Genomic DNA, 60,948 nt, shown 5'->3' with positions numbered 1-60,948 from the left:
TATTTAGCTCAGGATTAGTCTGTGAAAGATGGAAAAGAATATATCTTGAACAAAATCCTACTTCATGTGACATTCAAGCATTAAAGGAAAAAATCCTGCCACATTCTCCCAGAGATTTCAGTTTCTGCAGCTATTTCTCTTCCGACTTGTCAGCACTGTCATACGAATGAGTCAATAATGCAGTCAGTTACAATTAATGGGAACAGCATGACAATCTTTCAAATGCTTAAACTCTTCTTGCATTTTTCAGGTGATGAGGAACTTGAATGGTCAGCAGGATAATGAAATAAAAACTTGTTACTGCTTCATGTCCCTAATACACTTAAATATACAGATGTTTTCTGTTCCTAAGGGCAGCTGCTTAATATCAGTGAAATGCTGCAATGTCGAACTACCTTTCAAGAGAAAGGAAACATACTTGAGGAGCACTTTATTGCCTGCAGACAGACACTGAAATGGCTATATGAATGGCTATATGAATGAGAACAGTGACAAGCCACGTTTTTTACCTTCTCACCATCATTCCTTATATTTATATGTAATGATTTACACAGAGCCTTTCTTCTGCTGAATACAAACTGTTCATGGATTCTGACACCTTGATTATGGCAGCACCTGCTAGCTCATCTTCCATATACATAAGAGTTTGTCCGTACTGCTAATATAAACTCTGTTTATTCAGTAGCTGACAAGTGGGCTGTAAAAAATTTGCAGCTGGCAGTTATTTGTCAAAGAAGTACTCAATCTGGGAGGGATTCTTCTTTTTATTAGTAGTATTTTATTAAATTTGGTTTAATTCTCTCTGATTGGTTTCAAGTTCTAGGAGTGAGAAATGAACATTTACAGACAATTAGGTCCCAAGCCAGCAGAAAAATTGCCTTGATGGCTGCTGGCCCATAGAAGCTCCACAGCTGCAGAGACTATTCCTTATGCTACAAACAGGAGAGGAAGGACCTGCCTCCCTTCTCCAACAGCTGCTGACTTCAATGTTAAGTATCCCCTTGTTGCTGCCTTCCTAGGAGCAGAGTGGCACAGCTCCAGCATCAGGAGCAAGCTAGGGAATGACACAGCAGCCTCCTTTTCCCCTGGTTATTATAGGAATGTTTTCCTATGGCTAAACATCAAGGGAAGAAATTTTAGAAAGCAGCAACACTGCAAATAAACCTTCTACCACACTATAGACTGATGAAATGAGGAGGAAAGGAAGAATTATCCTTAATTCCAAACCATGAGAAAATAATAAGAGACACAGATTCCTTTAAAAAGGAGAGCACAGATGGAACAAGCTGAAATCTACCACCCGTTACTCAGCCCGAGGGCTGTTCCAGCTCCTGTAAGCTGAGGAATGCAATTCCAGTAACCGAGAGTGCCAAGTAGGTGTAGAAGGCATCACTGGATCTCCTCTTGCTGTTCTCCTTGCTTTGGAACAGCAATGCCATTTCTCACTGAAAGATTTCTGGCTTCTCTGGTGAAGTTTCCTTCAGAGCTTCATTAAATTGGGTTCTCAGGATCTGGTGAAATAACTCCCTGCTTTTTGATGAGATGAGCTGAGAGAGGGAAGGAAAAAATTCATACAGTCGAGAAGATATAAAGTTTTGTAATGAGAGAACTATATATATATATATATATATATATATGTATATATACACACAGGAATGGTTTTCAGAAACTTCCCATAAGGGAATAGTGATTTTATTCTAAGGATGTACTTAAATCACTAGATATAAAGAGAAATAGAACACAGTGTGAGAAATGAGCAAAAGCTTGCAGCCTTAAGATGCTTCTCAATTTATCATCCCAAATTCTGCATCTTTGGTAGGCACTTCTAACCATTAAAATATGGTCCAGCACAAGGGCCAAACATGTTACAGAAGCCTAGTGATAACATGATAAATCATTATCATTGGTCTCTTTGCTACACTAATGTAAATTACACCAATCTATGAAGAAATTTCAGATCATTACAAAAACCCAAGATGATTAAACCTCATTGCTAATTCTTTCCCTTAGGTAATTTACATTTTTGGCACACTGTAGCCAAAACTAACAGAAAATAACCCTTATTAGACAAATATTAACAGTTGAATGTAAAAATCAGCCCTATGCACACTGTTTCATTGATCACATTCAGAGCAGCACAGACACTGCAAAAGGATTAGTGAGATGCTCGAGGGCCTGGATTTCATACCTCAAGCCAAACTGTTATCCAAATATTCACAATTTTCAGCAGGATCAGATGGTTTCTTGCTTTCATATTCACGGAGCTCCTCAAAGCTCTTATTCGTGTGTGCAGTTGTAACACTGAGCCCTCCATGCCTTTCAAGGACCTCAGTATACACCACACCCACGGTGCTGCTATTTTGATCCCCTTTTTCATTTGGAATGTCACAATCACTCTCTGAGGTTTCATCATTGTCTTTCAGAGCCTCGATTTCAGGTGTTTGTTCATTCTCCGAGTTTGAGGGATCTGTAGGGTCGGATGGGTCAGGGCTGGAAAGTGGGAACTCTCCCTCAGATGAACCATTAAGCTCTGCTCCAACCACCGTGTTCTGCTCTCCTGTTTTCCCTTCCAGTTCTGCAACTGCCTGCTCTGTCAGTTTAATTATCTGACTTCCGAGCTTGTTTATTTCTTCTTCCTGGGAACGTAGCTGGGGTAATGAAGGGTAAAAATGTTTATTCTGGTTCCTGTTATTTAAGTTTGTTCCCTCTGGAGCCAGGGACTCACTTGCAACAGGACAAGCTGCATCACCTTCTCCCTTCTGTTCTGCTAAAAGAGAAATGAACAGTGAGATGCTCTAGTCAGTCACAGGCATTTATTATATATCTGACCTGAAGACCATCATCATCAGTGCCAGACCACAAAGATGTCTACCTCAGTAAGGAACTGTCAAGAGTGATTCCCTATCCCACCCTAGGCTCATTTCTCAGATCATAAGCAATCAGTGTAAGTTTCTTGCCCTGTTTTAAAGCCTGTCTTTCACCAACACTGACAACTCTGAAAAAGTCATAGTTGATACCATACTGTAGAACAGCAGGGTCAGGCAAATTTTTTCAAAGGAATATGAACTCTAAGCAAGGCATTCAGCTACAGAAATTTTTGGCACAGCTTAACATTAATCCCCACATCACTACAACTTTCAGTGGTTAACACAAGCTCCATTTATTCTGAGCTTTTCACAGGCTTTCATCCAATAAGGAAGTTTCTTTACTGGTCCTGCAACATGTCTCCTGACATAAAAGATTATTCTAATTTGGGTAACAGCAGAAAACAAAGCAGCAGTGGACAAATTCCAAATACACCATTATACCAAAAGGCAAACACTGAACCAAGTGTCAGAAGAGAGAAAACAGCAAAGTGTAAACAAACAGCTTTGTGAAAGAGAGCGGATTTGTCCCCATCTCAGTTAAGGACAAAAAGCCTCATTGACAACAAGCTTGCAAAGTCTAGTAAGAAAAATTAGGGAATGCCAGAAGTATGGCTGCACTGACAGCTTAAAATGACTCTTGGTCATGCAGATGCATTACCTCTTCATATATGAGCATTTACTCTCTTTCTCTGGCAGGAATCCTGCCTCACGCAATGCACTGCTCTGCTCATGTTATGTATCTGATCATACATACTCAAAGTGCTCCAGAAAGCCAAAACTTGCATACGTCAAATCTGCATTCAAAATTAGTAGGGACTCTACCTTATTGTGTCCCTCAGTTTACTCCCTCTATAGCGGTATAACACCATCCCTTCACATTCCTGCAATTTTCTAAAGATAAATGGTTTCAAAGCACTGTATCACCAGAGAAAAGTTCTTAGATAAACAGTACTTCTGTCTTCAGGGAATGCTTGAAATAGCACACAGGCAATACAGCAGGAACAATACATTCAACAATGAAGAGGAAAAAAACCCAAATAGCTGTTCATTAGCAGCTGAGATGCTCAAGTACAATCTATCCCACGACACTATCCACCCTGTGCACTGGGTAAAGTGAGATTTGGTGGCACAAGACAGTCTTGAATTCATGGATTGCACTAAGTCATTATGCCTTTTCACACAGGAACTGCACAGTATATCCTACAGACTTCCACCATCCAGCATAACTGCAGCAATGATAACATGCGCAATTGAAAACAGGCCTTGATGAGACCAGGGTAAGCACAGATAGATTATACAAAAAAAAGCCTGAAAACGCCCTCTGATTATTATCAGATCTAGCTAGAGCAACATTTGATGTGTTACAGAAAGTTCTGATAAGAATGTATGTTCCTAAAAAAGCTAAAAAACGTTCCCTGGGCCAAATATCAATGGTACTGTTTAAAGGACCATAGTTGACCGACATGACATCAGGCCTAGTATTTAAAGACCACTATTCTCCTTATCAACTGTTTTCACTCGACTGATCATTCAACTAATAGGAGAATAAAAGTGAGTTTGTTTTATTTCAGGAATACTTTTAAGCCAAGAGCATACTTGCTGCTAAACTAAGGCAGGTGAATACATTCTTACACTCTTCCCAGCTGCCAAGCTCCTCCAGATTTTGGAGGTACACTGCACAGATGAGAAATTGGAATATGCACCAAGCTCCTCAAATTCAGCAGCACAGTCATTCCCCATGCAGAGCGGCACAAAAGGTGACTCAGTATCACTGCCATATAGCTGCTGACTGCAGAGGAGCTGTGCCCTACTACCCACCTACTCTAGTCTTCCCATTGCTTGAGAGTCCTGATCTCAGCCTTCCTTTCCTCTGCCCCGGGCTTTGCTCCCTTTAGGTTTACATTATCTTGAAGGAATGGTGCATGCAGAGGTTTACCAGTGATGGTGGCATAAAGCTAGCTCAAGAGAATCACTGGGTTGGCTTTTAGCTATGAGATTTGAAAGTGAATGGTTGAGAATGGGTTGGAAACTTCAGCCTGTTTTCTGAGGGTGGAAAACTTCTCAGATTTCTAATTCCTTTCAATTACAGATATACTAAATGCTTGCACATAAAAACCCCACCCAACAAACAAATAACCCAACCAACAAAAACAAAATACCCACAAAACAACAACAAAACCCAAATTAACAAAAGACCCAAAATGCACAAACCAAACAAAGAAAAAAAGCCCAAACCCAAGCCCCACATGGTCATCAGAATCTAACACAAACAAGTTATTTGGCTGACATTAAAAAAACCAGCTGAAGTAGAAAACACAGCATGGAAAGCTTCAGCCCAGAGCTGAAGTTTGGCAGTATTACAAGGCAACAGAAACAGGGTCTGATGAGATTTGACAGGCAGCTTTAATCAAAACTGTAATACCAGCCTCACCTCGGACAAATACGTAAAGGAAAGAGCATAATGCCACCAAGTAAATACTTTCAGTAACTGCAGATTTAATTAGAAATCAACGATTAAGAAAGCAAAAAATGAATATTTATGAGTTGTTACTACTCACCAGAGAACTATGCACTATAGTTTCACATCTTATTTTTAGCAAAAATACCAGCTGATCACGATTATTATAACAAATGATCAGTCCGGCTGTCAAGTTTGATCAGATGATGACATGGATAATAAAGTCAAAATTAAGCCACAATCTATTTAGTTTCAGGATTAACAAATAAACAGTTTATGATACTTCATGGTTAACTGAGTGAGAACCTGGCATACCAAAATGTTATGCCCATTAAAGAGCTTATCCAAATGCCGATAGGCAAGCATAATAATCCATCTCCATCCATTATGAAAAACTAAGGAAAAAAAATCAAGGTTATCAGCAAAACAATATCTGCTCCTACTGTCAAAGTTAAGCTTGTCTTTGGAGAGATGTCAAAGCTTTCTATTGGGGAGGGATTTTTAGCAAAACACATGCAAGAGTATAAAAAAAGCAGTCAATTTCTCTGGGAAAAACAAGTCAGGAATTTCAATTTACTTGGGTGCAGTCATGAAGCCATTCATCTAGATATCAGCTATAATGCAGTAAAGTGCTAAACCAGTTCCATAGACTGCTTCCCTCCTGTGCATTTTAACTGAGGTAAAAAGAGTAGGAGGCAGTTAACTGTAACATAGATTGCATGAATAACTTCTCACAGTATAAAGTTATATGGCAGGAAAACTCCTTGAGGTGTAAGACCTGATCCCTCACCCTGTGCAATCTATTCAGTGGTTAGTTTTCAGTTGTTTCTTTGCTATTTGCACTGGGACCATGCAGCCATTTTACTTGTGGATGATTTACTCAATCTCTGTGACTACCGAATCTTTGCCTTCTGCTAACCCAACATGAAATGTATTCCTTTTTATTTGGAAAGAAATAAGTGCTCAGCTCTCATCATGTTCCCCACGTTCCAGGTGCTCACCTTGTACTTCAGTTTTCAGTGGCTTATCAGTAAACGCTAACAACGGTGACCTGGACCGCTGTGTAACAGGCAAGCTTGGGTCACTGAACGTTATAGTATCCTTTCCACCTGAAACAATCCAAGTGTTAGAACCATTAATTCACCAAATAAATCCATTGTGCACTAGTGATATTCAAACATATCCTACAGTATTTTTGCAATGCTATGGAAAAGTACAGAACAGGAAAAGCATCTCAAATGATCCTTCTACAGTATGGAAAAAATGCATGTTCCAGCTCCAGTACAGAGTAAGTCAAATGCAGGGAGGGTGCATGTTTTTACCTTCCGTACTGAGTAAAGGACAGATTTTGAAAGACAACCAGGTGCTGCATGCAGCAAATTGTATTGGCAATTAGCATTCAATCCAGAATATTAATAATAAGATCATACCAGAAGTTTTACAAAGAGTAATGGATCATTTGCATGCTATTAACCAGCAAGCATTCAGCACTGACTCTTTACTCTCTCTTACTGTGCCTCAGTGATCAACCTGCTTGTATCACGTATGTAGTTGTATGCTACAGACTCACTCACATATTATCTTACAATGCTCCCTTAAAAAAAATAAGAATATGAAAAGCTTAGCATAACTAAGTACTGAGAGAGTAAGGGATTTTAATCTGAAAATTCCAAAAGCATTTCTGAGCATTTTCATTTGAAACCAAATGGAAAAGGGCAATTTTCCAGCTCTTTTGCAGACAAAATAGTGCAAGAAACTTTTCAGCTGAGGACTCTGCTGTAGAGGCCTAAACCTTACATATTTTAGCAATACAAAAAGCAACACCTGCAGATCCTTCAGGAAGTCCTCTGCTATTCACAATGCTCAGGTTTTTAGTGACTGACACTACCTTAAACCTAGAGGGGAAATGGCAGGAAATGTGCAAGATCAGCTAAGCATGGTGTTTGTGTGGCCTCCAGAACAACTGCCAGCCGGTAAGTAATGGCTGGGGAGGCAGCAAGCTACTGCTCTATTTATCTCCATAAGAATAGACATTTATGTAACAACCACTTCTCCCCTCTAAATCTGCTTGTACGTTTCACCTTAAGGCAACATCCTAAATCTAATCACCCATCCAAGACAAAGACTTTCAAAAGAGCATCAGGTCAGGAGATACCCAGAATAAATCCAGCTCTGAGAAAGTTCTGGTACCTACTAAGAAACAATGAAAGTCAAGCTGTTCCCATGGAGTCTAAACTGGTCCACCCCAATCCCTAACTACTTTTGAAAGCACTGGCTGTAAATACCTTGATCCTGAAGTAATTACTGACGTTTTTTATATCCTTAACATTTTGGGGTACATACTATAACAATATGAATGCAATTAATGCTTTTGAAAAGTGGATCTTGTCAAGCTTTGACCTCCCTGCCAAGTATGCATCAGAATTCTGCCTTCACCATAGCATGTAATAAACAATAATGTTAACTAACAGCAAAGTGGAGAACCCCCCTGTGTAAGGCAAAATTAATTAAAACAGGGGGAGGAAAAAAAAAGGCAAACCAAATCCGATGGCTATCTCAAAATGCAAAAGCCTGGACGAATGCGCTTTGCTGCAACAGGGGAGGAATTTTGTGTTGGAAGAACTAAATCATTCAGGGAATTAGTGGTATGAAAACATCCAACAGATATTTATAAAGAATCAGAAGTGGCCACATATCCATAAAGACACAAATTAATGCAACAGAGGAAGTAAAATTAAAAAAGATTAATTATTAATAAAAAAAATGGGGGGGGGGCTTTAACAGGGAAGTAGAAAGGTAGCAAGCAAAGGCTTTTTCTTTTGGTTTTGAATTAAAAAAGGACAGCCTGAGCTGAAGTCCAAAAAGACTGCAAGACAAGCTTCAAAAAAGAAACTTCTTGACTTTCAGCCAGCATTTACAGAGTACACTGATTTACTTCCACATCTTAGTCTGAAAACCAACTTGGTTACAGAAAATAATGCTAAGCTCAGTATCCACACATCTAAGCAACAGATGTGGCCCAAAGAGTCTGATGCATATTTAGTTATTAACAGTGACTCACACCCATTCATATAGGAGGGTATTGCTGCACTATATTCCATTAATCATGGTCTGAAGTTGGATTACACACAGGGCATTTCCTTCAGCTGCTGTGTAAACTCCGTTTCATAACTTATACAGCCTTATGTTCCTCTATTTGATGAACTTTTCAAGGACTTTAGTGAAAAGCATACAGATCTCAAATATATATATAAGCAAACAAATCAGTTTTCAGTAGTAGTAAATTCTTCAGTTTCTTTTCCAGGGTTGGGTAACCTCTCACAGCCTCTGCTGCACCCTGTAACTGGGTGGACTGCTGACTATACTCAGCAGCTGCTGAGCCCATTATTTTTCCCTTGCTTTTGCTTCACACTGATTACTGCAGAGCAAGAGGCAGCGCCGAAACTTTCTTATCATCCCAGACAGAAAAAGGCTGAGTCATGGCTGGCTCTTTTCTTAGACTTTTTTTTTTCAGTGGAAATCTTGAATTTTCAGGAAAGGATAAATTCCAAAATAGACAGAATTACCTATTGTGAGAGGAATAAGATGGTGCTTACTATGAGCTATTACTGAATGCACAATATATTATGTGTGCATATTTGAACCACAATGCACCCAAGACAAAGCAATTAATTAAATCTTCTGCAAACATCACATTCTCTGCTTCCTTCTCAAGGCAAAGGGGCTCCTAACAAGAAAATCAGAGCCAAATCTAAGCCCCAGTTTGCTTTCTTTTCAGCAATGAACATCACAAGAGATTTGCTTAATTAAAGCCCATTTTCCAGACAGGGGAAGCTATAGTTTGTGGTAGTTAGAACTTCTGCAGAAAATGAACTATGCTACCAGCTCCACCTTTCAAAAATTAAATACGCAGTCTTGATTTAGCTTCCCCATAGCTCATTCATGCACTGTTCAAAAAGCAGATGACATATTTGTCACCTAACAAAAAATTAGAAGCGGTCAAGCTCTTTCTTCAATAGGATAAATTTTATTAACATCATTTATTAACATCATTTGGAAGATATTAATATCATGGTGACAGCGGATGTTATAAATGTTATATGGACAATGATGCCTAAGTAGGAACATTAACTTCAGATTAAAACCCTGCAATTTATAATATGTGTTTCTTTTTGTGCTAGACTGAACATCAGCTTTCAGCTCTGTATTTTTTTCCAACGAAAAAAAGTTCATTTCTCAAGCAAATAATACTTTTTGTCTCTGGATTTAAGACTGACTAGGCTCAGATACTCCCCATGTTCTGCCCCTCACCAGAGCGAACATTCAGCTGCAGAGTCCACTGTGGTAGTTCCCACACTATTTGTTATACGCTGCTGTTCTGTGTAGCGGAAGCTTTTCATGCTCTGAAAAGAAAATTGGTGACCTACCAGGTGTTGCAAGGCTGTTTCTGACCACCTTGGGACTAGAGTGCACTTGGAAACAAAAGTGCACTCTTTATTTAAAAGGCAAGCATCAACTCAACAAACCTTGGGGCTCAACAGAACTTGCAATCCAGTGTAAAATTCCTTTACCACTATTTAACATCGTCCTTTCTTACTGTTTTTCTCAATTTAAAGAAATTGTCTTGTAGAGCAGTCTCTATTTCTCTTGTGGTCATCTAACTCGACTGAACATCCTAACCTGCTGGATATAAAAATGTTCAGATAACATTTCTGTTTATTTCCATGCAGTGACAATATTTAACGTACTGCTAAAATCAGTTACTAAAAATATATGTTAAGCAGAACCTACTCCCAAATCCCACTGAGATATTGTAGCTCAGGCCTTCAGGCAGCAAAAGAAAGGAAGGAAAGAGACAGTTGTTATTGTACAAATATTCATTTGATGTCTTACCTACATAGAACAACAATGGCGCAAGAAGTTCCCACTGTCCCTTTGTTTTAATATATTTTGCACAGATTAGAAACTCTGCATTTAGTAGTGTATGAATTTCATTGAAATTTTTTAAAAACAAACAAAACCCAATCAACAAAACAAAAAACCCAACGAAACAAACCTACAGTACCTTAAACTGGTGAGTTTATGATACACATCTGTATTAATGGACAAAACCACATTAGCAGAGTCTTAGACAAATAGTTCACCTGCATCTTTTGGAGAATGTGGGGAGGGACAAATGCACTAAGTACACTATGTATGGTTAAGTGACTAACTGAAGAGTAATCCATGGAAACAAATTTGGGACCTTCAGTTCTGGAAAGCATCAAGAAGAGAGCCAGTTCCAGAAAGGGGACTGCAAGCTAAAGGGGAAATACACCACATTAGGCCAAACAGCTGAACACTGCAGGTTTGTCACAAGGTGCCTTCAGCTTTGTCAAATGTTTTCTTCTAGATGTAAGGGTTAGGTGGAAAAAAACAGAGCCAAAAAGACACAAGCCTAAACAACACTACCTTCCACCCCCAGCAGCACTGACAGGAAGCCGTAAACAACAAAGCCTAATGATTCAAACACCAGCAATGGAGAAGCATAATTTACAGTGGTTAAAAAAGACACAATTACGTGTAATGGGAAGAAAAGAAGCAAAAAGTAAATGTAAATTAAATATTGCACATTTTCCTAACAGCGAGGTCTATTAGGAAACAGATTAATCTCCCATTACTTGAGTAATTCAAAACCAAATACAATACTTAAGATGCTACAGGGAATAAGCCTGTTCTGGAGAGATGGACTAGAAAATTTAAGATCATTTACATTTCAGTTTCTTAGAGTTTATGATTTTACAGGAAAAAAATAATTAAAAATACAGTGACAGAATCCGTGGAAGTTGCTAGAAGTAAAAAATTAATAAATACAACTTGTTGAAAAACATAATGGCCAATATCCTGTATATCATTTTAGACAATGCTTCAAAAAAATAGTTCCCTTTCGTTTTTGCCTGTAGACTGTGGAGACAATTCAATTATTTCCAGTATGTAAATTTATTTGTTTCCAGTATAGATATTTGACTTTGAGTTTAAAAGAGTCCTGTGATTTGTGGTTTCAACTTCACACTTATCGGGAGTTTCTAATTTTGAAAATGTGCTGAACAGCACATTCACAAAATAACTGTCATTAAAAAAAAGTACAGCCAAGGTTTTCTTAAATGCAAATATGTCATTGAAACTAAATAATGCAGGCGGTTCTCTTGAATTTGTACTAACCTGGAAGACTCCATAAGCCAGCAATTTCCAAAGTTCTTAGTTTCTTTTCTAGTTCTGCCACTCGGTTACCTAGAATTCTTGGAAAAAGAAAACAAAAAAGCCAGGGATAGTCAGCTGAGATAAGCTTCCTTCTTATACTAAGGTAACCAAAGTCTAATTGCTTACAGACTACAGCTGAATTTTTAACTTGTTACTTCACTAGTGCACTAAACCTGTACAGGTCATCTCTTCTCACTAATGGCAATGGGCAACCTCTCCCAGAGTTAAAAGAAAATGAAATACAGTTATCAAATCTATCCCATGGCTTTAAAAAATAAAAAACATCTGGGATGTACTGGACATTCAATCTTTGGTAAAGATGGAGAATAGCAACTCACAATGTATCTACTTCCTCACCTGTAAATATGTCTTCCCAGTTATTTTTACTTTCTCTTACAGCAAAAAGCAGAAAGATAAAAGCTATGCAGACAAAATACAGAAAACTCAAGACAACATTTAAATTGATTTTGAAATTCTAAACCACAATTTTGGCATAGTCCTTTATTCACAGAGGTTTCTCTATCACTAAGATTGATTAAAATGGCAAAGAATATCTTTTCCACTACATCTTTTCTTTTTGTGCTGAACTCCATTTTGTACTTCACTAAAAAGCTTCAAGCTCTTCAGTGCCTTTATCACCCTCTCCTAGTTTTCACTGCATTTCTTGGGTCATCTCTTCTTTTGTATCTGATTCCTACAAAATGCTATTTGCAGCTAGCTCTCCTGCAGGATTTAACTTTTAGTCTTAATTCTCTCCCCAGATCAAATAAGAGATTTCTATCTTGCAAAGAAAGCTCTTTTTTCCAATGATCTTTTTGAAAGTGTTTCTCTCACAGGCACAGCAAGTCTCCTGGAGTCACAAGTCTTTAAATAAATCCAAAACAATACTCAATAGAGTGAGAAACCTGGACGAGGAAGCAATTCTAAACATGACAGCAGAGATAATAAACGGTGAGTTTTACTCATCAAATTACAGCAACAGGATAAGTCAGTTAAATTTGAACTGAATGCTGAGAAGCAGCATACCACAACACAGCTAGGCAACAGCATCTTCCCATGCTCACCTGAGCTGCGCAATACTGCACTGCGTGCTCTCCAATGAGGGTTTTATGCTGCAGACATTTGAGCATACTGGGAATGTCATTACTGACAAGATAGCAAAATCTGGGAAGGACATGAAGAATAGCAAACCCAGCAAATACCAAAGGGGCTAGAAAAACTGATTAACAAGGACTATTTTTTAAATCTCTACATGAGGGCTCTGCAATGACACTATAAAAGCCTGTAAGCATTTTAAAGATTACAAAAATATCAGCATGAGAGAAAGAATGTAAAAGAGAAACAGAAAGCTTTTAATAGCTATCAAAGAAAGCACTGACAGGTACAAGGGTGTATATCAACAAACAGTCCATCATATTTACAAGCAAAGGAGAGAAGACACTTGGGAGCAGTTATGTTTATTTCCCCATTGAAACTCAGTAATCAAATAGGTTACCAAGGTTATGATGGATCTGTTACTGTCTTCTCCAATGGCAATTAAAATTGTTCAAGTCTAGGTTTCACTTTCAGAATGCTTTCATCATAAGAGACTCAGCCTTAACAACTCTATTTTCATATCCCAGGGCATGCCAGACATCCAGCAACTGTGCTCTGCAGTACAAAGGTGATGGAGAAAGACACAGAGCAACTTTCAAGAAGCTGTACTGGGAGCCCACTCCATCTTTGTGTCTAAGGTCCCACCAAGGTTCAGCTGAAGAACATGGAGTTCCCCTGACTTAGAAGGGCAGGAAACAGAGATTCCATGTCATATTAGCTTATCGAGGGAGATGACAAAAAAATGTTGATTTGGCTAATGACTGTCACCACAAATGGGTCACAAGTTTAGTACTTCTGCCAGGAAAAGAAAAAATCCTTATTATTTTCATAAGTAGTATACCAGTAGTTCCAGGGCAGAAAACTGTGGAAAGATACTGCCCTCCCTGTCAGCTAGCCTATCGCAGAAAGAAACTCAACCCTCTGCATCAAGTTCAGTTATTGCTACTGCTCTTGTTATTCAGACAATAGCAAAGTCACTCTTCTTTTACTTCTCTTAAATATTATAATACATTTATCAGCTGTACCACATGATTTCTAAACGTTTTGGAGGAAATATATCCTGATAATTCCTGCTGGATCCTCAGAAGAGATGCTGAGCTATTTTTTAACCTTTGTTGCAGGTTCTCACATAGAAGGATCATTCTGCTGCTCTGAACAATGATTGGCAAAAAGAGAGGACAATGCTTAACCCTATTCCTTTCATTCAGGAAGAGAGCAAAATACATTCAGTGATGTGTATGATTCTAGTTTGCTTCAAGCCATGTTATCTGAAGATAGCTATGGGAGAAATGAACCCTACATAAAGCTGCAAGTTCTTACAGAACCATTTTTGAAAAACAGATGTGCAAGCACACCTGAACGCCGTGTGGCTTATCCCATTCCTTTCTTTCCCCTGTGACCTCCAGATAATTTGTCATCTCCATACGTGAAGATGGAGAGAAGCTGTGTGAAGACTGAGCTGTGGTGGCCTGGAACTGCAGGTATTTTTAAAGGGGCTGAATAGGTTGGTAGCATCAAATTCCCTAATCTATTTTCTTATCTCTAGCCATAGTGGACCAGATCCTTTGACTAAAGTACAAGGATCATGTTGACAAAGGTGCTGACAGCCATTTCTGTGGTTCTCTGGTCATGTGTCTAATGCAACGAGGAAGTTAGTCTAAACCTCCCTCCAGGATAAGGTTTAACAAAAATCTATTTACATAATAGCAGCAATGCTCCCATCTGAATTTAGAAACTCCCTGCTGGCTCTTCCATGCTTCCCAGCATACATGGCTGTAATCTGAAAGGAGCTGTGTTGATTTACAACACCTGAAATCTATTCACCTCACTTTCAATTTAGATCTTGCTACAGAAGGCATACAGACACAATCACTCAAATGTCTGTTAATAGGGTCCGTCACGGTCATGTATCTAGTTCTGTACATCACATGGAAACATTTACAGACTGACACAATCCTTTTTGTCATTTTGGTCATGACTGAGCTCGCCCAAGTTAGAACTGTTAAAATTAGTCCAACATGACCAAGTAGCAGAGCAGCTTCTACTGCTTCTACTGCAATTTCACCTGGCTTACATGGGTTCTGGCGATTTCAGGAATAAACTGCACTAAAAAGAACATCTAATAAACCATTTACTGCTGGCAGAAGAAAAAAGATTTTTTATCCACTTGCTAGGCAGGGTTAGGACTGTTTCTTTTTTCATTTCTGTAACTATTTTTAATCTTGCAACACATTACTGCATAGAGAACTCATTTACAGCTGCCTTTTCAAATTAAGCTAATGTGCTTGTGAGGAGAAACATAGGATGTTACTTAAACTTAGCAGTACTCGCTACAAATCACCTGGGGAAAATGATCTGTTTTCTTCCCAAACAACTTTTTTTTCTTAAAAGTGGGGCTAGAAAAATAAAGGCTGGATTTAGCCTACTTGTTCCTAGGCACATACTCCCACAGCTCCTTTTATCATGGCACATATTTAGAAAAGCGACAATAATAATAGTGTGTCTGTTCCAAGAGCAAGTGGCAACAGATGTTTTTAACAACAGCATAACATCAGAAAGTCAACTTCAGCAGCACATCCAAATTCTAATCTACACTTTAAAAACCTACTATCTTGTTATTGCTTCGGTTAATCAGAAACCAAATCTACCATTCTGCTATTGTAAATTTATACAGCCATCTCTCAATCTGCACGCAACAAAAGAGGCTTTGGTTTTACAGTAGGTTAACTGTTTGGAGGACAGTAAGTTCACACAGTCTGAAAAGTTTCATTTACTGATAATAGAATCACTAACAGGTCAATCATCCATCAAATATCCAACTCAGAATTACCCTGAATGAAACAACTACCCCAAAACCTCACATTCTTTATCCGATAAATCTCACTTTCTTCGAACAACAAAGAGTAACCATGCCCTCCAAACATGCTCTTTGTGCAGGCAAAGCCAGGCAAACAGGACAGAGGGGTGAAGGAGAAGACTTCTACCTTCCAGTTTACGTAAAACTTTTTGTCACTACAATTCTCCCTAGCCCCATATCTTTCTCAACTTCCTGGAGAATGGAGAAATACCTTCAACAAAAGAATGCATCTTCTACTAGTACCAGTTTATGGATCTGTTTTACTTGTGCACTCTGACAGATGGGCAATTTCTTTTCAGAAATTAGCAGTCTTATCTTGTAACTTCTTGCATGGCAGATAAGTGCCCCCAATAACCAGCTAATGCACCTCAAAAAAGGGATGTTTTTCCCTGATATCCTATCTTGCATTTCCCTTTTTCACTTTAATGTTTTTGTGCCTTAAGTGTTTCTACTTGAAATAGTTCTCATTCCTTCTAGCCTCTTAAAAGCTTCTTTAATCCAACTAAAGCCAAAGGTGACAAAAAGAATGAGTATACCATACAGGAGTGCTGCTGAGGCTCTTCACTCAACTTCCCCAGGATTTATCCTTTCCTTTTCCCCACCTTCCGAAGCATCCTGAATGAATACAACACTACAGCTCTGAGCACAGTCCTGACCTGGGAGAGATGTGGACTGTCACCTCCTTCTAAGACCTGAACTTCTATTAGGCACAGAATAATAGTTCGTGCACACATCCAACCTCTACTCTCGTGGCTATGTATGGCCATTTGGGTATGCAGATGAAAGAATCATATCTCCTTGTGAAAGGAGACCCATACTCAATAGTTGAAAGCCAGACAGTGGTATCAGAAAGTGAAGCCATCATTGCAGTGATACAGTTGAGAGATACAAAAATGAAGAAAGAAGGTTGCTATAGGCAAGAGTATGCAAACTAGAACACTGAGTAATGATACAATATCTGGATGTAAAAGGCTGGTTATACCTGGAATAACAAATAACAAGCAAAAGTTGTTCTCTGAATGTTTTCCTTCTGAGGAAAGGGAGAGGGGAGTAAGCAGCTGTTAGCCCTTCATTAGCACTGCTCAGTGCAGGAACTCTTCTTGCATTCCATGACACACTTACAGACATGAACTGACTAAGCTGCCATCAGTTAGATATGGGCTACATTTTCATTGCTTTAGTCTCCCTTTAGGCATTTGCTTTCTCAAGAGTATTAAGAGTGGCTATAAACTGCTCCTCTACTTCTATTGCCACATCACTAAGAATTATGCAATAGAGTCTGCCTAGTATCAGAGTTATCAATTTTCAAAATGAATCATCTATTCTAGTGTAATACATTTTACTTTGGTACTATTCCTTCCTTTCATGAAAGATGCCTGCTTATTTCTGGCATCTGGTCCTGATGTGCGTTTGAGAAGCCTGAATAACCTCTGATTACCAGTACTGACTCAGTGGTAAAGAAACAGAAAAAAAAAAAAAAAAACAGGAAAAAAAAAACCAACCCTGCGCACAGAATCATGAACTCTTCCCTAGCTCTGATTTTCATACACTGCATAAGGACAAGAAGAATGCCAGAAAATGTGTCAAAAATGATTACATTCTGCCATGATAGGAGCTGTGCAAGACACAAAGAATTCTACTGATGAGTAGAACAGCTGAGAGTAAACAAACTCTCCCTGAAAGTTCAGTTCACATTTAAAAAAAACAAATCACACAGTAGCAATCCAACCATGTTTATCTTCTCCAAATTTTGGCAAAGTAACTACAGGAGCAACAGCTATCATTTGTATGACACGCAGGCTGCTAGCCTGTGACAAATGTTATGCTAAAACCTCTCAGATCCTTTTCTAGGTGCAACATTTACTATGCCCGCAGTGTTCGTTAGCAAATTCCTACTAACTGGTAACAACCAATTACCACATACCTTCTCCAGTTCAAGGGCGTCCCTCCTCCCAGCGGCTTTTCTTTAGCCCTCCTTATGACTACGTGCTGCAAGTCCCCCCCTCTGTTATTGTGGTTTATCTTAAACCCGAGCAGCAAACCTTGTCCAGTAGAGGCAGACAGGTCTCTTGTCAAACCCAGACTTTACTTTGAAAATTTAATTTTTCTCTAAACACATACTTGATCTTAAAACCTAAAGAACCCACCAGTTAACGATGACAATGAATTTTCTGTGAAAATGGATCTTCTTTCGCATTTCCTTGAAACTCTCCCAAAACTATGACTTTTCCTGAGCTTGGCAAGTTCTATTTTACTTAGAATTCATGCAACCTACTTGTTGGTTTGCCTTTGGTGTTGTATGACCATGTTTTTTTCATGGATAGTTTCCAGCAATGCAGTGGCCAGTGATTTGAGATCTGAAATGGACTGTGGTGTGGCTGGTAAGCTACATCCATGATCCTCCGACAACAACTCTTGGACTGTAATATTAAAAACACAAATGAGTTTTGGCTTCTCACGTAGAGAGACATGACACAAGCATTTACTTAGCAATAAAGAACTTTCTCATTACTGAAATTAATACAGATTTTGTTCCTTTCACTTACAATCAAACCAAAAGCCCAGAAATGTAATCTCTAGCTGGCATAAAGATGGTGGCTTTCTAAGCTCATCATTATTGCACAGCAATTGCCACAACAAATACAGGCAGACATACCTTATGTTAACTCTGCTTTTGGAAAATTATTTTTGTTCAGAAGGAAACAAGCTCATTCTTCTACAGGCCTACAGATCAGTAAAAATTGGTCATTTCTCTCCCACTTACATTAGAACATAAGCCCACAAAGAAGATTTTATATTACTTTTAAGAATAATTACATCCTTCAGGTTATTTAAGACTAATGCTAAAATATAGTCAACTGTGAACTTTTCCTCTGCAGCTTTTAGAGCCTGTATCTCTCAACTATATCAGACAGTTTGCTAGTACCACTAACTTCTGTAGCTAGAATCTGGCTGTGCCCCTTTTTGTATATAATATAATTTATCTGTATGTATGAAAGTACATGGAGAAGAGGACAGAAGAGAAGTCAAAAACAGGACAGCAAGTTTCAACCTACCATGACAAATGCTACTGATCTTGTGTGTATGAATACACCGACACCTAACAGTAGGGTGCCAGGTGTACAGTTTTGCTCAAAGAATTTTCTCTTCCCTTTTCTTTCCTAACCTTGGTATTTTCTTTGAAAGGTGGAAAAAGAGATTACTCCGTTTTGCTACCCATGAAGAAACATGGGACAAAAGGCTTTCTTGCAAAACATCAGAATGTAAAAGCTTCTAAAAAAAGTAGCAGAAAACCTGACTTAGGGCCTCTCCTCTGCCACCTTGTCTATGAATTGACTAGGAATATGAATTGTGATTATCATTCTTAGCAGAGCAAAGAGAATGAACAAGTTATTTGTCAGGATAAAGTTGCAGAAAGGTTTACAGATTTTAAAAAAAGATAAGACAGGGGAGAGAATGAATGACAAAAGAGTAACAAAAGGAGCAGCAGTACTGAAGAGGCAAATTTCATACTCTCAAGTCAACTGAAAAAAGGACAAAAAATTAACACATAATAATAAACAGGAAAGAGAAGAAAGATTTTGATTTGGCTGGTAAGGAAAGGGTTACTGAAATTAAGGGGTAAGACAGAAAGAGGAAGGAATTCAGTAGGATAAGCAACATGTTGCACTGATGTAATACCTTGCTTTGCAGACAGGACTCCAGTCAGAGCACTGCTGCTGGATCTACCATGAGTCTTTGAGTTCTTTCGTCTCTCTAGTGCAGCCTAAGGAAACAACAAACATCCTGTTTAGAAAAACAGTAGCAAACAAACCCTTTCATTAAGAGTAAAGAAACTGGAACTTTGTATTTTGGTCTCAGAACAACTCTGCAGGCCCTAGAGCTTGCACCCATAGTAACTCATGGGAGTGTGATCCCTGGAGTACTACTGTCCAGCCAGAACAGTCTTTGCAATGTTACAGATTCTTTCTATCTCACCGCTCTTTACTGTAGTCCCCAACACCCACAACCCCAACACATTTTTAAGACTTGCCTACCGTTTAATCATCTGAGTGCCAGTGAATATACTGCAGTATCCTGCAGAGAGTAACAGTTGGGAGCAAAATCAGACTTTTCCCAGCATTTCTTTGGCTAGGCTTCAAAGGGAAAGCTCAGGCTCCTCTATCAGTATCTAGAAGCTCTTTTAGTAGCATACTGACTTTCAGGAATTAGCAGCAGAATGATCCTGCTACAGAAGTCCAGCTCTTCCAAAACAACTGCAGTTCTGTGAAACTGAGTCCACCAAGATGCTCACTTCTTACCAATAAACTAACTCACACGCCGAGACACCCAAGTCATAAGTGTGAACAGACACTGAAATCGGTACTTCGAGGAGCTTTGTTCACGCACAAAAAGCAATTAGTGCTGTGACTGTTTCATAGTGACCTAAATGGTTAAGAAGTCCCATTGACAGTCCTAAGACAACCCTTCTCATGCCCTGACAAGCAGCCCTCCTCTCCCACACCCCAAAATCACTTGCAGAAGGAAACAGAGTGCTTGACCTCAGGAAGAGCAACAGTATTTTTCCCTCAGGATTCAGTCCTGAAGGTTTCATGTCAAACAGCATGTATCTTAAGCCAGGAATGGAAGAACAATGAAGACTTAGCAATCATTAAGACATCTGAAGAAATGTGTGGCCATTAGGGAATAGGGAAAAGATGCCTGCTTGTGACAGCAACACAGCTGCAGTCATTCACCACCCACTGCATGACATGCTACTTTTTACCTACCATCAGGCTGGAAGGCTGATCACCCTCCCAGCAGCAGGAGAGCTTCAAATTAAAATACTTAGTTCATTTTTCTAAATACTCAGTGTGTAGCCTTTTGTACTGCATCAGCTAAGAAGCCTACAAGGAAGACTGAGCATGTAATACATACTAATATGGTCAGAATGTTAATGATGGATTTTTCTTTGAAGACACAGTTTTGTTCTTTAAATGTATATGAACATGAGAATGAATAATAACCTCTGTGAACAATGAAGCACAGTTTAGATGATAGACTGAAAGGATCTTACCTTATATTTAGTAATATTAGACTTCAGAAGGTTGACTTCCTCTTGAAGTTGTTTTAATCTTTCTTGAAGATACCTGAAAAAGAAACGTAATCCTTTACTTCATGTTACCTTCAAGTACTGCCTCAAGCACTCCCCTTTACTATTTGGCATGTCCTGTCTTTGAACTACTGAGAGGTTTTTTCCCTCTGCAGTTCTGTGAGGGATAAAATAACAAAATCTTACTGCTCTTGACCCCATAAAACTTTAAGTAGGGAAACAAATGGCATCAGGAAAGGAGGCTGCTCTTTGGTTCGATTTGTCCAGCATGATGCACAATCATTTTATATCAGTCCTTAGGTTTTGGGGGAGGGAAGCTAAAAGGATGTATTTATGGCTAGATGAAATAGGAAGCATTTAGTCGTGTCCTCTGTACTTGAAGGTTTGTGAGATGGACACATGAAGATTTGTATATATGTCAACACAAGACTCAACTATGCAGAACATTTGCATTGCAATATCCATCACTTACATGGCACTTCTCATTAGCAATCACAAAGTAGAAAATTTAACAGTATAGTTGAAAAAATGGTGTAACTGAAACAGTACAGTTCTTCCTAATACAGTTTATGCACTTGGATTAGATGGCTATTTCCACATAGGAAAATAGGTTTTTCATGTATAAAGGGTTTATGAAATACCCTCTTTCATGTAGTGCAACTGCAACGGAATTAGGGTTTGTGAAAATTTAAGTATTTCATAGGAAAAAAAAAGTCATCTCACTGCCAGGGAAGCAGGAGGCTTAAATTGATACAGAACTCTGTAGGCCACCAAAACAGAAAAAAAAAACCTGGAGTTGCTGGGAGGAAGCAATGCCTTTGGTGTTACACTTTCCTATCTGAAGTATAAGTCTCTATAAATGGAAAGTGTCCTACAAGATCTATTTCACTTTAAGGCAATTGTTGACATTAAGGGAGTTGTCTGCTATGGCTCTGTCAGTGACTCTGACTCTTAGCAGAGACCATAATCCACATTTTATTCCCAAGCAAGTGGCAAAAATATCTGTTAACTTTTATTCTTGGATCTATTTGATCTGAAGTTTTGTTGTGACTGACTTCCTGATGCTCCTATTAAAGCAATACACTGCTTGTTCTAGGGTAAGAGTAAGGTTGCAGTGCACTCACCTGTTCTCCATACACAGAGCATCTACATCAATGATACGGTTTTCATGCCCTCCTAAGACATGATTAAGTTCTTGGTTTAGTCTGTCAGACTTATCCTGGTAAAAAGAGCGTTCCTCTTTCACATCTTGTAACTCATCCAGTGCAGCCTGAAGATCATATCTCAGAGTCTCAATCTGAGAAAAAAAAAGGAGAGCAGTATGACTATTTTGACATTTAAACAAACAACTACATAGCACCCAAATGGAAAACAACAACAGCACTGCACTGCATGTCTGAACAGGATTGATACGGGACAGTTAAAAGGTTAAAAGTCTTTCCAAAGCTCATAAGCCCTGGTACTTTCACTCTATTTTAGTATTATTTGATTAATTTGAAGTTAAGTAACTTTAGCAGTTAAACTTGTTTTACAAAACTTCTAGAAAACAATTAAAATGTAACAGCAAAAGAAACCTTAATCCATACTATGCTTCTGCTACAAACATATGAAACTGGTTTTAGCATGTTATTTCTAGGAATTGTGGAATGAACTCAACTGAGTAAGAATCTCACAAATTTGGAAGATGATAAAAAAAGTCTGTAAGGGGGAATATATACTAATGTACTAATTTCAGCAATAAAGTTCCACAGAACAGGAAAAAGAACTACAAAAAGTATAAAGTAAGCCAGTATGGAGCTGAGAGAGTAAGCTTTGCTATAGCAAAAAGGTGAAGGCGTGCAGCTCCTTCAAGAATAAAGAGCTTCAAACTTCCAAGAGGAAGAAACAGAGAGTGTGAGAAAAGTCTGCAATGAGTTGAGAAGTCTCCACTGGCACCTAAGGAAACACTGGTAAGTCAGGAAGGAAAATAGAAGACCATGTGAAAAGAGGCCAGATGATGAACAGGGAGAACGTGAGCTTGGGAACAGAGATACCAGGGAGAATCATACTGGAAGAAGACCAAGTGCAGCCAACAGTCCTTCTGGCAAGCTAAAGTAGCACTGCACTCGAGTGAACACTGAAAAACAAGAAATATACCTTCTCCTGGATTACAGAATGGCTTATTCAGGGTGGAACTGGTAGGAATGAATGCATGAACAGAGCCACCCAAAATTTTACAGAAAGTTATCTATCAGGATTAGGGAAGCAGTCTGATGAACTGGATGCTGCATGGTACACAGTATTAATACAGGCAGGGAAAAGAGGCATGGTGCAAGAAATTTTCAAAAGACAAAGAAATAGCTAAGAGTCAGGAGGAAGAGGATACTAACAGCACTATTACAGACAATTTGATTTGGAGAGTATCTTTGGGAGTTGCATTAGCCACCACATATTGTGTTAAATACTTGTAACAGCTTTCATTAATAAGTCTCTTTCATCAACATGCATCGACAATATTTAATTGTCACAAGTTGTTGCTGCACATTATAAAAAGGGGAGATCCAATAATCTAGAGAAGAAATTCCTGGGAGTAGGAAAGTCACTCTAACCATGCATGCATGATTAAGTTAGTGCTTAATAACAACTATTTCAGTAAAAATCCCAACATCCTCACCACTATTTGCAATGTTAATCAGCTACCAGCCCTCCAAACACAACAGAAGCAGTAATTTACTTGTGACAGCACTAGCTCTTTAAAACACAACAATATATGCCCATTTAGTTATTACTTGCTCTCGAGCCTTCTCCAGTTGTTGAACAAGGTCCTCCCGTTCATGTGCTGCAAAGTGGCGAGCCCCAACTTCATCATCTCCAAGTCTTTGCTTTGCTATTGTCATTCGAAGGAGCTGACATTACAAAAACAGATTTGGTAAGCAAGAGAACACAGGCTATAGCATCACGGTACATTTGCATTAGGAAGAGCAAAGCTGTTACAGAATTCATCTCTTCTGGGCCAAACAGCTGGTATTATTTAAACCAGAGGGAATTTTCTGAGCTGAAGGCTCAATCTTGTTCTCAGTGAAAACTTCCAAACACGCAAATCATCAGTGGGAGCTGAATTAGCCCCTGCAACAATAGTCACCAGAGTACACAAAGATGAAAAACCAAATAAACACTGACACCTGATCAATGTTTTTAAGGAGCGACAGGATCTAATCCTGGTCAGACTAAAACTAGAGAATTCTCAGAAAGCCATTTTCGGATGTAAATCTTAGAACTCTCTGCAGCAGAGATCTCCTACTTAAGAATAAAAAGGCACAAAGTGGCTTGCTCAGCTTCATTTTCTGATACCACTTAAAACCCCACTGTGCCACATCAGTGCAGAATTTGCGTTAACAGCTGCTAATACATTTTCTTGTGCGTTATATTTTTCATCTACTCACAAAAGTTAATTAATTTTAACATGAATTAACAAAAAAATAAGCCAACAACAGAAAGACCTAGCCAAATGCTAAACAACTAATGAAGTCATGAACTTTGTGACTGCAGAAAACAGCCTGACTTGAATTAATACACAGTTATATTTGATATCCAAAGCAAAAAGCAACTAGCTTTTAAGAATCATGGAGCATTAAAATAACAGTCTATAAGGCATTCAGCATTTACAGTTGTTTATGCTGAGTAAAACAAGGCAAAAGTGTTGCCTCCCCATGGCCTCATTTATAGGAGCTTCACAGAGACTAGAGAAACCCACCACAATAACCAGCCTGACCTTCCCCGTATCTTTGACTGCACCAAGGAATTAATGTACATCATTATATTGCAGAGTTAGAAAAAAATCAATCTTCTGAAGTAGAAGATTGTACATTAAAATCTATCTTTGGTATTTATGGGATGCCAGTCACCATAGCTGCAATGTGCCAATTAAAATCCTGCTGATGCAAGACAGACTACCAAAATCATCCTTGCCACTTATTTCAGCTCCAGTTCAGTGCAAGTCACTGAAGCTAGTACAACTTGCTCTGATAGCACTTCACTTGTTCAGAGAAAGCTGTGCCCCCAAAAGTAACTGGTTTTGGCAAACTACATCTCCCTGTCCCCACAGGGAAAGTACAGACCACGGCACAGTAAGGCTGAAGAGATCCTAGGAGATGTAATTCCTATTAATTTCCTTATCAAAACAAGTCAATCAAAAAGGCAATTAGCAAATCCTGGAATGGCTTCATAGCTTTGGGATGTTATTTTTTTTTAACACTAAAAGGCTGATGAACAGAAGGTATAGTAATGTGCTTTAATTCATAGAATCATAGAATCATAGAATAGTAAGGGCTGGAAATGACCTTAAGATCATCTAGTTCCAACCCCCCTGCCATGGGCAGGGACACCTCCACTAAATCATGTCACCCAAGGCCCTGTCCAACCTGGCCTTGAACAGTGCCAGGGATGGAGCATTCACAACTTCCCTGCGCAACCCATTCCAGTGCCTCACCTCACTCACAGTAAAGAACTTCTTCCCTATATCCAATCTAAACTTCCCCTGTTTAAGTTTTAACCTGTTACCCATTGTCCTTTCACTACAGTCCCTAATAAATAGTCCATCCCCAGCATCCCTATAGACCCCCTTCAGATACTGGAAGGCTGCTATGAGGCCTCCATGCAGTCTTCTCTTCTCCAGGCTGAACAGCCCCAACCTCCTCAGCCTGTCTTCACACAGGAGGTGCTCCAGTCCCCTGATCATCCTTGTGGCCCTCCTTTGGACTTGTTCCCACAGTTCCATGTCCTTTTTATGTTGAGGACACCAGAACTGCACACAATACTCCAAGTGAGGTCTCACGAGAGCAGACTAAAGGGGCAGGATCACCTCCTTTGACCTGCTGGTCACGCTCCTTTTGATGCAGCCCAGGATACGGTTGGCTTTCTGGGCTGTGAGCACACACTGCCAGCTCATGTTCATTTTCTCATCAACCAGGACCCCCAAGTCCTTCTCCACAGGGCTGCTCTGAATCTGTTCTCTGCCCAACCTGTAGCTGTGTCTGGGATTGCTCTGACCCAGGTGCAGGACCTTGCACTTGCCGTGGTTAAACTTCATAATGTTGGCACCAGCCCAACTCACAAGCATGTCGAGGTCCCTCTGGATGGCATTCCTTCCCTCCAATGTATCAACCAAACCACACAGCTTGGTGTCATCGGCAAACTTGCTGAGGGCGCACTCAATCCCACTGCCTATGTCACCGACAAAGATGTTGAACAAATTCAGCTAGATTAATTCAATTTCTAGAATCTCTTGCTAGTGACAGAGGCAGTAAGAAACAAATGTAAGTAACATTTTGAGGACTTAATCTTGCTCAGAAAAACTGGAAATGGGAAGGGGAAAATCACTTTACTAATGCCTCCAGTGCCTGCAGCAGAGCAGAACTTCTGCATACGCTCGGCACCAGGCTGGGAACTGGATCAGAGCTGTGACTCATACACTATGAGCAGCTCTCCTCCAGCCCGGGAGGGGGTGACGCAGAAAATGCAATTATAACTTCAAGCAATTATTATTTGCAAGGTCAAAGAGTTTGCCAATGAAAGGAGAACTCTCAATTTACTACTGATTTTGAAACAAAGAGAACAATAAGGAAAAAAAGGTATGAAGTCTGATGAAAAGAATGCTTCAGGAATCCAAATTCAGCCAGTAAAAAGCGTTCTAAACATACATAAAGTAAAATACCAATCCATAAAACAACAGAGTGCTTCTTGCAGACAGTTGGCCAATCAGGGAGTTGACAGGGCAGAACAGGCCAAGTCCTTTAATTCTGCATTGCGAATGTTTCATGAGGAAGCACCACCTGCCATAAAAATCGCCCCTGAAAATGCTGTGACCCAAAGAGACACTAAGTGTTATGCCAGAGCATTAAGGGTTTATTTCACATATTAGTGCTTTGTTATAAACTTTATACACCTGCCCTCTGGCTGCTGTATTTTTATTTCAGTCATTCAGGAATCACTGAGGAAAAGAACGCTCAAGTTTATTTTGCAGCTAGAAAACAGGTTAACGCTATCCCTTGGGATTCTGTGAACAGCAGCCACAGCAGAGTGGATTTAAATTAATGGCACTTTATCAGAGATAGCTCCTGTTTGTCAAGAACCCATGGATTGTTAACCAAAACAATCCAGTGCTGCAAGCCACTAGTCTTTATTATTTTAATACCACAGCTTTTTCTTAATCAGTGTCCACTAAAATAATGATTTATAAAACAGCAACTCTGTAACAGCCCAACAATGCCCCAAATGGGCTTCACTGCAATAGCTGCTGTGCAGGCTAGGAGTCCACAAACAATGCCTGGGCCCAAGCTGTACATTCCTGACTCGCAATAAAACATGCAGAAGGGAAAGGGAAGCAAGCACAACCAGTAAATTCTTTGTGGAAGGAAGAAACCATTGTGCTTAGGCAGTCAGTGACAGCAACTGTCTTCACCACGGTGTCTACAAAATCTTAAAAAGTGGACCAGAACTATGCAAATTTGCTACTTTAAGTCCCAGTTCTGCCAAGACATATGCACCACATTTCACATTTCACACTGCTGCTGCAGGAATGATTGTCTGCCTTATAACAAACTGTCGGTAACACAGCAGCCATTATTTTCCATGCATCTTCTTCTTTCTTAGCACTGCCCTCGACAGCTTACAAAACCATTTATTTGTGTGGGTAGGCATTCAACTGAAGGTAACTGAGTCATCTACTCTTCCAGAAGCCTCTAGCTTCTCTTACACTTTCTATTTTTACCCTTTTACAAGAGAGAATTAGATTTCCTAACTATCTTCTCCTAAGTTTCAGTAATTGTTCTCCAAGCACGGCTGCCAGAACATTAGGAAGAAAAAAGGTTTACAAATAACTATCATAAACACAGAATAGTCTTCATAGTGTCAGAGTTGATAAGAGATTGTGATCAATCATAAAAATAAATAGTCTTAGGTATCTGTTGGTGGAGCGCTGCAGTCTACTGCTGTATTTCTCAAACTGCAGCAACAAATCCTTCCAGAAACTGCCTGAAAAAAAATTATCAGTGCCCACAGAATTCTAGTTGAAATTAAAGGAAAAAACCAATCCAGTTAAGCCAAATGCAAGTAATTTGTTATTGCTAACTAATGGCATACTTCATGTGATTTCAACACGTAAAATGTCACTAGTTTAAGGTCTTCTTGCTAATCCAAGTGACTGTATCCTACTAGCAGCAAACACTAAAGTCAAGGCATCAAAACATTCCCTTATTAATAAGAGCTAATGTGTGATATTTAAAGGGTTTTTTTTCTTTTTTGGTCCTACAAAGCTCTTGCCACCCAGTGACAAAGCCTGTATGAGTCACCCCTGCTCAGACACAGGCAGAATTGTTCATCCATAAGCAGCTTCACTTGCTGCAAAAGCAGCTGTTTGTTCATCTCTTGCCAGAAGTAAGGTTGACGTAGACCAGCTGGGCATGATGCCCTCCCTCACTCTGGAAAAAGCAGAGAGAAGAATGCAGGGGGAAAATGTAAGAACAAGCAAATTATTATAGTTCTTTGTTTTTGTATATACCATGCATTATCTGGACTCCAGTGCCTGAAGTAACCCAGCTGCCAGTACAGGAGAACTGATGAGCAGAACAGAATGGCTTCGGGAACAAGCCTAGAATTTTATCACGGAAGCTAGGAGGAAGCAAAATCTGACACAGGAGGAGCGTGTTAAATCCCTCAGAGAGACAGCAATGCTTTTTTAGGCACTTCAATACCCAGCAACCTGACTAAAATAAGCTCTATTTCTCATTTACTAGGAAAGTGAAGAATGTGTTCCAAAAATGAAAATCCTAGTCTAAATTAATCCCTGTCTGATGCTGTCCTTTCCTCCCCCTCTTTATTTAGTGATGCACTATTCTGCACCTTTAGGAAAGAGGCATGGTGGGCAGAATACCTGTTTTTGTATTTTTCCAGTCATTGTGAGGATTATGATTTTAAATTCATGCTGAGAATACAGATGTTACAAAGATGACCAGCTAATATCAAGTGAACCCACAGAGGCAAATCTAAACAAAGCCAGTTCAAGCACAGAAAAGTAGGCTCTGTGTCACCTAGACTATATTGTTATAAGCAACTGGAATAGGTACATAACCTTGATATTTAAATATGCCATAGTTTTACTACCTTTGTGTTCTGTTTGTACTTACAAACCCTTGTTATCTGTTCAGGACTGGCTTGGGAAAGGCTGTATGGCATAATATTGGTACTGAAGAACTGCAAGGCACTGTCTTCTACACTGTAATATAGTTGAAACAATAACATGCAAATGAAAAGAAACACTGAGAAAGCTGGTCTTTGAAGACTTGAGCAAGTGACAGTGAATGCTGTGCATGCTACAAATTCAGGTCTTCCTTGACCCTTTCCCAGCTCCCTACACACCTTCAAGGTAGTCTTTTGTGATAAATAATGAATAAAACTTCATTACCACGATATACTTCAGTTTAAAATAAAATAAGTAAAATTTACTTAAATGGAAAAAAAAACAAAAACAAAACAAACATCTGAAGAATTAAAAGCTGCATCATTTTTATTCACATTTTTAAATCCAGGAACTTTAAGCTGTAGTTGAGGGAGGAAAGTTATCATTCATTATTTGTTTCATTTTTTACTTCGTTAACCATCTTGACTCTCAAATTCAATCTCTCACTAGTTCTGAATGTACTTTTGCATATAGCTCCAGCTGTGAATGTTACACACATTTGGCTTGAGTTTAAATATTTCAATTAACAGAGACAACAGGAGTTTGATTAATACCAAATGGCAGATTTTGAGCAATGTTCCATATAACTCGCTAAATTTAGCAATAAAATATATTGGTTATGTAAGCGTAATAGGATGAGAGCTTAATACAAAGCTCACTGTATATGTGATCAACTCCTCCATATTTCTGAAGGGAAGAATTATGCCTCCTCTGGTTTTACAATCTACTAAAATCTTGCATTTTCATTGACAAAAAAATAATTATCGCATGATGAAGACAACATGTTTATCTGTACTTATTTGTAAGAGGAAATACCACTAATAAATTGTATTAAAAAGAGAAAGAATGTCTGAGAGCATTAAAGGAAGGCTAGGTACAAAATACGTACCTAAAGACAATGGAGCAAAAGCAGCATACAAAAATAATAAACTGCACTTACTCGTATCCTGTACAAGCTTCTTTTGTTCTACTGTTTTGAGTATTTACTGTAATCAAAGTATTCTAGAAGTTCTGTTACCCATTGTTTCATTTGTTTTCCTAAGAAGTAGATACAAAACTCCAACCCAGTTTGCACATTCCATGCCGTTTACTGATAACAAAAGTTATAATACCTTATTGTCCCCTTGTACTTCTCCCAGTCTCTGCTGAAGCTCTCTAATCTCTTCTCCAAGCTGCTTGTTTCGATCTTGAGCCTCACTCAGTAGTTGAGCAAGATTTGCCTAGAAAATAGTAAATATCAGTCAGAAGTTAGTGCCTATGGAGAGAAGTGCAAGTGGTGATTGAGAAGAAACCCTAGGCTTACTTCTTATCTGCCAACAATCTTTACTTTTATTGTTGTTGGTACCCGGACTTCATGCTTTATTAGAGAAATAACAACAAAAGTCACCAGGGTTCCTATAATAGTAGGAAAGACATACAGCATGTGTGCATGCACACTCCCAGAACAGCACACAAACCCCAAACAAGACAAAGGGGAAACATCCATGCTAGTTCTGGTATCTTGGTATCTTGGCTGGGGGGAAAAGCAAAATACAGAGTACTTTGATAATATTTATACAAAGTTGCCAAAATAATAGTTTTAAACGTGCATATAATTAGACAAAAGCCACAGCTGAGAAATAATTGTTACATAATTAAACTCCCTTACAGTGCTTAGAGCAGACTCCCAGCCAGTAAAGAGGATGCCAGCCAGAGTCCCTACCCCTATATGGTGCTGTACCATGGATATCTAGTAGCACAAAGCTTCAAATGTGATGTTAGCTACTATGTAGATATCCAGAAAAATAAAGGTGAAAGCTAGAGATTAATAAACAAACCCTCCCCCCCACTCCCCCCCATCCCCCCCCCCCCAAATAATCCAGGTCAAAAGCTACCATAGACATTAACCTATTGAGTTAGGATGGCAAGGGGTCTAGACTATAATTTTACAATTAAATTCCAACACTTTGATGGCTAACAAAAAAAAAACCAAATGCAATCACCTCCTTTCCTATCTATGATATCTTAAAATATCATAGTAAATACTACAGATAAATTGATTGTATTTTATCCTAAAAATATCTCATGAATACACAAACATTGACCCAGCATAGGAAGAGCCTACCACTGATATCTCTTCAGGGAGATAATCACAGTGGCTAATGTGCAGCCTTTCAAGACATTGCCTATGGACAGCTATGTGTGTCATCCATTGCCATAAATCTGAAGAGTATGAAAAGAAATGAAAAAAGAATTTTCAGATCTTCTAAGCATGACTTTGTAAAGCCCCACAAGTGAATATTTCTAAGCTATGGACTCCTTGGGTTTGAGGTCAATACATCAACTGATTGTTCCCAGCCTTTTCCTGATATTTTAGGTTCAGGTTTAGATTCCCTACTTGCTGTGCTTCTCTTTCAACTATCCCATTTCTCTATTTTGATCTCTCTCTTCCTTTTTCAGTCCTGCTCTTATACCCAGTCATTCTCAGTACCACTTGACAGTCTCATAGGATGTTTTTGTGAGGTTTACATTTAAAATGAGGCATCTAATAGCCATTCCTGCAATTTTTCCCCTTATTTACTAACAGCTGCTATTTCAACACGTCCTGTTTTATAATTGAAAGAACCAGTAACATGAATATATTAACATGAATATTAACATGCATATATCTATGTGTGTATCTGGGCATTTGCAAGATGAGACTACTAAACTATTAGACTATCATCAACTGGAACTTTGGTATGCTACTATATGATGACACTGGCTTCAAATTCCCACTGGTCTAAACCAACAATAGCTTCAAACTTTAAGCAGGAAAAATAACTTGAGAAACTGTAATCCTATCTGATGAACAACAAGCCTAATTCACTGCTACAAGCTTCTGTACTTCTGGTGCTTCAAGCTCAAAAGTTCAGAAGAAAATAAGGTAAGTTTCCCACAGTTTTGGAACAGATTAAAGTATTTTTTAAACTACTGATAAACCTAAAGACTGCAAATAAATAATTTGGGAAAATAATGTAATAGCAAAAAATGTAAACAGCCAATTATAGGGCCAAAATTAAGCTGCCTCTAGTTTTGTTTTCAAGACAGCAACCATTCAAGCAGTGCAAAAGGTTCTTCAAGTGTGCTTTGGTGTACTGAGTTCATTTTTTAGTACATGTTCAACAAATTGTAATATTCATATACTGAATCAATCAAGGAGTTTCAGAACACAGTCAATCAACGGTTTTGAGAGGTACTTCTTAATGGCTGCTTAAAAGAAAGAAAACAAGTAACCTGTTTGCAGGAAATTGTATTTAAACTGAAGTACCTGATCAGATGCCTTTTTGTTAAAAAAAGGTGACTTTCAGTAAAGAAACTCAGTCAAAAAGAACATGATTTGCACAAACCTTTCTGAAACGATTCAACTTATAAAGTCCCTTTTTATGATGAATTTGAACAACTCCTAATGCAATAGCACATGTAATTTCAACACCTGGGAAGAACTCAAACTCACTAATCAGTGTTTACAGCCATACCACCAGGACTCTAGCAGTCTGTAGTCAAAACCCAGCTCTCGGCAACCGCAGAAAAGGCATTACCATGCCTGTACTAAATCTTCCTGCTCAAATTTATTTCCTTTAAAACCATTTCTCTGGGATTGCAATTCTATGCTGAATTTTATTTGTCAGTCATATAAATGACTTAATGTGACAAAAACCTTTATATTCGAGATACTGATTTTGGAGGGAACATTAAACAGAGAATTTTAGATACCAAAAAAAAAAAACAACCCAGCCTCATTTAAGCATTCTAAGAGCATTACAATGAGCTAAAAACAGAATAACTCCTTAACGTAAAGCTTCCATTATACTTCTGTTAAACTAAAACAAGCAAGCTATGTCACAGAAGTAGTCTCCAGTAATTATTCATTTCCCTGGCTTAGAGGTTCCATACAACATATAATTTAGATTGTTCCAAGTTTTAAAGGTTTTGGCAAGACCTCATTAAAGCCCTTGTTTGAATATGGGTAAAGGGAGAAATACTGGATTTTCAAAAGTGCTCTAGTGGGCTTAAAGGGAACTAGCCAAGAAGACATGGTGAACGACACCTGGACTTTGTACCATTTCTTTGTCATAGCTAAGAAAACATACCATATGGCTGAAAGATGATAAAACTAACAATGGAAGACTGGCTTCGTGAATCTGTAAGCATGTATTTTTTTGAGGAGAGGGGAGCAATCTATGCAAGGAGAATGGCAATTCATTTTTCCACCTGACAATTTCTTTTCAATATTCATAGAACAAACACAGAATTATCTTAGCAATTCAAGACAAGTTATTTCAGCTGACAATAAAGCCTGTATCATTTACCTGTGCAACAGAGACAGTCTGAAGATCAGCCAAATTCATCTTCTCTAGACTCTATTTCTTCAACAGTTTCTTTTGATTCTAGTTGAAGCCTTAAAGACTCCTGTAACTGTCACAGACTTTACTTCTTTCACTCACAGTATTCAAAACTAACTCCAAAGTACTGAGGAAGAGAGATTTCTGAACTGTGGGTAATGGGAGGGGAAGACTCAGAGGTCTATACATTTCTGCTGCTTTATTTTGCTTCCGCAACAACCCACAGCAGTGGAAACTGTTTCTCCTACCCTCTCACAATGCAACTGTTTGTAATACTAAATAACAGTGCTTCACTGGAGTCTGATTAACTGCCTGGTATCACAGCCTTTATAGAGCTCTGTCCACCTCTGGCAACGTTCAGTTTCCAGCAGATATTCTTGAGCATCTGCAGCATGAAAAGCTATTTTTTTTTACATCCAACTGTCATGGAAGCTTGCATGTATCACAGAATCACAGAATATTTCATATTGCAAGGGACCCATAAGGATCAGGGAGTCCTGCCTCCTGCATGACCAGCTAAAACTAAACTGTATGACCAGGAGGGTTGCCTATAGACACTTCTTGAACTCTGACAGGCTTGGTGCCATGACCATCTTCCTGGGGAGCCTGTGCAAGTGACCAACCATCCTCGCAGTGAAGTATGACTTGGCACAGTCCAAACCTTCACTGCAGTACTACACTTAAGAAGCTGCACCCGTATTGTTTTTTCCTCTGACCAAAATCAAGCACAACCATAGCCAACGATCCCACTAGAAGCTAAGAAGAAAGAAGAAAAAGACTGACGTGAGGGTGCCAAGTGGGAAGGGCCTACCTTTCTTAAATAAGGGGGAAAACAGCACCATAAATCAGAATAGACAAGAAAGTGAAAGATTCAGTGGGATGGAAGCACAGACCTCACCCTTTTTCACTTAGACTTCCTTAGTCTAGCCTTCTACTTAGACATTTGCAAGAATGTGTTTGGGATAGAAGGTGAAACAGAACTTTACTTCCAGCTACAGATGAGCATCTGAAACCACTGATGAAAATACCTATAAGTATTTATTAGCATTAGCCAGCGAATACCTGTCAGACAGCAACAGTTCTTTGCTCACTATTGACCAATGACCCAAGAAGGGAACATATTTTCCAACAGGGAAAATAAAAAGTAACTCCAAATACTCATCCCTGGCATTATGCACTACACTTGAATTTGGCTCCTTTAACAATTTTGCAAATCTAGCTACACATACACACAGTGTTATTTTTCTTCACACCACTTTAAAAATGATGGATAGTAACACAGACTTTAATATAGCTCTCAATTCTCTTGCACATAAATCTTATCCAACATTAAAAATACAAAAAAGAGAAAGTTAAAAAACCAGGACTTTCTGCCTTTAGATACTGCCTGAAAAAGTAATTTGGTGATGGAAGAAGAAAAGGAAACTTCCAACATAACCTTCCAGTTTAAAAATATTTTTAAACACAAACAAGCATTTCTATACTGCAGTTTACAGTCATTTATTTTAAGTTTCTTTCAGCCACACCTTCAAACAAAGAAGAACATCGAATTATAGGGCTGACAGAAAAAAAGTTGGATGAAACATTAAGCGCACTTGATGGGTGTGACTGATAGCAAATTTAATTGCGGTTTCTCCTCCAATGCATTCATATGATTGCAATGGCTGAATTAATATGGAAAAACCTGCTTTGCTTACCAACTACCACTGTTCACTTCAAGGTGCAAGAACTGATATCCTCCCCCAGCAATAGCTTCCTTATGATAAAAAGCAAAAATCATTATATTTTTTTCTTTAAGTTGAAGAACCATGTAGAGAAGACTTCTGAAATTATAGGTCCTGGGCATACTAAACAAAATACGCTTAAACTGGGTCATATTTCCCACAGAAAAACACCAGCAAAAAATCAAAGCTTTGCCAAGCAGTCACTTGACATAAAACATTAGAGGAAGAAGAAAATCCTCTCCTCCGAGTATCTGCCACGCTGAAAACCAGGCAAGAATCCCTTTGCAGAAGTACACCAGCCAAAACCTGACAAGGCTCTGCAAAACAAGACAGACTCACTTGCATTCACGTACCTTCGAGGCACTCAGCAATCAGAATTTTTATAGAGCTGATTAACAGAACCAAAAAGCCAGTCTAGCAGTAGACATATAAAATGGATACTTTTCCCTCCCTTTCAATGTGTTTTCTGTGTATTAGATTAGCAGTGTTGTACAGGACCAAACATCTCCCAGCTGGACCTATGGCATTTGCCGAAGGCTGGCAAACAAGATAAGGTTAACATCAACTACAGACTTCTTTATGAGGCCAGATTTTGCAAAGCAACTTGTTAACACACATTATAAGCAGCTACTGAGGGTGTCAGCATGAACTACCCATATCATGAGAACAATTACTTGGCAGAAATTCCTTCCCTGTGAATGTTCAGTAAAGTACTTCAGTCCCCCCATACTTCCTATAGGCATCAAGTTTTTGTTGAGAGCAGAAGAACGCAGTCAAAGAGAAACTATTTATTTGTACTTATACAAAGACTACTATACTACAGTTGAAGAAAAGACTGTATCATTGGCTTGTTTTATCAGAAATATTTTAGCTGCTTAGAGATCCTAAGAACAACTTAAAAATTTGAGATAATGCACAAAACCAACCAAAATCCCTTAAACATTTACAGCGTTGTGACTAACAGTGTATTTTTCGACAGTGTTTAGGTGAAGAGGTGTGGACAAGTGTTGCTATTCCATTAAGGTAAGACATAGCAAGCACAGAAGAGGTTGTTGTACACATCAGGTCTGAACAGCACTCCAAATTTAAAGAGGGACTATCACATCTAGTAGAATCAGCATTTCTGCTCTCCTAACCTCATGTTTACTGCAGAACCTATGTGGTGAAGAAACAAGTGTCACTTCTCAAAGTATGACTCTTAGGGGCTAAGTTCTGTATACTACCTGCTCCTACCAATGGAACAGCCAATTTCAGTGCAGCAACCCGTCTCTTCATCAGCTATGCTCTCAGAGCAGGCACAGCTTGAAGTCCATGAGAATATTGCTTTCTGATGTGCTCCAAGAGCAAATGATGTCACTGTTTTCCACCTGCTACCTCATATTATGGGAGTCAAACACACGCACCTACAAACCAGAGCAAACCACATAGGTCTAAGTTTGGCACGTGCATAATATTTTTCATCTTCAAACCCTCTGAAGACAGGAGGAAATCACATTAATCTTCACAGCGCTCTTGTGAGATAAACACAAAATGATTGCTTACCCTGCAGTGTATTTTATCTGCAGATTTTATCTCATAGGACTCTGAATACAGCTTTTGTGCCTTAGCACAAGACTAGCAAAACTTCCCAAATTTATTAATTAACAAGAAATACTCACACTAGCCATTTTTTCTGATGCCGTCAAAACCAGTCATAAGGTAATCCCTGGAGTTTGTTTCGCAAGTGAGTTGTGATAGTCGAGTACATTAAGCTACAAGCTTGAAGTGGAAGTGAAAGGATCAAACTGTGTTTATTTGCGGTATGTCACAACATTCTCCTGCCTGGAACCTCTGGTTCATCTCATATTTTGCTTGCCCCAAAATGCCACACTTATGAACTTACTAGAAGTAGTCAAGCTCTCCAACCAGCATCTCGGTTAAGTGTGTAATGTGTGATGCTAATGACCACTGAAGCAGTCAGAGTCTTCATCTGAATGAAGCACTCTGGGACACCTACAGAGAACTGTAACAGTTAAGAACCACAATCTTCAGGAAAGATGAACACAAGTTTTCTGGTAAGACTTTTTGCCTGGCTAAAAGAGTAGCTATCAAGCTGTGCTCTATACTGGGACTATATCATCAAGATGTTCTAAGGCTCATTATTAAGACCCTCAAAGAGGGTTCTATGACCATGGGACCCTCTCTAAGGCTCAACAGCTGCTTGGAAGATACAAGATCCATTTGACTACATGAGGTTAACGTATCTTTGCCAATAGGCCAGTCAACTTCATAAGGAGAAATTTATTTTAGAAAATAAGGAGGAGGGAACAAGGAGACTTGGGATAGAGTAGGCAAGCCAAGAGCCTGGGATGATGGGAAAAGAAACAACATAGCAGTTGGACAGTTTGGACAGAAGGATTGGATGAGTTGATCTCAACAGCTGCCTTCCCACCTCAACCATTCTGTGATCTTGTGATGTTTAGTTCCATTTAGTTTAATTCCTCATACATTTGAAATACAAATATAAGCCTTCACCAGTTAACATATGCATTGCGGCTTTATTTTTGACAATCAGCCCCCCTGCAAACCCATTACCTTCAACTGAATGGTCTCACTGAGATCAAATTAGGCAAAACATATTTATGACTGTGGCCCAGCATGGTCATTTTCCTAAGCATGCATTTTACTTCACTTCTGTTTATTCAAAATATCTCATTTGTATTAAAAGAACTTCCATTTCATATAGAAGGTCAAAGGATTTATCAATCATCTGTTATTTCAACAACAAAGGTTCTCCCAAACTGAAGGTATACTGAAAATTTAAGCAATGTAGATGAAAATAATAGTATAAATCAAGCTAGAAATCCCACCTATGATTGTAAGTTTCCCAGCATGTCAACACTGTCCAACAGATATCCACTATCTGTCTGCCAATGTCATTAAAATATTCTGTATCACAGCAAATGCATACAAATGCACACCATTGCAGAACGGTAAAATGTCTGTTTATATAGGATGCACAACAGAGGCTCTCTAGACAGAGCAACTCAGAAAGGGGAGTGTCTATTGTTTACCACTCCCAGTGAATTTTAACGTCAAAATCAGCTCTTCATTATTCCCATCCTCCTGACATATTTCACCCTTCCATCACCTATCCAAAAATTACCCTATACCTGACACCCACAACACATTCTAAAACTACCTTCAACTGCAGCATTTAATTGTCAATGTTTGGTAAGAGGGGCCAGGAAAGCACCTGACAGCTCACAGGCTGTGATAACAACACTAATGGTAAAACACCTACTGCAGGAAAAGAGATGTCGGTAGCACAGTTTCTCATTTCCTGTTCTAGTCAGTTGGCAGATGGTGATACACGTGGAGCAATCTTTGGATAGAATCATCACAGAACTGCTTAGGTTGGAAAAGACATTCAAAATCATCGAGTCCAAACGGATTTTGTCAGAAATTGGTACCACTGCACACACAGCTTTGAGAGGGATAACACTGCAGAGCAGTGCATGTTGAGATACCTGTAAGTAACATCAGTTTTGCAAAACCAGGTTCTGAGTTAACTGCTTGCTGATACAGGATATGAAAATTCTCTGTTGCAAAACAGGGAGAGAAGGCACGGTGTGGGAAACAAGATCTTTTAAGAAGTCACAAAGCATAATTGATAATTATGCAGGTGGAAAATGAAGACATAAAAGAGAAGAAAGTAGCAATTCAAACCCACCTACTATCTCTAAGGTTCTAGATTACAATTTCAACAATAATTTCTCAGTTCTGGTAAAGAAAGATAACAGCAAATTGTTCACCATGTTTTCAGCTCATTTCTGACTGTGAAAACAGCATGTCCTTTTTCCATCACACAGAATTCATTACAGGATTAGGGTCACTCTTTTCATGAAGTGACTGAGGTCAGAAATTTCTCCTAGCAGGCAACAAGGCTTCCGGGCAAAAAGGAATTGTAAAAAAATGCAGAGGAGCATAGAAAACTTCACTCTTTCTTAGGTGATAAAATGCTAAGATACATACATACAGTAATAATGGGAAAACATTAGTAACTTGATTTCATTATTCTTTGATGCATTTCTCAAAGCAAAACTATACTCTTCTTCAGAAAGGTTGCCCTAACTATGCCAGATTATCCACCTTGATGCTACAGACACACTTCTCAGGAAAATGAAAACTGAAGAAGTGCAATAACAGCCTAAAGTATATATTGTCCTCGGGGGAGACCCATAAATGACCCCATCTGAGAAAAAGATTTTCTTTCTTTCACTGTTACGTAGCATGAATACATAACTTCCTCAGGGAAAAAAAAAACAAAACTAAACTAAACCAAAAATCCTCCCTCCTAGTTAGATCATTAAATGGGTTTCCCAGTACTTATCATAGTATCATAGAATGGTTAGGGTTGGAAAGGACCTTAAGATCATCTAGTTCCAATCCCCCTGCCATGGGCAGGGATGCCTCACTTACCATGGTAAGATTTGCCAAAACTTAATATAACCACAGCTGCTGAATTTAGACTAAATTTTGCTAGCATTACAGAAACAAGTGTCAGATTTATTTGTTTTGAAAGACAGACGATGAATTAGAACAACATCTATAGGATGGAAAATCTCCCTTCCTACTTATTTCTGTAATGACCCATGTACTGCAATTGTTGGGTTTTTTTTCATTTTAATTGTATACAGCTCCACTTTTATTAGTCAGAATGCATAAACTTATATCTGGTCATAAATTTTTATTGGTTGTTGAAATAACAGGCTTTCAAATAAATTATGCTAAATAATGAGGAAGTTAAATGATTCTACACTGAGCCACCAACTTCTTGGCAGCCATTTGTTTAAGTGCCTGAAGGAGTAATTATATTGCCTTTGAAAGTTAAGTTTAAAACAAGAAAAATGCTAAGCCCCTAATATGTTAAAAATAGTAAGAACAACATGCAAACTCCCAGAGAAAGGATGATGAGTAAAACTTCGGATCCATAAGAGAATGCAATGACCGTGTTTTAAATAGACTTTCAGGACTAGCAACTACAGTAACAATTTTTGTTGGTTTGGGCTGTTCCCCTCTTCCTGCTCACACACTGTGTTTTGGGTGCCATTTTTCTCTAGAAATGAAGATAATTTTAAGATGTGACAACCAATACTCCACAACAGGGGGACACTACCTGGATCTCTGGGAACAAAGAAAACCACAAGTGAGCAGCAAAAAGGTTTTTCAGTGAAAGCATAAAATGCAATTACCATTGTTCTTACCATTTATAACTCATAGAGCACAACCGACCTGAGGGAGTACCTAATGGAAAATAGTACTCACAACAATAAATTAACAATTATGGAATGCAGACAATGCATTCCCAGATAGCTTTTAAGTATGAAAAGTCCTGTCATGAACCCATTCTAGGACTCAATACCAGGATAAACAATGAGGGCAGCAATCTCAAGTGGCTGTATTCTGACCAATTTCAGTCTCAGGTGAATATAAAAGCAACAGCCATATATTTAAATTAATGATAGCTCAGATATTTCACAATAAAACACGTTTAGACAAAAAGCACAAGAAGCCACAGTTTAAAAACTGAGGCCTTCAGACAGAAATGCTTGATCTTCACCAGAATTCTTAGTTAACATTTTCACACTTTTGCCAAGTAATTCTGTAGCAGATAAATAATATCAACTGAAAAATAAATCCTACCTGCTTCCTCTTCTCAGGTGGAAGGGATGGATCTCCATCCTACAAATAAATGGACATATTTTATTGGCAACTTATTTCTGAAGCCAGCAACCATATTAACTTTCTGGATTCAATTTTAAAACATAATTAAACTAAAAGGTTTAAAATTATTTCTAAAATACTGCATTTTGATTAATACTAGTAGTATTAATTTCAACACAAAAAGCCCTCTAAGGCTGAAGATTTGTTTATGTTTCTAGAACAGCAGGTCATTACAAATTTATGTTGCATTATTTTTCATAACGGTACATTAAGTTGCTGTGGAATAATAATACTGCAGTCAGTTTTTAAATAGAATTATGACTGAAACTAATTTCCTCAGATCACGCACTGTCTTTCTGTGTCTTATGTAACAGGCACTACCTCATCAGTGTGGAACAAATGAGTAATAATATGATCACAACTGTACAACTGCAGGACTACTGTAAACAAGCACCTTCACATTTTTGCAGCAGTCATTATGGACTTCTTTCCAATTCTGTGAGGTTAACCCATGTCCCCCAGTTATACAGTATTCATAAAGAACAACCTACAATCAGCTCCCGATACTTCTTTTTCAGAGACTGATGTCTTTCCCGCAACTGGTTGGCCATAAGCTTGTACTGGTCTCTTTCTTGTTGACAGGTATCCAACTCCTTGGATAGGATTAGCAACGCCTCCTTTTTGCTTTCAAGCTTCCTTTTGCACACCAGATACTGCAGAATAGAAAAAAACCCACGTAATTGTAACAAGCTATTTCAACTCCAGCCAGTACTGGATTTGAGAGGCTCAAATATTTGTCCAAAAAGATGGAAGTCCCTCTGCATCAGATCGAAGTCTACCACAAGTCATCTTAGCTTATTGATAACAATCATGGACTTGTTGTATCAGAAGCTGTTGTATCAGAAGACTGAAATCCATTTGTAAGGATTGCTCATCCAACCACCATGAGTTAGAAAAAAATCAGCAATTCAAGTTTCTCCTCTTTATTTTCGTAAGTATGAGGAATGTATGAAACTCCACAATTTGACCTGTAGTCCTGGGAAGGCCGCTAGAAGAATGATTCCTTTGCAAACTCCCTTTCCTAGTTGTGTACACAATACCCAGATGTTAGTTAGTAATGAGCATTTCCTCCTTCTCACTTACCTCCTTCTCCTCCCTGCTACAAGTGATGTCCGCTGGGCTCAGACTCCCAGCTGGGCAGTGAAACAGGACCATGTTACAGCAAAAGGGGTAGCGCAAGTGACAACCAAAGTTTAACTTGAGTCTGAAACAGTTACAGTGTGGTACCCTATTGGCACAGGTAAAAGAAACTTATTCAGCTGTGATACTATATGCATGTGCTTGTTGAGTCAAAAGAATTGGAAATAATGCAGGAATATTTCAAAAACCTGAATGGAGAGGGAAAGCAGAGGCGAGCCTCCCCCACCAGCCACCACCTCTTATGCACAGGGCTCATGCATCAAGCAAAGCTGAACTTGCAAATCTTAGCTGTTCTGCAGTAGTCTGACCTGCTTCATTGCCTTTCTGCACTGAGAGAAGGAGAGAGTAACATGTACATCATCCTTTCCTGCAGTGGCTGAATGCTACCTATCAGAAGTTTCAGGCAACTTTTTTTCACTTAACGTGATGTTCAATCAGCAGATTCTTCTTACCCATCACTTGACCCTCATGCTAAAGTATATATTTCTATTTCTGATGTTACTCACATAAGACATGGAGCTAAATACTTTCTGAATGTGCACTGCAAGAGACCAAATATTACAGCAGTCATGAAAACAATTTATAGTTCCATTATATTCTCTGACAAGAATACTTTGTCATTATAGGCTCTTGCACAAAGCAAGAGAATCAGCACTTCCATAGTGTTCAACGCAGTGCTGTTCTTTGGGACAAAAATCGTTACTCGTATGTACTACTTGCTTGGAACTGACTTTGTTAACAGCAATTTCAAGTCAATGAGAAAGGGAAAAGCGAGTTTGGTATATTAGTACAGCCAAGGTTTTCCAAAAATGGTAAATGCTTAGTTGCAAAAAAAGCAGGAAGGGAATGAGAAAAGCCATTCCAAGAAGGATTTGAACTCTCAAAAAGGACACTTCCACCTTGGATTAATTTTATTTCTGGCAATACTGAAGTTGAAAATGCCATAAATTTTCTGGATTATGATGCCTTGGCATCAACAAAGGCAACTGTACCTATGTACTTATGTCCTTACTGATACGTTATACAAATGTCAAGTCCCTTGATAAAGCACTGAATGGTATCAGATGCTAAACTTTAATATTGTCAGCAAGCGATTATAGTGACACAGAATTGTGTCACTATAAACTGCTTCAAATTTGATAAAATAATTCCTTCTCCTACAGTTAAATATTTGCCTCTGACAACTTCTCCTCTTTTTCCAGTTTCATCTCATGTCTTAGTCAATTCTAAATCTTGCCTTCACAAAATTGTTTTTAAATACTAACAATCTGATACAGTAATTGCAAATAAAAAGGAGTAGAAAGAAACCTCATAATCACTTACAAAAACCTACAAACAGCAACAGAAAAGAACAGCTCAACCCCCTGAACCAAGTAGCCTGTCCTGTTCCTTTAACCACCAGGAAGAATGAAGCTGGCCCATCCAGCCACCACCTACGTGAAGCAGAACAGACTATACAATGGAGGGGAGCAAAGCTAAACATCTCACCTTTGGACACCCACACCACCAGCTCCGAGCCTTGCCACGAGTGCTGGTATACAAAACAGCACACAACAGAAATGGAAGCCAACTGGAGCATGTGGATAAGACTATAAAAAATACTATTTGGCAAGCAGGAAATGCAGACCTAGTGCTAAACAAATCTTGCTTCTGCTATGAGTCACAGCCCTCCGCAAAGGACACACTCAAAGCATAAAAGAAGGCTTCACCTTTCACCACAGCACAGGTGAGAGCAAGGGAGTTTTTCATTATCTGTTAGGTTGAGGATAATGAACCATAAACAGACAGTTGTGTTCAGGGTCTAAATGAAAAGGAATAATGATCTCCTCCTTGTTTAACATATATTTTAACTTGATCAATTATAAACTGATGATGTGCCATATAGAAGGAACGGGCTTGGCATTTCTCATCAATGTTCTGTTTGGATTTTACTACAAAAATGACCACCTAGAAAACTTTTTGAAGCCGTTTTGCCTATAGCATATATTGACTTCCCCAAATAAATGGGATAAAAATAGTGATAATGTAATGTTTCCACAGGCTTGGGGTACAAGAAACAATAAAGCCACAGCATTTCTGTGGAATTTGATTATTCAACAGAACTATGGTTCCAATTCCCATTACCGTTTTTGAAGGAAAACCAAATTTTACAAAGACAGGTTTCAAAGAGTTTATTCAATACATATGCTTCTGAATGTTAAAATAAATAAATACATAAAAGCATGAATAATGTCCATGAGGTGACCTAACAACTGTTTCACCAGAAATGGATTCTGCTTGAGTCCCACCAACAATTTCTCATATATGGACAAGTAAGTGCAGCAAAATCGGTATGCTGTCAAAATGTACATAGGCCTTTAACAGCCTTTTTGGAGCGATGCACACAATAAGGAAAATTAACTCACACAATCTGACAAAAAATATTCAATAGATGCTTCTGGCAGTCACATAGAAATTTCTTCCTCTGCAACTGAGGGAAAGCCTATGTCTCATGTATTATCTGTCAGCGAGACAAGCAAGTGAATACTGTTATGCACTATAGTTACTTAAAAAAATATTCCTATTGTCTTGTTTCCTTTCAATTGATGTTCCAAAATAATCTTTGAGTTTAAAAAACAAAGTTAACCAAGAACCAGCTGCTATATTTTCAATATAAAAGCTACAGTGTACAACGTCTCATATCTGTCTAGTGACTTTTATCTACCAACTTGCTGTTATCTGCAATAAAGCAAATTATAATTGCTACAAGGAAGAACATGATAATTAAAGGAATATATGTGACATTCGACATTACTGCCTGAACTTCTTTACAGCCAGATGACTACTTTAGTGAAATTGAGTAAAAAGAGACTGACATTACAGGAGAGTGTAACTGCTCCAAGGTGACCCTCTACATCAAACTCTTACTATTTGTCCATTGCTATTTTTAGTGACAAATCTGCACAGATCTCATTAATGACGCTGTAGACATGGTCTAATAATCTGATGAAGCTGGGACAGTCACAGTTTTAGACTTGGTTTTTTTTTTTAACCAACAAACACACTGAATTTCTATCACAAAATAATTTCTCTTAAATTAGTACAAATTACTGGCCTAATCCTGGGTATTTAATAGCAACTAGAAGGAACATATCTAATTTTCTGAGGGTAAAAGTAAAAACCATGCTTTGGAACCACTGTATTCTCTCAATACTCCAGGACCTAGTGTCCTCCCAGATGCCAATGGGCCACCACATTGTACATAGGCCTGGAAACCTATTATCCACCATGGTCTCACAGAGACCATGAATTCTACTCACCGTCTTTTGAACAAGAGATCCAACTTCTGTTGAACTGTCTGAAGTTGTATCAAATTTTTCCTCACTCTACTCTTGGAGGCAACTGCGTTGTGGAAATGACAAACTGAAGAGTCCCAAAATGCATGCAACATTACTCTTCGGGGTGTTTTTCGACTGTGTTTCAGTAATATTGCTCCCCTTGACTTCAGATTAAACTTCAATTTATCTGAAAGAATCAAGCACTCAAACCCAGAGAAACACACAATTACTGGCCTTTTGCCTGTCATCTCATCTCATGTCCTCATCTCTGATAAAGCCTGAGACAATGCAGTGTCCTTGGGTTTATCCCACAATATCAGCTCTGCTTTTCCTGCTGCCCATGGATTGGCTTCACTAGCTACCTCCTGATTCTGAAGCACAAAGCAGGCTGGCATCATTCACTGATGATATAAGTGACATAAGCAGCTCCCCAGAACACCACATTATCTTCACTAGTCATTTAGGAATTACCATCATTTGATTAGTCAAAACAACAATATTTTGCTATATGGCCCAACCCTTTACAGTTTTGTACGCTGTGCACTGGATTACATTATTAATTTATTTGTGTTTGTTCCTCAACACCCTGTGGGTATCTTAGTCCAACAGGGAAACATGAGAAGCAAACACTTGTTTTGTGTGAAAGCCCAGCATGCAGGTCTCTGCAGACCCTCTCCCACAGCTCCTGAGAACTGGAGGGCAGCGCCAGTTCTTTTAGTGTTTCCACTTCCTTTTCCAAACGACAAAGGTGTTACAATGCAACACAATCACGTAGGGGCCTTAGAGCATTCAGTCTACTTTGTTCTTCCCTACAGCCACTGACATTTGCCTGCATTTAGAAAAGCTCTGAAATTAGTGGCTCCAAAGCCTGTCAGGTCCCCTCATATAGGTTTGGTGAATTATATTTCATTCTTTGTTTGAAAAGGCAACATGACAGAATGTTAGAGAGATACCACAAACATGAAAATCTCACTATTTGTTTTTCCTCTTCTCTCTTGTCCACATAAAATTGTGCAACCTATAGGAAAGGCATGCTCTGCCAATTACAAGCAGGTTAGGTTTCTCACTCAGAATTCACGTTTGGAACACTCACCTATTCCAACTACAACTACTGCTCAGCAGTTGAGTGTTGGATAAATAATTCCCCAAAATCCTTTCTCCAAGTTTTAAATTGGCAATTATTAGGCAAGGGAACTCAAGAGCACAGCCGTGCTCATTCCCTCTGCCGTGCTGAAGACCAGACATAGTTAATAATAAAGAAATATCCTCTTGAGAATGACAAATTAAATGGAGACTGAATTTCCTCAAGCTTTTCTTAGGAGGCAGAGTCACGTATGAGTAGCTGTAAATAGCATACAGTAAGTATTCTAATGTGTGGGAGGTGACAAGGAAAAAGAAGCATTTTGACATTGGATTTAATTCTAGAAGTTGGCAAATCTGAGAGAGAGAAGCTAGCATAACGGACAGAGGACAACCACTCTAGTCTTATGGGTTTCCTAGGAAACCTTTCTTGCTTCCAGTGGAAATCACCGCCAGAAGTGCATGTTCTGCAAGCAGTATTAAATTAGGACTAGTGCCAACTCTCACTGAAGTGAATGGAAGCACACTCACTGACTTCAACAGAAAGACCAAACTTGTAGAAGTGAGCTCTCTAAAGCAACGACAGAGGTAGTCTTGCAGATTATATATACAAGGACATGTAGTGACAGGACAAGGGGGAGTGGTTTTAAGGTAACAGAAGGGAGATTTATATTAGACATTAGGAAAAAATTCTTTACTATGCAGGTAGTGAGACACTAGAACCAGTTGCCCAGAGAAGTTGTGGCTGCCCCATCCCTGGAAGTGCTCAAAGCCAGGCTGGATGGAGCTTTGAGCAAGCTGATCTAGAGGAGGGTACTCCTGCCCATGGCAGGAGGATTGGAACTAGATGATCTTTAAGGTCCCTTCCAACCTAAACCATTCTGTGATTATACAGAAGCATTTTTCCCCTACCACACATGATCTCCCAACATTTTTCAACTCAACGCATCACCCTAAGATCATGCTACCACTTACTCCTTTCTCCAGCACTGATTCTGTCACCATCCTTAGATCATATGATTCCAGGACAGATTACATGGAATTCATGCAAAAACTGAAATCACATTCTTCTCCTCGAACAAAGCTCATATATCGTGCTTTCCACTAGTATTCATGGGATTTAGTTATGTTTCATTTCCCTTACGAAGACAGGAAAACTGAGCCACTAAGAAGGTGACTCACATGAGTTTGTAAATCACAGCTTAGCTGTCAGGCTGAGAACTACGGACATTTAAAAGCATTTAAAACCAGTCAAAACTCTGCAACCAAGATTTTGGCAACCAATGTTATTTTCAAGAATTCCATTCTCTTCAGTAAAGAGTACAGTACAAGCACCTTCCTGTGATTGCTTTCTAGCAGTGCAGTCAGCAAATCAACTAGTAACAGTCACACTTTCCTCTTTTCATTCTCTTCCAGGTGGGAGAGGTATTTTGTTTGCATCAAGGGTTTATCTTTTTTTCTTGTTGCTGTTGTAAATAAGAGACATTCAAAGGCCTGTTCAAAGGAATGGGCTGTAATCTGGATCGTATTTTGAGATTTATGATGATCACGCGTTTCTGAATGAAACAGACAGTTCACTGCAGTCTAGCCAGCAAGAAAGTTCTTGCTATGGCTCAGTTTTACTTGTGTCAAACAAGCAGTTATTGACCAGGTCTTTATCCTATAGCTTTACACAGCTTTCAAATATCCTAACCATGAGTCATTACGGGAGGTAAATCTTAGATAAAAACCCAAGCAAAAAATTACGTGGTAGTCCAACAGAGTACCTTTTATATATATTCATCCACCACCAGTATCTGAACTCAGCTGAATAATGGGCAAAATTTATGTGGATTCTCACTCCTGAAGTTTGTTCTTTTGCATTCAATGGGAATAATGATTCTTTGATCTCCTTCAATTTTTGCTAAGTAGGCTTTGTCCCAGTATTCCTTCCTACATCATCCTGTTCATTTGGTTTACAGAATGTTCAAGTACACATGCTGCAAAGATTCTTCAGAGTTCTGGGTACACACTAGACCTGAAACGGATGTGGATGTAGAATAAGTGGAAAAATACATAAACATGGAGGCAAAAGAACAAGCAAGAAGTTAGTGATGAGCATAATTAAAGCAGAGAAAGAAATGTGAACTGTTCAGCCTAGAGAAGAGAAGGCTGCATGGAGGCCTCGTAGCAGTCTTCCAGTATCTGAAGGGGGCCTATAAGCATGCTGGGGAGGGCTGCTTCATTAGGGACAGGACAAGGGGTAACAGGTCAAAACTTAAACAGGGGAAGTTTAGATTGGATATAAACAGGAAGTTCTTTACTGTAAGGGTGGTGAGGCACTGGAATGGGTTGCCCAGGGAAGTTGTGAATGCTCCATCCCTGGTGGTGTTCATGGCCAGGTTGGACAGAGTCTTGGGTAACATGGTTTAGTGTGAGGGGTCCGTGCCCATGGCAGGGGGGTTGGAACTAGATGATCTTAAGGTCCTTTCCAACCCTAACTATTCTATGATTCTATGAACAGGCACAGAGTAGAAGGCACTGAAATGGAACAAAGTCAAAAGAAAATTTAAAAAATTTAAAAAAAAAAGAGTAAACACAGAAAAAGAATGGTACGTGCCAAAAAAAACCCCAAGCATTATTTTTATCCAATGAAGAATAAAAAGCCAAACTACAAAAATATAAAGCTGTGTGTACAAGTGTTTGTGTGTGTATATAAGGGCAAAAAATACACCCTACCACTTAACACCTGCAATATCACACTTGAAAAAAATATTACAGTTGCTTCAGCAAATACTTCAATTACTCCTAGATTTCAAACTTGAGGACTGAGCTTGTGGAAATGAAAAAGAACATGACCACAGATCTGATCTCACCAGCTTCTGGAGATTCTGAACTGCATTCTATGTTTTAACTGTCCAGCATCAGCAATGTAAGAGTGTTTGTTTAGAGCTACCATGTATTTTCTTGCCTGTGTTATATTTTGAAAGCACTTTGAAATGTTTACAAAATGCATTTTGAACAAAGCTTTAATTATCTTGGCAGACACTGAAGCTAAGAGACCTGGAGAAGCTCTGTACAACTGAGGATACAGGAAACTGGAAAAACTTATCAGAAGTTACTTCAGAAGTTAGAGCCACTTCCTCACAGACCCATTAGGATGTTGCAGTTAATGGGTAAATCACACAAAGTTAATCACAACAGCCAAGGAAGAGAAAGGCAAAAGAGGAAAGCCTATACCCTTACAGCACATGCTACAGACTTCATGCAGAAAAATGGGCTGTAAGCCTGCTGTGGGAACAGAAAGAAAGGAAGGAAAAATGAAATGCTAATCACCAATTGTTCCTGGGGAAAAAAAAAGGAATTATATGTATGCTTAACTATTTGCAATAATGTAGCTTAGTGCAGTCATTAAACTTCACAACTATCAAGAAGCCCCTAAACCAGAAATAAGTACTCAATTTCAGGATTAACTTTTTAGGTTAAATCATATCAAAAGTAAAAAAGTTCCAAATTAATTCTAGATTCATTTTTAAAGCCAAGAATAGGGACGTTTCCTTTGAACACACCTCATGAATTGTCTCTGGCTCTTACCTTTCCCTGCCATGTGACACCACACCACTCCAAATAAAACTCCATTTGGTAAATGAGATGTCAGATGCAACACTGCACAATCAGGATACTACAAGTACACTTTTCATTTTACTGTGGACTGGTCTGTGTGTTTGTAAGCACTGTGTGCACAGGTAGGCTCCCATTCTAGCACAGATCTAGGCCTGTACAAATTCCCACTGAATTTGCCTAGACAAGTGACAGGTTCAGGACCCTAAATTCATACTTCTTTTTGACAGGTCTGGACCTTAAGCCATGCTGACATAACTGAGGCAAAGCTCTCCTGAAACCACAGGAATTCATCTGTGAACATCAAACTCTAGGACAGTAGACTCAGTCTGGTTCATTTAGGCTTATGCCATTTGCACATAAGTTTTGCTAGCTGTAAACAGAAAAATACTATTTTTATACTTACGCAAAATTAACGCAATACAAAATGCAACGTAAAAATCGGCATGCCAACCTACTTCAACCTTTATGAGTTTGCCTATCACAGACTTGATGATACCCCTTTAAACTATACTGACTTCAAGTTGTTAGAGTTAGGTAACTTGTCCTACATGAAAATGTGTACCTGCAGACACTGTTGATCTTTTAATGTGGACACAGTAGATAATATTATTTTCTACTCCTATATTTTGAAAATCCTCCCCTTATTGAAGCTCAGGGCCACTGCGATTACGGATTTTTCTCACGTTGTACAAATGACACCATAGGTCTCAAACCCCTTTCATTTTCTGATTCAAACGAAGTAAGAAAACAAAGCACATGCCGCAGGAGCGAACTCTTGGGACCAGACCTGTCACCCTCACTGCCGGCTGCAGCAGGGCCGCGCTGCTGCTGGACCCCGCTCCCCGCTGGCACCAGGGCCAGGCAGAGGCCTCTCACCCCATCGCCACAGGCGAGACCCTGGCGACTGCGAGCCAACAGCAGGCTCGGAGCCTAATCGCGATTTCTGGCAGCCACACACTAAATACACACGAGAGGCTCGCAGATACTTGTCCCCCAGTACCTGCCGCCGTCTGGGGTCTGACCCGGCAGCCTGAGGGCGGCTCGTGGCCGGGCAGCGCCGCAAGGCAGACGTGGCGGTACACCTCAGCCCTGCCAGCCTACAGCTCAACGCCACGGCGCCTCCTGCTCCACCTGCCGCCGGCCCAGCCGCTGGGGTGGGGATCCCTGTGGGCTCCAGTCCGGGGACCCCTCCCGATGGCTATGCCCCTCGCCCCACTAGAGTTTCCCCGAGGAGCGGATCAGGAGTAGGGCCCGCCCTCGCCTCTCCCCTGGCAGCCCCGAAAAGGCCGGTGCCCAGGCCGCGCCGCTGGAGGCATGGCACCCCTGCCCGCGGCTGCCGGGACCCCGCCTCACCTCGCTCACCAGCCCCTGCCAGTCGCTCTCGCTGCGGTGGGAGCCCATGGCTCCAGCGGGCCGCGGCGGCATGCGGCGACGAGCGGCTGCGTCCGCCCCGGCCTTCTGCCGAGGAGCCTGCGGGGAAAGGCGGGGCCTGCGGCCGGCTCTTACCGACCGGCCGGGGCCGCCCAGGAGCGTCCCGAGCACGGCTCTGCCGGAGCCGGCTCTGCAGAGGCGCTTCAGCGCCCGGGGCCTGCCGCGGGCCTGCCCGCTGAGCGCTGCCGGCGCCCCGGCCGCCTCCATACGGCCGTGTTCCCTGGCAGAGCAGAGCCGGGCCGGCCCGGGCCGTGGTGCCTGGGGAGGTGGGCCGGTGCGCAAGGGACAGCGTAGGTCACAACACGGCAGGGCGGTGCAGCTCCTCGCTGCCAGCGGCAACGGCCTCGGGCTGTGCATAAGTGTCCGAGATGCATCGCCCAGAGAAGGGACCATCTCTCTCTGTCTGGTGCTTTTCCTAAATAAGAGCAGGGATCTGCTGCAGTCCCAGGGTCTGAACAGCCAGGCATAGCCATGGACTGCTTCATGATGGGACAGGCATCGGGGCTGTGCTGCAGCAGGGACTTTAATAAACCTCTTGCAAATTGTGTACTCACTCACATTGTCTGCATAAAGTAAGACATATAGCAGGAAGACAAAGAGATAGAAAACCACATTCTCAAAACATGGTGCAGGCACACTGCCCACTTTGGGCCCAGGTCTGTGCTCTTACCTAGTTCATAGAGGTGTAAATAATGTAGGACTTGATCTGGCTTCTTTTTCTCCTCATTAGAGCAGATGCTCCTCCATCAGCACTGAAACCCCAGACACTACCCACACAGTGCTCCACACCCTTCCAGGTACCTCTGCTCCAGCTGTATGTTCCACAGCCCTGCAGCCAGAGCCGCTGCATGGTACAATCCCATGGACCAGGTCTACTTTTAGGCACATCACGTGTGATTTGTTGCACTCCTAAGATGGCAAGTGCTCCTACAACTGAAGTTTTCCAGGCAGAGTCCAAGTGTAATTGCATGGAGTATTTGAGCAGTAACCCACAATTACTCTTTGTGTTTAACAATGCAGCAAACAGCACAAGGCAACACAATAAAATGTGCACGCCTCATTCCTCACCACAATTTCCCCACCGTTAAGATTTTTTGTGGTTTGGCATCTGGGCACAGCGTCCTTCTGTTCTCTAAAATGGCCGAGGGATCCTCCTTTGACAGCTTTGCACCCCTTTGAGCAGGTGATGCCGTGGCCTCACCACTGACAACATTTCTGTTCCAGGTGCTTAATTAATGGCTTATATGGGAGAAACAGGCCATGTCTAAACCCAGCAGGAGGTCTTTTTGAGTGTAAGGTTATGAAGATTGATAAATGCTTGTGGTTATCTCCATATATATATATAAAAGTCCAGAACAGCTAGCTTTATATGGAATTTCAGTTTGATAAATACAGGGTTCATACATTTTACCTACAAATTATAAATCAAACTTGGACATTTTTTGCAAATTATAGCCCATTTTCTCCTAAATTAGCTGTTCCTCATCTCTAGGCATTCTGTAACTTTAGTGCTCCACAGGGGATGCTTGTCTTTCCTCTTTGTTCATATTTTTCTGCTGTTTACATGTCATGTGTGTGATAGATCACGATTCTGCATATCCTCACATGCTTCTCAGCAAACCATTGCTGAAAACAGCATCTTGTTTGCACAGGCAAATAGCAAGTAATGAAAATGAAATGAACAAGAACTATAATTTAAACCCACTGATTAAAAGAATCATTAATGATATTAGAAACTCCATCACTTTAATTCTACTGTTAATAGTTAAAGCTATAAAACTGCTAGCATAGATGAACCGTTTCCAGTTCTGCTTCTCATTTGCAGAATTTCTCTCCTCTGTTTTCTTCATCTTGTAGTACTTCAGACTCAGAATGCTGTTGCAGAAAGAGCTCTACTTGTGAGAAACTTAACTCTCTCATAGTCCTCATTTTTGAGGGATGTCACTCATTTTAATCCCAAAGCTGTTCGCGCTCCCCACTAATACAAGGTTTCAATTTTTATTGATGATAATTATTCAAATGAGAAGTAAATATTCATGCAAGAGAGGTTATTAAAACAAAATGAACTCTCAGTGTTTCCAGCTCTTACAATTTTATCAGATGTCTGATAAGAGCTGGTGTTATTCAGAAAGCCCAAGCTCTTGGGTGAGAATAACCACTTTCTTTTGAAGTAAAAGAAGGATTGAAGGGAATAAATAAAAAATGAAATGTGCCTTCAGTACGCTTGATAGGATCAGAAGGGAAATAAAAGAACCCAAATATATATATTTAAAGTAATCACTTCTAGTGCCTGGTATCAAGCTTTTGGCAGCTTCTTCAACTTTCCTGATACTCTGTACCTTACTTACCGGTGGTTACTGTGACACTCCTGTGTAACAATCCCGGCTGGGACCAGGTTACTCTGCTAGCCTCTAGGCTGATGAATATTGAGATATGGTTCCCGTCTTAATTCTGACAAACAAGTCAAGGAGATGATAATAGAAAAGAAGTGCTATCACCCTAGTTTATAAATAGGAAACTGAAGAGAGAAGTAATTGCCTGGCCCAAGAAAACCGAAGTTTCAAACATAACCAGGAAGCGAAATTGCAGGTTTCAGGTGTACCAGACTGCTGTTTTAACTGCAAAACTAACAAGGTGTCTGCTGCCTCCTGCAGTAACTGCTTTTGCACCATCAGCTTGCCAACATCAGAAGAATACAGTATTGTCATTGAATGTCTGAGAAAAAAAAATCATCTTTCAACCTTCCTCTTCAGCTACCATCCCATTGTCTTTGCCTCTAGATCTGTTATCTTCTTCACTTTCTTCCTCTGTACATTCACTAGATAAACTTATCTGCTTCTAGTGTTTCATCTCCCTTCTCTGCAGTTCTGCTTTGTGATCAGTCTTTCCCTCACTATCTTGAGTTCATCTGTCTTTTCACCAGATTACACTCCACTTCTGTAAGCATTTTCTACGTTTCATTAGAGCAGCTCCAGACTTTCTAAAAATCCATTTTTTTTTTTTTTATTTTTCCTGGACAAATTACACATTCAGAATCAGATCCAAGCTTCTTTGTGCCTCTTTGATGCAACTACTCAGGTAAACACATGTAGGAGATTTAAACAACAGTTTTCACTTGTAGGAGATTTAATCAACAGTTCTAAAATACAGCTTTCAGATATCAGTGTCTGTCAGATATTAAGAAAGAAAACAATCCAGGTTAATTTACCTGTAGGTAAGCCAATGAATGGATTGCTTCAAATTTGGCTGCTTGTTTTTGTCAACATTTATCTACTGCACCAACATAATAATTATATCCATGTCCAACTCTAAGGATGTATATGATTAGAAAACCAGTATAAATCCTTAAGATCTGGACAGGTTACATAATTGAAATGTACTGAAAACATGTAGCGCTTGTCCCCTGAAGGATGATTCAATCTGACTCTCCACGTATGTTTCAGGGTTTAAATGCCTGTGCAGGAGGATATAGCCTATCATAGATAAAACATTCATTTTAGTACTTTTGGTAATTTATGTTGGCATTGTTCTATTTCATGGTCTTGCTAATGTGATGATAAATAACTGCACACTCAAATCCTCATGCACACATTTTGGAAGAAGCATCCGGTGGGGTTGTGTGTGTGTGTGTGTGTGTGTGTGTGTGTGAATAGTATTAATTTTAGCATTTACCTGTTCCCCTATTTGTTTTCTTTCCTTTACTTTTGCCTTTCCTTTTTAAAGGCTGTTTTTGTCCATTTATATTCCAGCTATGCCTTCTCAATTTTCTCAGGTTCATTGCTGGTTTCACTGTCCTGTATCAGCTTTTCTACTTCACATGCATGATCTGTCAGCAGGACAATATGATCTGCAGATCAGATGCAGTTTAGCAGTTACTCATTTATGTTGAATCCTTTTTTGCCCAGTCAAGTCCGTGAAGGATGCATCTTAGGTAAACAACAAAGATCTTTAAAATGATGGTGTGTCTTCTTGCTTTTCAGCAGTTTTTGGACCTTCAGTGTATTGTCTTTCTTTCTGTATTAGATGCTACTTGTAACATTAAAATTGGTGAGTCTTTATTTTAGTTATCTATTTATTTATGTATTAAGCTATTGTTAGCTGGTATGACGGGACACTGGGGTTCAGAGTAGAGCAGCTCTCTCCTCTAGAGAGGAAGTGGAAAAAGGGTGATGTGGGGGAAGAGAGAGGAACAGACTGTGATCTGTACAAGCCAGCTCAGGGAAGAAGCTAGGTGATGAGGTCTGGCTGAAGAAGGGAAGAGAAAAATGTCACAAGGCAGCTGCCAAGAGAGAAGAGTGCAGGTAGTGGGTGGGACGCTCATGGAAGGAATTGAGGAGAAAGCTGTAAGGTCGTGGGGCAGAGGAGGGGCTGCAAGTTTGAAAACAAACTGATTTTGAAAATGAGCAAACACACATATATATAAATAAGAGAACTATTCTAAATTTGAGGTTTTCTGAGTGATTGAAAATCCGAAGTCAAGAGTGTTCTGTTTTATGGATTTTCTAAAGTAATATATTATGCACAAATTCATATGCAAATGCTTTGAACAACTTTGTTTTAAAGGCTGATTTCTCCAAGGCCATGTGACGTTACAGCATCTAACTCTTAGGCACACTTCTGTCCAGAGAAGTCTTCAGCCTCAGGCAATACAGAAGGTTTCTTTGGAAAACAGCTGGTTGGGTGCTTCTTAGCTTGCTATGGCTGAAGTGCTCAAAAAATGGGTTGGATGGTGGGCAGGAGTGTTTGAGCAGGAGCCCTTAGATACCGCTAATAATTACCCGTTATACAAAACAGTTCAGACACTCTCTTTTGTGGACATACATTGCCTAACACCAAGTGTGGACTTCATTGAAGTCCCCCAGGAACACCAAGCTGCAGACAAGGCTCTGGAAAATGCTGTGGGCAGTTCAAATCCGAGTTGGACAACAAGGCTCTAAGCTCTTTAAAAGTATCTGTGAAATTAATTGGTTTAATTTAGACATATTGGAAAAGTTGGGCACTATTGTCTCTGTTAGTGATAGTAGGTAACTCTATAGGGATTGTGAATAAGTTAACTTATGTTCACAGGTAGAATTCACGGTTCTTCTTCTCCTCACCCTAAAAATAAAGACAACTCAGTAGGAACTAGAAGATAGCAGTAAAGCAAAAAAGTACAAAATCTCAGAGCCCATTTTAAGGCCTTGTCATTACAACTGGATATAGAGTTAGTGTAAATGAATTCTGGTTTCCCAGAGGCATCAAACTCCTCCTGTCAAGACAGTCTCTCAAGAGAGACTGGAAAGTCTTTCACTGCCCTTCTGCTGCATTATTATTATTATTTCCCTTAAAATGTCTTGCTATTGATGTAACTAAAAATGCAGTATAAGATCAGAGAAAATATTTTGTCAAGTGACTCAGACAGGCACAACTGATAGGTACTAAGGAAACGTGTACTGCATTTTATGATCCTCTGAGTGTGCTAGCAAAATATAAGAAATAATTCATTTTACTAAGAAATCCAAGTGGGAAATTCAGTCTGCTTTCTGGTGCTATGAAATTGAAGAGTGACCTAGTACTGTCATCAGATCTGACAAGAGTGGCTTCTCAGACTTGCAAGTTCATTTTTCATCTGGTGGAGTATATCAAATCCCTGAAAGCTGTTGGACTATTGCAAAGGCATTTATTGCTCTGACTGACCACACCAGACTCTTCAGCATGAAGACCACACTTTACATGTGTGGTCAATACTCATCAGACTGTAAGTAAAGAACAAGGTGGGAAACATAAAGGACAGCCAGCCTAATACTGTTCTTTCTAGTCAATTTAGAAGGAGTGAAGAAAGAAAGCCCCCTGACAAAGAACACAAAAAATAAATTGAAACAGAACTCATTGAGAATATCACAGCAAAATAGTTTTCCATTTGAAAATGTCTATCTGGGGGGGAAACAAGCAAACAAACAAAAAACAAACAAAAAACCCTACCTCAAAATACATTGGCTTTGGTGTGCAATTTTTATGGGTTTATGATGAAATTTCTTATCAAACCCTGACTGCGTGCCTTAAAATGGGCAATGGCACCATACAGAGACACTGAGCTGAAGTTTGCCTGTTTTATGTTCAAATTGTGCAGACTTCTGGGGCTTCAATGTCAGTCTTTTCTAAATGAAGTCTGCTGAGCAGTATTTTATCTCCCTAGAAGCTTCTCCTGTTGGTAAAAGCAGTTGGAACTGAACCTTGGGTTTCTACATCCCAGATAAGATGATAACTGGAAGAATATAACCTCCCTCTTCACAGAAATACTTAGCTATAAAAGTGCAGCAGGTTTAACAGAAGAAATTCAGAGACCTGTTTCTGTGCTCCAGGTTTGAAACAGATGGAAAGAAATTGAATCCTGTAATTATCACAGGAGCCATTGGAGTAGATGATGTTCTAGAGAGTGACTCTCTCTTTTCTTTGCCCCTGCTGCTTTCTTGTACTTGTGACAATGCCTGCTTCTTTTCCTGAGTGACTTCTGGTTGCTCAATGTTACATGACTTGATCTTTTACCTCAAACTACCAGGGTGCTTAGGAGTTCTTTTCAATTGTATGCCTCCCCTTCAGAACTACTCTGGACAAGATTTGGATATTATGTAAAACTTGTAAGGTTATTCCAGAATTTCACTTGGTTTATGCATGTAACTAACGAAATTATGATCCGTTGTGGTTTAACCCCAACCAGCAGCTAAGTACCACACAGTCACTTGCTCACCACCCCCCACTCCTGGGGGCAGATGGGGAGGAGAATCAGAAAAAGGTAGACCCATGACTTGAGATGAGAACAGTTTGAAATTATATTTATATTATTATTATCATTATTATAAATGCTATGAGGAGCCTAATTCAATAACAATAAATAATAATAATAATAATAATAATAATAATAATAATAGTGGTGTTGTAATTAAAAGGAATGGGAAAGAGAGAGGAATAAAATCCAAGAAAAAGTGATGCACAGTACAATTGCTGACCAACACCCAGACTGACGTGAGCAGAAATCAGTCCCTTTTGGGTAACTCTCCCCAGTTTATATACCGGCCATGATGTGCTGTGTTATGGTGCCCTGTCCCTGCTTCTTCCTGGCTTTTTGTGCCCCTCCTTACTGGCAGAGCATGAGAGATTGAGAAGCCCTTGACTTCAGATAAACACTACTCAGCAACAACTAAACAGTGTATTATCAACATTATTCCCATACTAAATCTAAAACACAGCACTGTATCACCTAGTAAGAAGAAAATTAGCTCTATCCCAGCCCAAACCAGGACATGATCCTATTAAATTATTTTTCCTATGAAAGTAGATCTGTATCTTTAATTTATTTATTGCTGCTTGTCTTACCTTTGAATTTCGTACCTTTTTATTCTTTGTTCTCAACTGTTTGTTTTTAAAATAAACTCTTTCACCAAGAAATGGTTTTTTGTCTTCATGCTTGTTGGTCACTGAATCAATTTAAAATATTATCTCCTGGTCCTAGTGAGAGGTCATATGTGGATGTTATGTTTATTTATTCACTCTGACAAATGGTGGAGGCACCAACCAGTCAGTACCAAACTGAACCCCGTAAATCTAGATAAGGTAAGATAAGAGCTGAGGATTCTGACTTGCATACATTGGTAGGCAGAAATCACAGGCTGAAGTGGGTGATCTCTGTGGCCTTTGCCTTGTCCTCCAGAGATAGCTTTGTAAAGGCAACTGAAAATTATGAAACAGCTTCTGAATCACAATGTTAAACCAAGCTTACTTGAAATGAATGAAAATGAATTTCAGTTAATTTGTGTATGCCATGTGTGCTTATGGTACTTCTTTAGCCATCTGGTTTACACCTTCTTTTGCAAGTGAGATTCTTGAAAACTGCCAAAAGAGCTCAAGTGCCAGTTTTGAGGGTGTGTGCTAGCAATTTGGTGTGATTAGTTGTATCCAGCAATAAGAAGCCAAAGACACTCACCTTGAATGGAGAGACTACATGGTTTTGCTAGAAATATATCCTCCATTAAGGGTTTTCTTCATCATGGACTTAAAAGTTTTGTATCAAGATTCTTGTTAAGTAGAAGCATCTTTACTTTATAGAAATGCATACATTTAAATGCTGGAATAAATAAAATTAGCTAGTGTTTTCACCACTGGAGGTGAGATCAAAAACGATTGCACTGCTTAGGGCTAGAAGATGTGGAAAGATTCGTGGTGGACCTTTTAAAGCAATGAGGAGCCTAATTCCTATCCAGACTTTAAGAAGTCTGTCCTTTCTGCTTTAAAACAAACAATAACATTATCATCTAACAGAGTGCACTGAGTCATGTGGCCTTTGTTTCTGTGTTTGAATAGGATAGCAGCCAAGATTGAGACTTTGGTGGAACATTGCTAGTTTTTAGGACCCTCCTAGGAGCTTGCTGTGCTCAGTCATAGTTGTGCTCAGTTCTAGACTGTTCCTCAGACTATTCCTGAAATAAAGAGAAAAAAAATCCACACAGTAAGAACAAAGAAGTCAAAGCCTGGTTAAGGCACTTCCTTGGACATTTTGCTGATGGAGAGTGCACTCTCCACTCTCCAGCCCTCCAGTTCTCCGCCGCTCATGGGTTTTACTAACAGCACAATGTCATTTTTCTCAACTTTAGTGGATGGGCAGATTCTGACACACCAGGAAAATGTATCTATTTCAATTTGGTATTTAACAAGGTGCACAGATGGTGTTAAAAAGCAGGTAAAGTGGTTAATCATCTGTGAATTTTAGGCATTTTTCTGCTGTCCATAGAGGACTTTAGAAGTGCACTTACCGCATGGGTTTCTCCATGATGATTTGCATTTTCATGGTTGTTTTCAATCAATCACCCCAGAGAGGTTTGCAAATCTTCTCATCCCAAAGCAGAGAAGACCTGCCCATGTTCACATTCCTAGTGCAACAAATTATTTGGGACTTGAATCATGTGGTACTCAGTATTTTCATTCAGGCATATCAGTACCTCATCACACCCTGAATTGTTTCATTTTACTGACACCATCTGCTTCTTGTGCCTAAACCAATTTGTATGCCATTTCAGGAGTTGTCCCCTATGCTCAGCTTTCTGACCTTGTAAATCGATCTCCTGTACAGTCTGTAACAAATACTTTCCTGAAATCTGTATGAATTATATCAGTGATTTCATCTTTATCAATTCAGCAATGCATTGAAATGACCCTAATCCATTTGTCATACATGATCTTCTTTTAACAGAACCATGCAGCTTTCCATTTACTAAATCACATCTCTAACTGAACTGTAATCTTCTCCATTATAAATGTTTCCATTACCTTGCTCACTCCTACAGTCAGTCTTACAAGTCTGTGTTTCATTGGATCTTTCCAGTGTCTCTTTGACAGCTACTGAAGCCACCCAATAATAAAGTGCTTTTCAGGCAAGTATCATTGATGTGCTCCTTAAAAGACAAAGAAAAAAATTAAAATCTAGTAAAATATACTCCTGTTGTTCAATAGTAGTTCTAGAAAATCACTTAAATGAATGAAGAATAAAGGAGGATTTCTTTATTGCTGGTGGTTAGTGACATTGATGGATCATGGTGTAGTCATTCTAAGTATGGCCAAACAATTTTACTGTATAGAATTTTGTATAGCTACAGCTAAAATTCAATGAACTGATTCAGAAGGTTCGGGATAAACTATAACAATAAGTTAAGCCCTTAAATCGATTTG

The 60,948-nt window shown here is 39.4% G+C and overlaps 1 protein-coding gene across 4 annotated transcripts; it reads right to left on the bottom strand.

Annotated features, from left to right (window-relative positions):
- Positions 1–490: 490 nt before the first annotated feature.
- CCDC149 (coiled-coil domain containing 149) lies at positions 491–51,320 on the bottom strand. Of its 4 annotated transcripts, none has more exons than XM_057405617.1 (14): positions 51,172–51,320; positions 41,170–41,331; positions 40,598–40,636; positions 29,937–30,044; positions 23,378–23,494; positions 21,734–21,906; positions 20,574–20,646; positions 19,199–19,283; positions 17,793–17,937; positions 11,527–11,603; positions 10,117–10,149; positions 6,327–6,434; positions 2,189–2,767; positions 491–1,547 (listed from the first exon to the last, which is right to left on the bottom strand). In XM_057405617.1, the coding sequence occupies exons 1-13, from the start codon at positions 51,241–51,243 to the stop codon at positions 2,190–2,192; spliced, it is 1,770 nt and encodes a 589-aa protein (XP_057261600.1). In that variant the 5' UTR covers positions 51,244–51,320; the 3' UTR covers positions 491–1,547; position 2,189. The 4 variants fall into 4 exon arrangements, with proteins under 4 accessions (XP_057261600.1, XP_057261601.1, XP_057261602.1 ...); XM_057405618.1 differs by having other exon boundaries at positions 2,189–2,764; XM_057405619.1 differs by lacking the exon at positions 10,117–10,149.
- Between the last annotated feature and the right edge of the window lie 9,628 nt (positions 51,321–60,948).

Source organism: Pezoporus wallicus, unplaced genomic scaffold, assembly GCF_028554395.1.
Source record: "Pezoporus wallicus isolate ANWC-B61680 ecotype Strahan unplaced genomic scaffold, APGP_CSIRO_Pwel_v1 contig_642, whole genome shotgun sequence".
Classification (NCBI taxonomy): domain Eukaryota; kingdom Metazoa; phylum Chordata; class Aves; order Psittaciformes; family Psittacidae; genus Pezoporus; species Pezoporus wallicus.
Note: the sequence above shows the minus strand (reverse complement) of the source record. Positions and strands in the feature narration are given on the sequence as shown.

Bases quoted from the DNA above. Each gene is read 5' to 3' on its own strand.
- CCDC149 (XM_057405617.1), bottom strand. From the start codon at position 51,243: ATGCCGCCGCGGCCCGCTGGAGCCATGGGCTCCCACCGCAGCGAGAGC. The intron at 11,604-17,792 runs GTAGGTTGCATG...TCTTTTTCCAAG, and splicing joins CACCAAAGGCAAACCAACAA to AATTCTAGGTAACCGAGTGG. The intron at 10,150-11,526 runs GTTAGTACAAAT...TGCTGCCTGAAG, and splicing joins TGGCTTATGGAGTCTTCCAG to GCCTGAGCTACAATATCTCA.